Source organism: Drosophila persimilis, unplaced genomic scaffold (assembly GCF_003286085.1).
Source record: "Drosophila persimilis strain 14011-0111.01,24,50 unplaced genomic scaffold, DperRS2 tig00000697-arrow-arrow-pilon, whole genome shotgun sequence".
Taxonomy (NCBI): Eukaryota; Metazoa; Arthropoda; class Insecta; order Diptera; family Drosophilidae; genus Drosophila; species Drosophila persimilis.
In genome coordinates this window covers 84,197-151,879 of record NW_020825338.1, presented here as the reverse complement: position 1 = coordinate 151,879, position 67,683 = coordinate 84,197, and the positions used below count along the sequence as shown (strand labels likewise).

At 45.5% G+C, this 67,683-nt stretch overlaps 11 protein-coding genes across 15 annotated transcripts in view; 5 read left to right on the top strand and 6 right to left on the bottom strand.

Moving 5' to 3' along the window:
* The window catches only part of LOC6602753 (cytospin-A), a 5,525-nt gene extending 2,352 nt beyond the window's left edge, over positions 1-3,173 (bottom strand). Inside the window, exons 1-5 of one of the 2 annotated variants that reach the window (XM_026991922.1) lie at positions 2,717-3,173; positions 2,169-2,599; positions 1,961-2,101; positions 1,109-1,285; positions 1-1,048 (exon numbers count right to left, since the gene is read on the bottom strand). The exon at positions 1-1,048 is cut by the window's left edge and continues 231 nt beyond it. In XM_026991922.1, coding sequence (XP_026847723.1) covers positions 1-1,048; positions 1,109-1,285; positions 1,961-2,101; positions 2,169-2,599; positions 2,717-3,155 — 2,236 coding nt within the window. In that variant the 5' untranslated portion in view covers positions 3,156-3,173. Of the gene's footprint in view, positions 1,049-1,108; positions 1,286-1,960; positions 2,102-2,168; positions 2,668-2,716 lie in introns of those variants that run through there. The other variant, XM_002027746.2, reaches the window with a different exon arrangement.
* A 9,093-nt stretch (positions 3,174-12,266) lies between these two features.
* On the bottom strand, positions 12,267-12,729 carry LOC6602752. Its single transcript, XM_002027745.2, has one exon. The coding sequence runs from the start codon at positions 12,695-12,697 to the stop codon at positions 12,353-12,355; it is 345 nt and encodes a 114-aa protein (XP_002027781.2). The 5' UTR covers positions 12,698-12,729; the 3' UTR covers positions 12,267-12,352.
* Positions 12,730-13,047: 318 nt separating this feature from the next.
* LOC6602751 (vacuolar protein sorting-associated protein 37C) lies at positions 13,048-14,563 on the top strand. Of its 2 annotated transcripts, none has more exons than XM_002027744.2 (4): positions 13,048-13,160; positions 13,214-13,586; positions 13,653-13,804; positions 13,864-14,563. In XM_002027744.2, the coding sequence occupies exons 2-4, from the start codon at positions 13,328-13,330 to the stop codon at positions 14,056-14,058; spliced, it is 606 nt and encodes a 201-aa protein (XP_002027780.1). In that variant the 5' UTR covers positions 13,048-13,160; positions 13,214-13,327; the 3' UTR covers positions 14,059-14,563. The 2 variants fall into 2 exon arrangements, with proteins under 2 accessions (XP_002027780.1, XP_026847726.1); XM_026991925.1 differs by having other exon boundaries at positions 13,055-13,129.
* Positions 14,564-15,020: 457 nt separating this feature from the next.
* Positions 15,021-16,375, top strand: LOC6602750 (ribokinase). The gene is made up of 3 exons (XM_002027743.2): positions 15,021-15,251; positions 15,326-15,874; positions 15,928-16,375. Exons 1-3 carry the CDS (start codon positions 15,196-15,198, stop codon positions 16,232-16,234), a joined length of 912 nt encoding a protein of 303 aa, XP_002027779.2. The 5' UTR covers positions 15,021-15,195; the 3' UTR covers positions 16,235-16,375.
* Positions 16,376-21,323: 4,948 nt separating this feature from the next.
* On the bottom strand, positions 21,324-32,446 carry LOC6602767 (serine-rich adhesin for platelets). 3 transcript variants are annotated; one of them, XM_026991938.1, is made up of 8 exons: positions 32,374-32,446; positions 31,214-31,743; positions 30,291-31,091; positions 27,740-27,868; positions 26,844-27,671; positions 25,688-26,161; positions 21,810-25,629; positions 21,324-21,579 (listed from the first exon to the last, which is right to left on the bottom strand). In XM_026991938.1, the coding sequence occupies exons 3-8, from the start codon at positions 31,020-31,022 to the stop codon at positions 21,515-21,517; spliced, it is 6,048 nt and encodes a 2,015-aa protein (XP_026847739.1). In that variant the 5' UTR covers positions 31,023-31,091; positions 31,214-31,743; positions 32,374-32,446; the 3' UTR covers positions 21,324-21,514. The 3 variants fall into 3 exon arrangements, with proteins under 3 accessions (XP_026847739.1, XP_002027778.1, XP_026847741.1); XM_002027742.2 differs by having other exon boundaries at positions 26,964-27,671; XM_026991940.1 differs by lacking the exons at positions 30,291-31,091; positions 31,214-31,743; positions 32,374-32,446 and adding an exon at positions 27,953-28,003.
* Positions 32,447-33,027: 581 nt separating this feature from the next.
* Positions 33,028-35,184, top strand: LOC6602766 (histone acetyltransferase Tip60). The gene is made up of 5 exons (XM_002027741.2): positions 33,028-33,107; positions 33,169-33,295; positions 33,353-34,631; positions 34,690-34,902; positions 34,975-35,184. Coding segments are annotated over exons 1-5 (1,680 nt in total). The 5' UTR covers positions 33,028-33,047; the 3' UTR covers positions 34,976-35,184.
* LOC6602764 (augmin complex subunit dgt4) lies at positions 35,101-35,740 on the bottom strand. Its single transcript, XM_002027739.2, has one exon. The coding sequence runs from the start codon at positions 35,723-35,725 to the stop codon at positions 35,171-35,173; it is 555 nt and encodes a 184-aa protein (XP_002027775.1). The 5' UTR covers positions 35,726-35,740; the 3' UTR covers positions 35,101-35,170.
* Positions 35,741-36,080: 340 nt separating this feature from the next.
* On the top strand, positions 36,081-38,578 carry LOC6602770 (tRNA (cytosine(34)-C(5))-methyltransferase). The gene is made up of 3 exons (XM_002027738.2): positions 36,081-36,206; positions 36,283-38,101; positions 38,167-38,578. The coding sequence occupies exons 1-3, from the start codon at positions 36,147-36,149 to the stop codon at positions 38,478-38,480; spliced, it is 2,193 nt and encodes a 730-aa protein (XP_002027774.1). The 5' UTR covers positions 36,081-36,146; the 3' UTR covers positions 38,481-38,578.
* A 1,056-nt stretch (positions 38,579-39,634) lies between these two features.
* LOC6602769 (thymosin beta) lies at positions 39,635-44,270 on the bottom strand. Its single transcript, XM_002027737.2, has 4 exons — positions 44,090-44,270; positions 40,588-40,723; positions 40,409-40,522; positions 39,635-40,200 (listed from the first exon to the last, which is right to left on the bottom strand). The coding sequence occupies exons 2-4, from the start codon at positions 40,721-40,723 to the stop codon at positions 40,061-40,063; spliced, it is 390 nt and encodes a 129-aa protein (XP_002027773.1). The 5' UTR covers positions 44,090-44,270; the 3' UTR covers positions 39,635-40,060.
* A 3,008-nt stretch (positions 44,271-47,278) lies between these two features.
* On the bottom strand, positions 47,279-48,439 carry LOC6602768 (beta-1,3-galactosyltransferase brn). The gene has a single exon (XM_002027736.2). The coding sequence runs from the start codon at positions 48,412-48,414 to the stop codon at positions 47,458-47,460; it is 957 nt and encodes a 318-aa protein (XP_002027772.1). The 5' UTR covers positions 48,415-48,439; the 3' UTR covers positions 47,279-47,457.
* A 1,186-nt stretch (positions 48,440-49,625) lies between these two features.
* On the top strand, positions 49,626-50,785 carry LOC6602749 (DNA repair protein complementing XP-A cells homolog). Its single transcript, XM_002027735.2, has 2 exons — positions 49,626-49,818; positions 49,885-50,785. The coding sequence occupies exons 1-2, from the start codon at positions 49,676-49,678 to the stop codon at positions 50,606-50,608; spliced, it is 867 nt and encodes a 288-aa protein (XP_002027771.1). The 5' UTR covers positions 49,626-49,675; the 3' UTR covers positions 50,609-50,785.
* The last annotated feature ends 16,898 nt before the right edge of the window (positions 50,786-67,683 follow it).

Below are 67,683 nucleotides of genomic sequence, written 5' to 3'. Positions count from 1 at the left end.
GCTTCACGTCCCCCAGGTGCCTCTGAGTTTCTCCGAGCAGCGCCTGCAGCTGGGCCTTGTCCTCGTGGTGGCACTTGGACTGCACCTGCAGTTCAGCCACCCGCTCCTCCAACGCCTGGCAATCACCGGCCAGCTTGTCCTTCTCGAGCTGCAACTGTTCCAGTCGGTACTCCAGATGGGAGACGGCGCACTTGGCATTGTTCTTTGCCACCTTGCACTCCTCGCTCAGTCCGGCCAGCTGCTCCCGCAGGCGGCGCAGCTCCGCCTGGCTGCGCGACCACTGATCCTGCAGCTCGGCTACCCGCTCTTCCAGGGCATCCTTCTCGCGCCGGGCCGCGTCCAGTACGTCGCTGAGATCGGTCTTGTCGCCGCGCGCCAAGTCCGCTTCCAGTTCCTCGATCTTGGAGCGGGCATTCTCGAGCAGCGTGCTCAGCCTGCTGATTTCGATGGCTCGCTGCGAAATATCCTCCTTGGCCTGCGAGAACTGTGCCTCGCCCTGCTTGCGCTCCGCCGTGGCCGCGTCCAGCTGTGAGTCGAGCAGTGCGATTCGCTCTCGTTGCCGCTGCTGCTCTTGCTGTGCGGCATCGCGGGTCTGCCGCAGCTCGGCCAGCTCTCCGTTGAGCTCCTCCTGCTTTAGCAGCACCGCCTCGCGCTCCTCTTGTGACGTCTGGATGAGATCCAGCAGCTTCTTCTCACGCTCCGAGGTGCACACCTCAGCCGCCTGCTTGGTGTCGCGCAGCAGCAGCTCCTGGAGGTTGCTGATCTGCGTTCTGGACTCGTTCAGCTTCTCCGTCTGGCGGCAGAGCGACTGAAAGAGCACGTCCTTCTCCTCGGCGAGCCGCTCGTTCTCCGTTTGGGTGTCGCTGAGCTGCGTTTGCAGGTCGGCCAGCTCCTGAAGGGTGGCCTGCAGCTCCTCATTGGTCGAGTAGTGGGTCTCCTCCATCTGGATGATCTTGTCCTGCAGGCAGGCTACTGATACCTCGCTGGACGACGACTGCTTGTCCCAGTCGGGCGTGAGGCAGGGCGTCCCATCGTGCGCTTCGTTTGTCTGAGAAAATAGAATGGATAAATGGTGGAATCCGCAACGCAATTTCTCTTAGACACTTACACTAGGCAGTGCTATGGAGGCGGGCGCTGAGCTATGCAAACGCTGCGATTCTTGTATAATCTGATGCTTCTCCGCATCCGACAATGGCGAGTTGACAACGTCCCGCAAACGATTGCGCAAAGATTCATTTTCATATTTCAGATTGCCGATTTCCATTTGTGTTTTCTCCTGTAGATTCTGTAAGCGGAAAGATCAGATCAGTTTAGATTGGATTCAATTCGATTCGATTCGATTTTATCTCGGCTCTCGACAGGTGAGTCGCTGTTGCTGTTGCTGTTGCTGTTGTTCTTACGACGCAAAAACCAAGCTCTCACTGCATTTGCTCTGCAATCAATTAAGGAGCACTTCTCCGCACTATCTCTCTGTCCGTCTGTCTGTCTGCATGTCTGTTTTTGTATCGTATATTGTATATCTTATAAGACATATTAAATATCAATAAATATTGGTTAGAGTATCGAAGCGCAACGCCCCCGGGAGCCACTCGTAGTTTCGATTGCTCGAATACCTATCCCTTGGATGCGCAGGAATCTTTAATTTATATTAAAAGCTACCTGTTGGATCCTTAATTGATCTTAGCTCTATATACTTTATATATATATATATATATATACATAAACCTACATTTAAGTATCATTTATGTATCCCGAACAGCAGATGACCAGCACCCTATGGCCCTCATCCATTTGGATACGCTTAACTATAGCTTATGGCCTATAGGGTATCACTCTATCAATCAGCCATGACAACTCATCAGCGACAGCAGCAGCAACGACAAAAGCAGCAACAACACCTTGCGGTTAGAAACCCTCGCTCTATCGCCTCCAATACCCTCGGTCCCACAACCAAGCCCACCTGCATCTTAACCAGATCGCCCTTCAGTTTGGCCACCTCGCTTTGGTATGGCAGCAGCTCCGTGATGCGTGTCTCCAGCTGCAGTTGCTCGCTTCCCAGTCGATCCAGCTGCCTCTGCAGCTCCTGCATTTTGTTGTTAGCCTGAAAAGGGGCAAGAGAAGGGTTTTTGTTTGGGGCAAGCAATGCTATTTCGAGTGTTGTCGCTTACCTCTAAGAGCTTCTGTTGTTGCTGTTCGTTGTTAAATAGTTGTTGTTGTTGTTGCTGCTGCTGCTGCTGTTGCTGATAACTGTTGGCTGCCACGGCTGCCACAGCCACGGCGGCTGCTGCGGCCGGAAATGCGCTTGCCGCCGTACTATTGCCGCTACTGTTTTTGCTTCCAATGTTGTTGCTGCCACTGCCACCGCCACTGCCACTGGCACTGGCACTGGCTGATGTGGCCGATGCTGCTGTGGCCGCTGCTGCTAGTTGTTGATAGAAATCATCTTGCAACGCGGACAATGCGTTGTTGTTGTTAATGTTGTTGTTGTTGTTGCTGCTGCTGGTGGTGCTGCTGTTGTTAGTCGCCGCTGCTGAGGGCACGGCCGCAATAGAAGTCATTAGTTGTTGGTTTTGTTGATGTTCTGGTTGTACATTCGCATTGCGGGGCGCTGCTTGTTGGTGTTGTTGTTGTTGTTGTTGTTGCTGAAGTTGCAGTTGCTGTTGTTGTTGCTGTTGTTGTTGAAGTTGCAGTTGTTGTTGTTGTTGCTGAAGTTGCTGTTGTTGCAATATTGGCAGCTGCTTTGGTTGCTTTTGTCCTTTTAACTTTGACTTTTTCAGCGGCAGCGTGTTGCTCTGTTGCTGCTGTTGCAATTGTTGTTGAAGTCGCTGTTGTTGTTGTTGATTCGTCAGCAGCAGCGCCTCATCATCGCCAACATCCACGCCCCTTTCGTAAGTGGCTGCCTCGTGATTGGAATAAAACTTTGTCGTTGTGCCACTCGCTGTTGCAGCAGTTGCTGCGTTATTGAGTTGCTGCTGCTGCTGTTGCTGTTGTTGTTGTTGTTGTTGCTGTTCGTGGGCCGTGTTTAGGGATGTACTCGACTGCGACTTCTGGCGGTTGTTGTTGGAGTGCTGCTGCTGTTGCTTGTGCGAAGAGTTCGAGGAGTTGGAACTCGAGGTCCCTTGTCCTCTGCGAAACAATGATTTCAGCTTAATCATTTTTATTGTGATTCTCGGTTGTTGGTGAAAATCGTATTGAAAATTTGTCGGATATTCTTGTGTAAATGATGTGGTTGTTGTAGCAAAACGTAAACCATTAACTTTGAAACTTTAGGGCTCTACTTTTGGATAGTCACTGATATTTTGGCTCTATTTAACATGTAGGCTCTTTTTGTGGTTTGATCTATAAGCTCCACTTCTATATCATCAATGATACCAAAAGCTCGAATTCTTGAATTTTGTATCTTTCAATTGTGGATCGTGACTGATTATAATGTTTAGTATGTTTTTACCGCCACTTGTCACATAATAAGCTCCAATTTCGGAGCCCAGTCGATGTTGAATCTCCAATTGTGGATGCTGATCTTTTTGATTTTTCTGGAGCTCTTTTGTTTTTTATATCAGGGCACTTTTGTTCGGAATGGTCGTCGATTATCGTTGTTTATCGTTATTTATCGGTGTTTATCGGTGTTTATCGTTATCTTTATAGTTATTTGTAGTCGGCTATCGTTGTTTATTGTTATTGTTTTAACAATTATTACTATTTATCAATGCATGTTGGTCAGATGAGTCGCGCTGTGTTCGTTATCAAAATATATTTTATCAATTCGATGTGCTTTCTCTCTTTCTCTCTCTCACAGCCTCCACCTGCCTCTCTCTCTCTCCTTAAGAAAAAGTGAAATTTCTGCAATATTTGTGTCGTTTCTTTTTGTAATGCAAGATGCCGGTAAAAGACCCTCGCGAACCGATCCAAACGATGAATGAAAGCAAACGATGGGGGAAAAGTAAATGCTAATGACAATGCGTGATGTTGCATGCAACATCAGAAAAATATATTCCAGCAATAACAACAGTAAACAACAACAATATAACTCGTTTGTGTCCGCAGACAATCGCACGGCATTGTGCCAGATAAGCGGAGCGGCGAGAGAGAGCGCACTCTGTTAGTTAACAGTGCTCTGGGGACTGACACTCGAGAGAGGCACGAACGATCGAATCAGAGACAGTGACTGACGCACAAGCACACACACTCCCCTAAATTAATATGCAGTACGGCAAAAATCATATCGATCGGGGGGATTTGAAATTCAGAAAAGGCCAACCCCACACCTACTCCTCCCCAACATCTCCCAAGAGACTATTGCAACGTCAACATTTTAACAGCTCGCACTTGTGCACACAAGCACCTGCACAGTGGTGCCTAAAACTATTCGTACAGCCTTTGCCGGCAAGCCATACGAAAAAAACCATAATAGAAAGATATTATTTCGGAAGAGAACAACTGCTAGCACGCCTTTTTTCAAATATGAACCTAGGGGCGTCTTGAATTGGTTGCAAAAGGTGGGCGAATAATTGTGGAGACCACTGTAGCCCTAGTAGTGTATGAGCTGGCGCCGTGTGAGAAAAAGATCAAGGGAGCCAGAGCGAGAGAGTTTGATTCGAGATCAGCAGAGGACTCCCCCTTCTCCTACCCACGGGGTACAAGGGCCGCACTGTTGTGTTTGTTCACGAGTTATTTTTTCTCCCCATTGTCATAGGCCGGATTACTCATACTCAGCGACATGACACGACGCGTCACTACCCCCGTCCCATCACCGCTTCCAATTGAAAGAAACGAGGCTGAAATTTAACTGCACTAAACATGACATTGACAGCTGACCGCAGTCGGCAGTGCACTTGCAAGCAGCCTGTGGCCAGTGTTGGTAAACGATCTGCCTATACAGAGCTGGCGGCTTTCGTGTCTTGGCCATTTATGGCCTCGGCAACAGTCCAGCCACAGCAACTGAAATCTTTTGTTATTTTTTTGGGGGGACAGCGCATAGCCCACGCGAAACACGCAAATTTTTGTTTATTTCATTTAGGCCTTTAAATTGAAAGGCAAACATAGACGACATGACATCATGCCAACAGAAACGAAAAAAATCACCGAAATTAAATGTACATTTGAGGGACACTTTTTAATTGCTGATGAACATGAGACCTTATCAGGTGGTGGAGGAGGGGTTTATCTAGGTCCGCAATTTGTTTGCACTGCGATAATGTTGGATAATTGGGCAGCAAGAAAGTGAAAAAAGCACAGAGCACTCCAGTCATTTATCGTTTAAATGTTAATTTGATTATATGTCGGCGAAGGCAACGGTTGGAAAGGGGGGTGGTGCACACGCGCGCCCTGATTTGGGCAAAACATGTGCGTTGTCCAGCACTGCAATGCAACTGCACAGTGGGAGCAAGCGAAACAGGATGTGGAGATCTCTTGGATTGCCCTTCAAACAGCGGTAGAGAGGGAGAGAGAGATAATTGAATGGAGCTACACACACACGCAAACACGCAAGCACTGATTTAATTTCTTGCATCAAATAACTGTAAAAAGGGGAATTTTTTCTTTATTTTCGCACTCTTTCGCGCTAGCGCAAAGAAAATAAACCGGAATGCGCCAGCAAAACAAAAAAGTCAACTCTTAACACCAACACACCAGCACAAGAGAAACACACACATACAACACGTATATACGCACGTATGCACATACCCGAGCGGAATAGTTAAAACATATTAACTATGGCAACAACTAATGTAACAAAATAAGATAAAAATGAAAAAAGAACAACAAGGCGGAGGCGTAGCGAGAAAGAAACGCACGAGAAATGCGCGACAAAAAAAAAATAGAACTGACAACAAAGCGACGCGCGTTTTCGGTTTCTGTTTTTTCTGCAAACAACAACAACAAGTGTCCAACAGTGCTGAAAAACAATCGATATGACTATCGATAGCAGCTTCTAACGCATTTCTTCGAAAAATATACATGTAATTTTTGAGGCTCAACCATTCAATTGCCTTATCAAACTTTATTTAAATGTTTCTGAGATTGTGTTAAAGACTGAACTTTAATTCTGGAATACTACGGTATTATCGTTGATCATATTGCGGAAACACACTAACGCATTTGGCTCACAGCACTATCGTGAGCTGCAAGCGACAGAGGGCGCTTCGTACCGCGCATGCGTGCCGCGTTGCACAACACTAAAGAGGCGCGCCAACTTTTAAATTTGAGATCATATGTTCCACCAACTCAATGTTTTAACAAATTCACAACAAAGCCGTCCGAGAAGACCAACCTGGCAGACTCTCTGCTCTCCATCGCTTAACAGGTCAAGAGTATAGAAAAAACGGGAACCTTATTGCTGGACATCGAAATATCTTTTAATTTTCGAGGATATCTTTACCTGACCCTTCCCTACCATCCCTACTTACTGTACTTTTTGAAAATGTATCATAAAATGTATTTTTAAGTATATTTTAATGATATTTATATATTTTTTGTGATCAATAAGAAGAAGGGTATGTAAATCTTCGAATTGCCAATGGACAACATTTTCTTCTCTTGTTTTTTTTCGCCCGTCTCTCTTCACATTCTTTGTGGGATTTCTCGCCGAGATGCGTGTGATTTTGCTTCTTCTTTGGGCTCTTTCCTTTTTATCCTCTGATTATTCCACCTTCTTTTCTAATTCCTCCTCTTTTTCTTCTTGGGAGCTTATCAGAGAGGAGAGAAAACTAGAGAGAAAAAACCGCAAAAGCCACCAAAGCGCGTCGTTCGGTTTATTTGCGGTTTTCTGCATGTCTTTTTTATGATTTTCCACTGTTTTCGGTGTGGTTGGGTACGGAGGGGGGCTTTCGATGGGGTCTATGACCATACCCAAACGTCACTTATCGTTACAGCTGCTTCCTCCCGTCCCTTGCCTACACCATACATATGTATGTACCTCTGATAACCGCAGAAGCTGACCATCAGCCAGCCCCTTGCCCCGCTCCGGTATCGCATTACGCTCTGCTTGTGGCCCACCACTACCTTTGTGGATCCATGGCCAGCGAGCATGACATATTCAAAAAAATGCACAAAATCCAAGTCCGAGGTCACTGACACTCGTATACTCTTTCCATTAATTAAGATATTAGAAATGAGAGATTATAAATATAATAGCATTGATCAGAATATCTTACAGCTCGGCTCGATATCTTTCTTAACAAATTCTCAAAATGTTGTACAGAGCAACAGAGAAAACAGGGACTTTGTTCAAATACATGCATATCTGATCAAGATGTAAATACACTCTGGTAGAGAGAGTGCGGTACTCATATTAAAAGTTATTCAGCATTAGCCATAACCAGAAGTGCCGGCCACTGGCCTAGCGACAGCGAGCGAGGGGTGGGTATAGGGAGAGCCAGGGAGGCAGTCCGGCCCCCTCGGGCCATTCACTTGTGTGCGTGTGCGTTGCGGTGCGGTGGAGGGGAGTGTGATGGGGTGGGATGGGGTTAGTTAAGTAAAGTACGGTGCGGCGCGGCGCGGTGTATTGCTCTGTGAATTTTGTTTCTTTATGAACGTTACGCTGTGGCGCGCCAAACCAATGCTTTCTACAATCCGTGCAAAGCGTCATATCGGATGCCAGATGGATGAATGAAGCACCAGAGCAAAGAATATCGGTAAATGAGGTGCAGACCCTAATACGAGCAATGGAGGATGCATTAAAAGATAATTAACCAATTAATGTGACGCCCTACAAAGGGAGAAAATAGATAGCAACGCACTGATACGACGTTCTGTTTAGAATTAAGAAGAGCTGAGTGCTTAATTAACCTTGGCATGCCATCCCACCTTTCTCCCATGTTTTTGAATATTTCAAAGCGAACAAAAGAGATAGAGAGAGAGAAAGAGAGAACACTGTAGCGCACCGGAGAGCTGCCGCAGCGGGCGACGCCTGCGCCGCAGCTGACGCGAACCGTTTTACCGCTCGAAATATGCGCCGCTCTCCCTCGTTCACCAAGTGCGTGTGCTTATGTTCCATCTCGCATTGTTCACCGCCGCACCGCCATATGCTGGCCGGCTCTTGTTATACCCTTGACAGGAGTGTATTGCGGTTTTGACCAGACGTTTGCGTATGCACATTCTTGATCGGCATCATCTGGGCCCACCATCAGAATCAGATCACGTGTTTACGAGAGATCAAATTAAGCTTTGATGATATTCCCAACGAAACTCAAACATTTTTTGATTCCCCATTTCCCAGAGTATAGAACCATGGGAACGATAGATCTGCGAGGGTACACAAATCTTCGGAACCCGAATCTAGTCTTTCTTTCTGGTTTATTGTATAATTTCTTTAATGGTAGCCCGAGCTTTGGTTTTTTTATGCATAGAAACTGGCCGAAATCCGTTTCCTTTCGCTACTCGAGTGTATAACAATAAATTATTTTTAGAAAACGGTTTCATTTTCGCTCGTCGAAATATAAACTAACTTTTTTTCGGTTATTGTTAGAGTTATAGCCATTGTTGTGTGTTGACATGCCGGCGACCATTTCTAAAAGTTGTTTTTTTTTCCTTCATTTCTTTTTTATAAATATTTATGAGCGTTTTCTTCTTCTTTTGGAATTTTAGTTTTTCTTTGATGTTGATGGTTTACGTTTGGCTACGGATGTTACTTTCGGCTTAGAAGCGACAGAAAGTGGAAATTTCACTTTCAAAAATTATATAATTAATGCGCTTTTAATCGTTTTCTTTTCGAACAGACAGCAATAACAAATAAACAAAAAATACAAACTGGAACATCATTTTCTTAGTCTATTTTCGTAGTTTTCTCACTCACCCGTCGCCACCTCCGGGATATGTGCTGGTGCAGTCGCTCTGGTGGAGGAGGAGGAGGAGAAGGAGAGAAGAACAGCAGCAGCAATAATCAATCAAACGGTATTCTCAGCAGCTTTTGGTTGCTGTCTCTGCTAAGCCGCTCTATCCGTGTGCGTTTAAGTGTGAGAGAAGCACTTGCACCTTTGGCCTTTTTTGGGGGTCGGTGAAGAAGGAGGGGGGGTTTGGTTTAACTTAAACCGTTGCTCGGCCACTGCGAAATGACAGAAACAGGAGGGAGAGAACACTATACATATATGTATTTGTATATTCGATTCGATCTTAGGCACATATGCATTTCGTTGCAACAAAACGGTAACACACACACATTTCAAACGTTTCTCTAAGAAACAGCTGCAACAGAGCAGCAGTGGCAGCAGCAGCAGAGGCGGACTTCTCTGTCGGCGTTAATTACATTAGAAATTCGTTAGCGAAGCCTTGCATCAGTTGCGGCTGCAGCAGCGGCTCTCTAACAACAATGAGAAATGCAACTAATTAGCAATTATTTGCGGCTTTTAACATTTCTTTTATATTTCCACAAATTCCAAATAGAGGTGGTGAGGGAGGAAAGCAGTGGAACCGCTGTCTGCAAATTCCGTTTGCTGTTGCTTTTCTAATGCAGCCGCCGCCGCCACCGCCGCTGCTGCTGCTAGTCCCGTTATTTCACAGACACAGAGACAAACGGAGCAGCAGTGCAGTCATTGCTGATGACCTCCGACAAGAGTGCATTGCTTGCCTGATAGTCAATTAATATTCATTTATTTTTTGTTACAATTAAAAATACGTTTTATGTTGTACATTTGTATGTGTGCTGTGTGTTGGATGATGCCGCGACTGTTGTTGCTGTTGCTCTGATGCTGCTGATTTTATTTATTTTTAGATAAAGCTGAATTAACTGCAACCGCACGCACGCACAGTCTCGACAGATTGCCAGATAGCCAGATTGTCATCCGCAATGCAATAACTTCTTCACAGGCCAAAGGCTCATGGCCATTATCAAGTTTGCAAATATTACGTTTATTGTTATTATTTTTTGATCCGTCCGCGTCGCGTCGCGCTCCCTGATTCAGTGATTCTGATTCTGACCAAAATACGTCACAAATTTCAAAATATACCGTAAATATACTGACGAATTATTTGTATTTTAGTTCCATCATATTTCATCGTTTTTGATATTCGGTGGAATATTACCAGCTAGCTAGGACCCTCAGCTCTGAAGTCATAGTTTTATCCAATTATAAAATCAATTTCCTACAGTACTAGTTGAATTTAAGCGTTCAGCTGTATTGCATTGCTTATAAAATAAGGTTTCAGCAAAAACGGTCAACAAAAATTCCACTAAATTCATTTCATTACATGGTAACTACACGCCAACTACACATTCGATACATATTAGCTACATTTTCATGTAATTACCAAGGGCGACACCTGCAGGGGAAATGTGTACGTTTCAAACATTTTTGGCCGTTTTATTTCATATAAGCCCCATGGAAGCGCCAGTGTGAAAAACGTCCATTGTCCATTTTTTGACATGACTTTTTTCCCGACATTTTTTAAATAATTGAGATTTTGATAGCAAAAAAATTAGAAATTCGATGCTGATCACGAATTAGTATTCGATGTGGCCTGGGACATGGCTCTAAATGGCATTTCTACACGATTTCAACATTGGTGCATTGGACAAGAGGGTCAGTCAATAACGCGTCTTATAATATGCTTGAATATACTAGAATATACTATGAAAAGTATACAATTTGCAAGGTGTGTGAGCTAGACGTGGTGGCTAGAAAATCAGTGTGACCGCGGACTTATCGATAAAATATACCATGCGACCCTCGGAAATATACCAAAACACCGACTCATTTTAAAAATAAACCGTAACTAGACTGACGAATTTAAGTTCTTTTATACATATTCCTCGGTTTTGATATTCCGTCAAATATTAATAGCTAGATAGATCTCTTAGTCCTGCCCACATAATTTTATATAATAAACGAACCTATTTTCTAGTTGACTGTTTTATTTTAATACTTGCCTTTATTGGATTTTGGCTAAAAAAGGTTTAGTGGAAAAGGTCAACCAAAAAAAACGTAAGACAGTAATCGTTCCTACTGCTTAATTTTGATATTCCGTTGAATAATGCTGGCCAATTAAAACGCTTAGCTCTGCGCACATAATTTTAGATCATTGATGAATAAATGTTCTACAACACGGTTTAAGCAAAAAAGTTAAACAAAAAAACAGTCGCAATGTCGTCACATCAATGTTGCTGGCATTTGAAGACTTGTTGCATATCAGCCGGAGTATGAGCATTTGTAAAGCCTATTTCGTTAATTTAATATTTAGATATAGTTTTCAAAACGTTATTAATAAAGAAATTTTCTCAAATTGATATTTCTTAGACGTATTAATGCATTTTATTAGTTTCCTGTATATCCTGATCCTCATTCTTGGTATGCATCGTTGAAATACTTTTAAAACATAGACTGACAAGTTTCTGCATTAATTAGACCCTGGGATGACAAACATTTCTGCAGTTCTATAATACTCTCTTCCCTAGGTATGCAGAATAATGCCCAACTTTTGCGCATGGAATTTTGCCATTGTTGTCATTATTGCCTACCGGTTCAAAAATAGCCTTAACTGATTCAGAGAGAGCAAAAAAGAGTGGTGCACTCAAAATAGAAATTTGTTTGAAAGTGAATGCGTGATAAGGATTTAAATGCAATCCATTGGAATATATGTATTATGCACGAAAGCACGATTTGAGATAGCAAAAATTAAAAAAACCTACGTATGGAAGTTTCTATATCCCTTGTTCTTAAATATAAGTATCTTTAAAAATTTAATGGATAAAATTAATCAAATATACCAACAAATATACCATTATATACCGTTGTACCATAAATTAAGGAAATTAACTCACTTTACCTATCTAAACAGTTGAACAATTTGAAATAAACCACAGAAAATAATGCTGTTTTTCAATTCTCCTTAAAGGTCTAATCCATACTAAAAAAAAATTAAATATATTAAAATGAATTATAGGATTGTTAATAAAATAAGGTTTAAGCTAAAAAGGTCAACAGAAATGTACACAACATTCATTTTTGTACATACTACATGTACATGTTAAAAAAAGCATTGTATTTTCATCCTACCATCAATCAGTGAAGAATTTCATGTTTTGTTGGAAATTAAACCCAATAAAGAAGTAAAGTCTTGAAACGGACCTTACCATACAAACATATTTTTTAATAATGCTAAACTGGCAGGATAGGAACCTAAAAAATGGTAACATACGAAATTTCGTGATAGGTCATAAATTTATATTTTGTTTAAATGTTTTGAGGATAGCATTTAAATTTCGATACCATACCAACCCCCCATTTCTGTATAAATAACAGAACAAAATTCCACTATTAATACCAAACTTTGAATTTTTTTATAGATATATTTTCTTCGATTGCAATCAGCAATAGTTATGACAAAAAAAATTATTTTAACTATGATCTAAATGTCTGCTTTACTCCTTTACTTTTTCCACTGTGCTAGAGTCGAATGGTATCTCCTCCACCTTCGTGAAGCCCGAGTAGCGTATAATTTTGCCAGTTCCCTCCACTTTGAGGTGCTTCGCGAATTGTTGGGCCGGCGACAGGGCCATTTCCTCCTCCGTCTTGTAACCATAATATTTGGCCCAATCGTTACGACCGGTGTAGACCATGTAGCAGACCAGGCCGAAGGCGTGCCAGGCCACAATTGCATAGCCAATGCTGAGGCGCCGCTTCCACATTTCGGCGCGGTGCTCCGGTATGGGGCTTGTGTTGCGCCGCACCAAGCGGCGTAGCCATTTCATCTCAAAAAGCGCCATAGTTTCGTATCTAATAAAAACAACAGTTATGTAAAAGCGCGTTGCGATGCCGCCGTTGCACAAATCGTAAACAAATTATGTCCGATCAGCTGTTCGATGTGAGCAGGGTATGCAGGCCTACGCACGGAATCCACCTCCTACCCGTGTGTTGCACTTCGTTGCACTTGGTGGCTCTAACTTGAAAAGATTTCATAGCCATAAATTTGTTCCTTTACAGCTGTGATAGCAATTTTTAATCTTAAATATCACAGCCCGGCTCATGTGGACAAGGTGGCAACCCTTAACCGTCAACGGTGCTTCATGAGCAAGCGAATGTTGTTTTTGTTATAAAAGATAATGATATTCGGACCTTAACAAACAAAGCAAGCCACTCCATTTATTCGATTTGCGTTCCAGAAAGCATACACTTCCCTAAAAACTGAAAACATCCCCGTAAGTCAAACACAAGGAAACACGCCATTTGGTGAGTAGAAGGCAGAACCAAGTATTTAATTACTGACAACGTAATTTATTTAGGCCCGCGACGCCACCAACTATATTCAAAAGAGGCTCAGCGAGTGGGGATCAAATGCTAGAAACCGATCGGAATATTGTCCACTGCCAGAGCTAGGAGTAACGGGGCACATCGGGATGCCCACCACACGCAATTCGTCGAAGCAGGCGGTGTCGCCTCAGACACAGCTGCAGGACAACAGGCGCATTGCTGGTGGCGGACTGGAACCAGAGGAGGAGGGCAATATGCCGAACCTATCCACACTGTCGCTGGACGAGCTGAAGCAGCTGGACAGGGATCCGGAGTTCTTCGACGATTTTATCGAGGAGATGTCTGTGGTGCAGCATCTAAACGAGGAGCTGGACTCGATGATGAATCAAGTGGAGAATATATCACGTATGCAATGAAGTTAGTCCATTCAATCAGGCAACAAAATAAATGCGATCATTTATATCAAACTAGGTGAAAATGAGAGCAAGGGCAGCCATCTGGTGGAGCTGAAGCGCCGTCTCAGCGATGACTACACCGCCCTGAAAACGCTGGGCGAGAAGTGCGACCAACTAAACAAGAAGTACTTGAAAAAGTCGGAGGAATATGCCCCCCAACACATACGGGTTAGTGAAATTTCTTGATGTTTTATTGTCCAAGCTTGTCACGTGGTTCTTATCCCCAGGAATTGCTCCAAATTGCTGCCTCGAATGCCGACGCCGATTGCGATCGTCATGTAGAGCACTTTCTCAATGGCAAGATCGATGTACAGACCTTCCTCAACACCTATCAGAGCTCCAAGAAGATCAGTGCGGAACGCAAGGCTAAGGAAGAGCGACTGGGCACACAGCTGAGCGCCCTGGAGCGTGCCGGAATTTAACAGTCGTAATAATACAATAATGATTACAATAACGATGATGACACGCCAACCCATCTCCAGAATGTATTGTACTAAATTTTATCTCGCACCTTACTCCTACAAGAGGAGGGGTTCCACAAGTCGCAATATATAGGATCTAAGCAAGGCAACCCCTCACAAGTATGGAGATCAAAATCAGAGCAGATTATTCGCTCGCTAGTGAAACGTATAATATCTAGATATAGATTTTATACATAGACACACATACTTGAAAATCGTTAGGGCCCAATCAAAATGTATGGCTTTATATTTATAATTGTAATTTTAGAAACGGAACGCCTATGTGTTATGAGTCTCAGCAGTTAAACTCAAGCTCAAGCAAACCCCAAACCAAAAAGCAAAAGCCCCAATCGAAATGAAATCGCATGTATTCCCCTAGGTTACGTCTGATCGCCTGTCCTGCCAACAGTTCTGTTTATCTGTACTACCCCAATGTATATTAATAAAGTTTATGATTTATCTTAAAGCCCGAGAATACACCACACCATCAAATACATACAACCACATACAGCTGTGCCTATGGTTGTTTACCTATGAAGCAATTTTAACATTTTCATTGATAACTTTAGCATCAATTGTTATTTACATTTCACTGGAGACTTCTACCGACATGAACGGGAATGGGGCTTCCGAAACGCGCTAATGCGTTTTAGTGGAACTAAACCAGAATGCGTGTATCAAATTTAGTATAGATTTAAGAGTTCCTAGGGGAAACGAGAGCTAATGTTTAATATAAATCATTTAGATGAACGGAAAATAGTAATAATATTAAGATATTTTTAGTGTGTGATCACAAAAATACCACATCTGGTATTTCCAGTATCTTTGTTGTTCTCTTGGCTACCAAAACAAAAACAAGAGAAGAGAAGAGAATGGGCAAATTGCTTGCTAATTGTTCAAATGAATTTCTCTACCTTTCTCGAGTACTCTCAACCGCCTCTTTCCGTCCCGGAGGCCGTGAATGGAATTGGCCAAGTTGCTGATAAGACCCCTACAGCGCCAGATAAGCAAAGTACCCTGGGATCGTAAATTCAATCGTTCAGTAATAAATCAGCACCCCGCCACTCTGCTGCAGTTTGCAAAAATAACAGCTGAGAAATGAGCGAGGAAATTGAGGTTCTGGTCTTCGGTTCGGCCATCATAGATTTCATCTGGTAGGTCGCCTTCCATCCACGGATGCGGATTGTGGAGACCAGACTGATCAGCACCTTCACTTTTATTTTGGCAGCTACACGCCCCGCCTTCCCAAGGCCGGGGAGACGCTTCACGGACGCAAATTCCAGACCGGCTACGGCGGTAAGGGTGCGAATCAGTGTGTGGCGGCCGCCAGGCTGGGCTCAAGGACGGCATTGGTTGCCAAACTAGGCGACGATAGCTTTGGCAGCGACTACCTTCGCCAGCTGCGAGAGGAGAACGTCAATGTAAGCCACGTGCAGCAGCTGACGGGCCAGAGCACGGGCATTGCCCAGATCGCAGTCTCCGACGATGGCGAGAACAACATCATCATTGTTGTAGGTGCCAATAACCAGCTTAGCGCCGACGACGTTTTCATCGCCAAGGCACTGTTTGGCGAGGCCATGGTGCTCGTGTGCCAGCTGGAGACACCCGTCGCAGCCACGCTCCAAGCCCTGCGTTGCTTTAAGGGTGTTTCCATTGTAAACGCCGCTCCGGCAATGGAGCAGACGCCACGAGAGCTGCTGGAGCTGGCCAACATATTCTGCGTGAACGAAAGCGAGGCTGCCATGATGACGGGAGTGGCCAGCGTGAGCAGCATAAAGTAAGTACTGGTCTTATCCTTCTGTGTCCCAACTAACAGATCCTCCCTTACAGGGAAGCTAACGACGCCTGCAAGCGGCTCATTGAAATGGGTGCTAACACGGTGATTCTCACACTGGGCCCTCTGGGAGCTGTGTGGGGAGCCAAAGATTCGCCCGGCGAATTCCAGCACGTGCCCGCTCCTCACGTCAACAAAGTGGTAGACACAACGGGCGCGGGTGACGCCTTCATTGGTGCACTAGCCCACAACCTGGCCCGCTTCCCAGATAGAACCCTCGACGCACACATTGCGGCCGCCTGTGAGGTGGCCTCACAGTCTGTCCAGCTGCCAGGGACCCAATCGAGCTTCCCCCGCGCTTAGCGTGGCTGCAGGAGAGTGTCTCTAGTCCCGTGTACTTATATCTAATAATAAACTCCACCATGAAAAAAAATCTGTGCTTATCGTTGCTCAACGTATATAAGTAAATAAATATGAGAAGCAGGCTATAAATATCCCCTACTTAAGATAAAGCACCAGGGAACTAAATACTTACATCTGTGTGCACACATCTAAAAAAATCGAATTTACAATATGAATGAGATTTAGCTGGATTTTTCTTTCATAGAGTAGTGCGTTATGAATCACATCTATATGATTTAGAGGACGCTTTCAATCGGATTGAGCTAAATGATACAGTGATACGATACTCATACCTATAGGTGAATAGAAATCAATTGGTTTCAGCTGTATTATTTGAAGATATATCATATTATGAAGCAATTTGAACAACTATTAGCTGAAATTTGTATTTAAAGACACCAATAGATTCTGTAAATGCTTTAGGATACACTAGGACATATGTGGAGACAATGCCCTGGGCTGCATGGAACATAATGAATTCCAGTATGTCGAATTTTACTAGCAACAAGCTGCATATATTTGAAACACTTGTCCCCAGTTCGCAAGACTTGAGCCAGCAAATTAAGTGTTTGATTTTGAAGTTACTTCAAGGCGGGGATGCCTTTTGGTTTTCTTCTGTACGATTTCACGTTTATATCTGAGGTTTATATATGGATATGCTTTCAGTTTATCGCATGAGGAGAATCGGATCTAGATTCTAGATAAAATCATATTTCCACGCCGATCATGATAAATATATATAAATATATGTATGTGGTTGACGGGTTGACTCAGGACGCTCCAAGCCTTGGGGTTAATTAAAATGAAACGACAATTATATATATATATTTTTTTTGCATTTTTATTTCGATTCTTCACTCCAGCTAATTATATTTTAAACACATATTAAATTAGATTTGTATTTCCCATTCAGATAATGTTTTCAGTTTTTCTGGTTTAGTTAGGCCCCTGGGGGTGGGGATGTGGACAGGCCATCGACTGCCGTCCCCTGTTCGATTGGCCGCAGCGATAGCTTGACGGCTTATCGCCCGACCAACAGCGGATCAGGATCGATCCGCTGGTCAATCGACAATCGGACGGTAATCGGCGCGGATCCCGCCTGACTGTAATTTCGTTAAATTCTAATACCTTTCGCTTTTCCATTTCCTTTTCCATATCCATTTCCACTTCCATTTCTTATTTTTTCTTTTCATTTTTACTCTTCTTTTTCTCTTGCATGTACAAATATTGGTATGTATAAGTTAAGTATAGTTGGTTGGGGGGACTGCGGCTCTTCGCCGAGCTTTGGGATGGGAAGATGGGGGGTCGGGCGTGCCTGGGAATTAGTATTTGTAGTTTTAGTCGGCTTTCTCAGTAGAAGTAGTTGAGTACATATGTTTCTTTGTATGTTTATATAGAAGTATGTATACGTTTGTATAAATTTAGAGTTAGTTTCAATGCCCATTGACACGCTTCTAGACGTTGTCGTTATCATCTCGGCATCATCTTTCTAGGAGGGTACATACGATCCATCTATTCGTATGGGTAATGGGTAATGGGTATGGGTATAGGTATGGGTATGGGTACTACAACTATCAACTAGGTGTTTATAGAATTCTTTGTTTAGCTATGCAATAGACTTAGTCATATGTTTATGGTTATAGTTTCTCATTTATTTTGCTCTCCATTTTTTTATTGTTACTGCTGCTTATCGGCAAATCAACAAGTGCAAACAATACGGAAATTATGCAATTCGAACTCTACGAAACACATGCCAACCGACCCCAACAATTGCCGTGCATTTACCTTGAGGGCTGGGTCAACGTTTCAATCACTAGACTTTAAGTTATCCTACGCAAAATACACTCCCTTCAGTATATATGTATGTACAAAAATTTAGTTGAGAGAGATGAATCAAAATTTATACGGTAAAGACAGTGTAAAAGGAATTCGGGCTTTGCTTAATTTTCTACGCAGATCATTTTGTTCTGATTTTATATCGAACTTTACAAACGGGTCTTAAGTTGCAATTTGTATGTACAAAAAAATGTTAAAATTGTTTTAAATAATTTGTTTGTTTAAAAAGTATCCAAATACCCATCGTTCTGTTTAATATTCAGAACAGAATGTTGTAGTTTTATAAAGCAAACATGCATCTTGCGTATGATAACCACACATCAAGTAGTGGAACCATTGTGCCCAACTGCAAGGGATGTACGAGTCATTTCTGGGGCCGACTATATCGTGTCAACTGGATAAATATGCTAACTACGCTCATTAAATAGCGAAATGAAGAAATTTTAGTTCCTGGGTCTGTTGGCTTCCAGACTCCGAAAAGCTCTTGCGCAGCCACAAATCCTACACGAATTTGGGGTCAAATATAGAAAATAAATAAGTAATTACAAAGCGCCATCGGCTTTTTGGATGGGATGGGGGAGGGCACTGAGAGGCGAATCACTGCCAAGGGGAATCTCCTCTCCCTGTTTTTTCTTCTTTTTTTCGTATGTTAGATGGTGGAGAGCTAACATTTTTACTATATTATATACACATACACGCAACTACATGTTACATAAATACACACACATAAGAAACGTTGATTTGAATTTTTGTTTATAATTTATATATATAAATATATATAACACAGGCCAACAGGGGTGTTGCTGCAGTACTACACGTCACTGTTCAACGTTAATACACACATATACACTCCTCTAAGATGTGCTACATTTTTAATTCATTGATGTTCTATGCGGATTATAAAAACGAATGATCCAGTGTATCTTTGAGAGGCAGCAAGGGCCTGGCCTGCGTAATATGTATACGTATATTTATATATATAATATAATTTATATTTCAGAGTTAATTTGCATTATCTTTCATATAATTTCAATTTGCTTTTGTTTCTCTTTTTTTTTTAGTTATTTTTCTGTCTCTTTTGTCGCTAAATAGTTATAATTTTTTCTAAAAATTGATGCAGTGTACATTGGCTTAGTTTGACTTAGTGGTTGCATATCATTTGTTTTGTAGAATTGTCCTTATTCGTGGATTACATATTCATACTCTTCAGTATATAACGGGTAATCCTCCCTGCAACTTGATTAAAATTACATTTTCTTTTATAAACGTTCCTTTTCGTTTCTTTTTCTCTAGATCGATGGAAGGGAAGTATCCAGAGAGAGAGAGAGAGAGAGAGAGAGAGAGAGGAAGAGACAGCTATTGCTGACTAAACGTAAAGCGCTGTCTGCCTGTTTCCCTCGCACTCTTCTCTCCATCTCTCTCTTTTCCGTAATACAGCACAACTTTTCCAATGTTTCAAAATTTCTTCGCTTTGTTATTTATTCGCCTTTCAAATGTGTGTGTGTGGGTCTTTTTTTGATTAACTTTAAATAGTTACGCGTTTTTAATAATTTTGAATTTTTTTTTTTTGCTTTAGACACTTTTTTCTTTGTTTTGTTTAAAGTTATGTCTTAAATATCTTAGTCGAATTTAAATAATTAACGACTGGCATTCTCAAAAAAAAATCTGTTCATCATATGTCTATGTATCATGTATCATGTATATATATATATGTGTGTGTTTGTGTGTGTGTGGGTGTATATAATGAATATTCCTATGTAGGTGCGTTTTTAATGCTACGGTTTTTTTTTTTATATATTAATTTTCTCCATTTAATTTTTGTTTTTTGACTCATTTTGTGGTTTTCATGCGGTTTTCATCCGGTTTCTGGTTTATTGGAACTGTTTCCTGGTTTTTTTTTTACTCTCGGAAAGGCCTGCTGAGGCTCTCTCTCGCTGCTAAACGGCGGCATTTTTCGTAGGTGCTTGATAGTTGTTTTTTTGTTGTTGTTTGTTTGTTTTGTGTGTGTTTTGTGGTTTTAACATACATAAATTTTCATTTCATCCCCTCATGCGGCTTCTTTATGGCTAGCCGTATAGATCTTAACTCTAGATAATAATTATTCATGCACACATATCATATCATTTGTTGTGTGCTTTCTCGTTTTCGGTTTTTTTTTCTTTTGCGGCTTCTTTTTTTAACAATTAAACGCAAAACTATTCAAGTTCTTAGCTGGGTTTTGTAATATTGTTTTCGTTATTCTGTGGTCTTTGCATCCTATGTACACGCGACTATATGCTAGTGTTCAATCGGTTCCGTTCCTCTGCCTCCCCTCACTTCCCTGTGGGCTGACTCTGTCTATAACTAAACTAGTTTGCTCAATCTTACTCGAAGTAGTGATAAAATATACTCGTACAAGCTACAGGCGCGCGCATTAAAGCGGAGAAACACAAAGGCATTAAAAAATACAAAAAAAAGAATGGTTGCTTCCGTAATAGTAGTAATAGTAGTTAAAATTAGAGCTCGTAAGTGTAATAGTAATAGTAAAACGTAGCGTTTTAAGGAGCCAAAAACTTGTAAATTAACAAAAGCAGTTCCAAATGCTGACTGAACATCGCCTGCTATCTGAATCGCACTCCGAATCACCGGTCCAAACTAAGTGTTTAATAAATATTCATATTTTACGTCACCGACTTGGCCTATTGTAGGGATCAAGGATTTCTTACAGGGATTTTCTCCCCTTGTTTTTGTTTGTTCTATTCACAGCGGTACTAATGGATTGAGAGTTCGTTCTTCTACGTCTTATTTTTTGTCTAACAAAATCGTCCAACAAAATCATCTTTGTCTTCGTTTCGTCTTCATATTTATCATGATCTAACGTCTTGTGTGTCGCCCCCGATAACTTCTCCATCATCGATTATAATCTTCTGCCTTGTTATTCTTATTCTTTTCTTTGTCTTTGCCGGGATTTGTTTTCTCTCGATCTTCTTGATATTGTTCTTTTTGGCTTTGCCTTGCCTTGCCCTCTTGGCTCTCCTACCTGGCTTTGCTAATGGAAGAGACACGGTCCTATCAGCTATGACCTATGTTGTGTTCTGGTTCCATTCGAATGATTTTTTCATAGTTTTTCATGGTTTTATTTGACACTCATGGTGGTTTTAGTTTTGCCGCTCGCGGTTTTAAATTCTAATCGATAGTTAATCAATAGTTTGTTACAGTAATTAGCACAAAAGCGTTTGGTTATAGCATATCCGTGTATATCCGTAGATCTGTGTACAATCGATGGCCCAGCACGAAGCAAACAAAAATGCAACTTTAACAGACATGCAATACAAACTAATCCTCCTTTTCGTTTTTGTAGTTCTGATCCCCTCGCTGACTGCCGCCTGATGTGGCGGCTGCGGTATCTGCTTCGACCGGCTCCTCCTAGATCTCCTGTTCGGGCTCTTTGTAGAACATTACATGCTTGCTGGTGGAAATGGCGTGCCAAGCTGCGGGACGAGACGATATGGACATAAAATTATTCGTATTGGATGATAAAAATAGTGCGAATAATCCTAACAAATCAATTACGCAAGTTCGGAAACATAATTTAGACTTTTCTTAACTATCAACAGACTGGTTACTAGGTTTATAACTAACTAGGTTATGCACAGCCTACTGTGCATTAATCCTGACCAAAATAAATATTGACAAGGGACTCGATTTCTCGATAACTCACTGCTTGAAATGTAGTCTACGATTGGATCCATGCGGGATGACGATGCAACAGCCTCGGCATCAGCCTCCGCTTTCACTTCCGCCTCCTCCTCCACGTCTACCTCCGCATCTCTGAGGTCGGCCAGGAAGCTCAGCTCTTCTAGGTCCTCGTCGTAGTCCTGTACGCCAACATTGTAGGTCGTATAGACGGGCGCAATCTTCGATTTGGCAACTGGGCTCTGATGCTGATGCTGCTGCTGCTGCTTGGACTTGGACAGGGACAGAGACTGCGAGGACTCCAGTTCCTGGGAATTTCTGCGACTGCAGCTGTTACTGCGTGCTGCGGCCGCGGCCCGGGCAGCGGCTATGATGGCCGCCTCAATGTCATTGCAGGTCTCCAACTGTTGCATGGAGATGGGGACATTCGGCAGCGGCTCCTCACTACTGCTGCTGGCCCGGCTAAGGAACTGGTTGATGTGGTCCTTCACGGACGTGTTGGCGGCACCATAGATACCACTATCGCTGGACTGGTTCGCCACATGGGCCGCACCGGATCCCGATCCCGAGCACAAGCCCATCGGACCGTTGCCTCCAGATGAGGAGGATATCGAAACGGATGACGACGAGTTGGAATTTGGCGCCGAGTCAGACGAAGGTGTTGAGGATGTCGACGAGTTGATGATGCTGGATGAGCCCGAGTTTGTGGAAATGGCCGCTGAGTTTGGCGACGACGACTGCACGGCCTCGCCCGAGATCGATAGCATGTCCAAACTGGCCGAGCTGTTGACCACATCAGAGGCAGCGCCCGAATCATTCAGTATCAGCTGCTGGTAGCTACTGGAGCTGACATCCGACTGAGTGGCTGCTGCGTTTTCTGTCTCCTTCTTCTCAGTTTTGTCCTCCCCGATTTGTTCTGGTTCTGGTTCTGCTTCTGGAATCTGATTATCATCCTCCTCCTCATCCACATTCTCATCCATGGGCTCTGGCTTGTCCATCTGTGTTGCTAATGGCTTTGCCTGTGGCTCTGCCTGGGACATTGGCCCTGGCTGTGGCTCTGCCTGTGGCTTTGTTGGCTCTGCCTGTGATTTCGGCTGCGACTCTGGTGGTTTCACCTTCTTCTCACTCTTCTCCTTCTCCTTTTCTTTCTCTTTCTCTTTTTCATTTTCCTTCTCCTCTTTCTTGTCGTCGAAGAGCTTCAGCTCATCCTCGTTGAAATCCCCAAAGATGAACTCGTTGTTGAGTCCCTCCTCTTCCGAGTCGCGATCATCGTTGAGTATTATCACCGCCGGCCGACCAGCGATAAGCTCAGGTGTCAGCTTGCTGCTGGTGTGGGACATCTTGTGGCCCATCTTCTTGGTCCCCTCGGTCTGGGTGGCCGTCGTCGACTTCTGGGCAACTGGCATGGACACTGGAGTAGTCGCCGCCTCTTCGTTGCCAAGCTTCATGGACTTCTTGCTGCTGGTACTGCCCGAGCTGCTGCTGGTGGTGCTGCTTGCGCTGCTGTATGACAGGTCCTTTGACTTTGTCTTGGACTTGGCTGAGGTAGTTGGTAATGATGTGGTTCCCGTGGATTTGTCCACCATCTGTAACTTGGTTGCGGCAGCAAAGTTGAAAATTGCTGACGAGCCCGTCCCTGCGGACGATACTGAACTAGAAGTTGGATAGACGCCGGCTGTCAGAGACACATTGGTTGTGCTATGCCTCTTGACAGTCTTCTCAAGGGCTGGGTACTGCTGATCGAGGTTGCTGCTGTTGAACGTATAAGTGGCATCGTGCTCCACACTCTTGGACTTTTGCAGCGCCGGCTGTGACGAGGAGAGGCTGCTGCTGGGGGCAGTCGTGCAAGTGGGGGTGAGCTCTGGCGAGGCATCAACGTCGCTGGTGCTGCTGGCAGGTGTCGCATTCAGGCTCTTCGAGTAGCTGATCGATCCCGCCGACGACGAGTTGTTGCTGGAACTGGCCACCTGATTGGTGGCAGTGTTGCTGCTAGTGCTGGTGGCGGTGCTGATGGCTACCGGTATGGATAGAGCTACTGGCAGCTCTGGGAAATCCGGTTTGACCTTAGACTTGCTGCCCTTGCCGCCGGCGGGCTTATCAGCCCCACCAGCTCCTGCAGCTGATTCGGACGGCTCTGGGTCGCTGGCATTTGCACTGCCATTGCCACTGGCATTCTTCAGGGCCTCCCGCTTGTTGCGGGCTATGTCCGCATAGGAAATTGGAGCTGGTGCCAGGGTCTTTTTCTTAACCTGACGTTGGGTGGCGGCCTGCGCTGTCCGCTCCTTGTTGTTGGTGGTGCCGGCGCCGCCGCCGCCGCCGCCGCCGCCGCCGCTGCTGAAGCCGAGACTCTTCTTCTTGACCGTCTGGATCGGCAGCGAGTGGACTGAGTCGAGATCACTGGAATCGGATTTTTCCGAGGGCGGCATCGAGGATGTGGACTTGCGTCGCGAGCTGTCCTTTTTGACCGAACCCGACCCACCATGATGATGATGATGATGGTAATGATGATGGTGGTGATGGTGATGCTGCGGCTGCGCATCCTGGTACTGCGGCTGCTGCTGCTGTGCCGACTTGCTCGGATACTGGCCATGATGGTTGCTGGAGCCGGAGCCAGAGCCGGAGCCCGTGCCGCTGTTGGTGTACGCCGTGTAGTAGTGGGTCCGCTGGGACATCATGTTGGAGGAGGCAGATTTTGTGATCTGCTGCATGCGCTGCAGATTGCCTCCCGCGTGGGCAGCGGCCGCGACGGCCGCATCGTCCATGGTGACGGCTCGCTGCTTCTTTGGTTTCTTCTTCTTTGTCACCACATGGAATTCGGCTGTCTCGGAGAGGACGGTGTTCAGGGCATCCATTTCGGACATACAAGAGAGGGCCGGCAGGGAGAGCGGCATCGGTTCCGCCTCGATATCGGGCTCAGAGCGGGCCGCAGCCTTACCCAAGCCTGGCTTGCGATATTCCTGATCCCCCAGATACTGCAGCTCCTCGGTGCCCCAGGAACGGCGCTCTCCTTTCCGCTGCTGAGCGGCGGTTTCAGCGACCTTACGTACTTGGACTTGGACTTGGACAGGTGTGACCTGCTGCTGCTGCTCCTTGCTGCAGTTCTTGCTAATGTCCGCCACGGAGGCAGAGTTCTGTTTGCCACTGCCACTGGCATTCGCATTGTTGGAGTCCTTCTTCTGGGGCATCATCTCGGTGGTGGCCGACTCGCGCTTGAGGTCGTCCGCCTCCATTTTGGAACAGCTACGCAGCTCCTCCAGCGAGTTGCTCTTCTTAAGCTTCTGGTTTTGCTTCTTGCGCTCCTTTTTCTTCTGTCCGCCGCTGTTGCCATCGTTCTCGATGTACTTGACCAGCTGCTCCACCGACTCTTTGCCGCGATACCCGGCCACTGACTCGGCATCCACAGTGGTTGTGTTGCGCTCCTGCTGCGACCTCTTCTTTGACTTGGTCTTGGTCGGCTGTCCCCCAGTGCCGGCACCGGCACTAACTCCGACTCCGGGACCCACTCCAACTCCGGCTGCGGCTCCGTTTCCTCCCGATCCGTTCCCCACGTTAACCTGCTGCAACTGGCTATTGAAGGAGGCCGCCACTGCAGCGGCTGCCATTGCAGTGGTTGTTGTGTTGCTTCCGGTTGTGAGCAGCGTGGACACGCTGTTCTGGCGGCTTGTGGACGATGGCGGTGCATTTGCACCCATCGTAGTGGTGATCAGGGCCGTAAACTGATTGGATCCGCTTCCGCCGTTGCCATTGGCATTGCCATTGCCATTTCCATTGCTACTGCTGCTGCTGGGCGTGCCATTGGCGCCGTACCCATCGCTCAGGGCGTTGCCATTCTCATCGAGGTTACGCTTTGGATATAAGATGTTTTTGTAACTGGTTTTTGCTTTGTGAGTCGTTGGTACTTACCGATGTGGACTTGGCACCCGTTACCGCGGGACCTGCACGACCGCTTTTCCTGCCAAACACATCCCCCGAGGATGCGGCTCGGCTTGGATGGGATATCGTCGACGTATCGGCGTAGACCGAGGAGCAGGCCGTATAGCTGTCGCTCAGCGACACATAGCCAGCGTCTACTTTGCGGGTGGGATCGTCTACTCCCCTTTCAAAGTGTCCACCAGCCGAATACTGTGCCTGGAGTTGCATGTTCTGTTGGTGTACATGCATGTGGGGCATTCCGGGTGACCTGATGCCAACGGACCCCAATAACGGCAGGGTTTCTCCGATTTGATACTCGCCTCCAACGGCCGAATCCCTCGACTCGGGCTGATGCGGGCTGTAGTTTTGCATGAAATTGTCGAGCACCTTTGTGCTGAGATACGACGTTGATTGATTGGCGCCGCCTGCTTTCTTCTTTTTTATTCCGCGATTGTCCTCCGAAAGCTGAACGCGGAAAAGAACAGGAGGAAACGGAGAAAACGAAAGTTAGTATATTTCTAATCTGATTCGATCGCGACTTTGCAAACCCCCTTTTTGCGGCAGACTTTTACAAATCACAAATTCAAAGGGAAAATGTACAGAAAATGTCCTGGCCCCCCCGTGTTAGTTCCGACTACCCCCCGTGAATTGAATATGATATGATGATCCCACCTATTCGGCCAGCAGATGGGTGCGGAGTTCTCCATCTATCCCTTCTACCTATGCATCATACCAGATTTTGTCTACAACTTTCTTAAATCAATGGTATCATAATACATAGGATATTCATATATAACGCCTGGGACAGGCACGCACACCCACTATCTCTCCGCAGGGCGTAAATACGTAATACATTCATACAGATGCATATACATATGAATGGAATGGAAGTTAATGCGTTGGTTTTTGTGTTATGGTATGGGTGTTAGTGTATGTGTTTGGGTGTGGGTGTTTGTGGGGTAGACATAACTTGATTAATTCTACATTTCCATTTAGAGACTTTGTCCGCAAGAGACGACGTATAGAGGAATATTGATTATTGCGATTACTACAGGTTTATGGATTACTAATTGAATTATGCTGCTCGCTGGCAGGCCATGCCACGCCATTGAAGGGCAGCTGGCGACCTTACAGCGTCGCATCTTACCGCCTCAAATGGACTTGACCCAATTTGCCACCCATCGGTTTCGATTAGACTCGATTGAGCCATCTCCCAGAGCGATTGATCCATACAGACGTCCCATTGATTCAGTGTATCATCGCTTACCTCCAACAGGCAGTCTTGTTGGATTGGGCCAGCGCCTGCGGCAGCACTCCCACTCGCACCACCACCCGTCTCATCATCGTCCATATCGAACTGGGTGCCGGCCTCAGCCTCGCCCAGGTGGCTGGGCAGGCTGCTGCAGCTGCCGGCACTGTTCTTGCCAGCTGCAGCCTGGGACTGGGATGACTCGCCCATAGTCTGTTTCAGCTTGGCATCCATGGACGTTGTCGCTGGCTCAAAGTTGACGCTGCTCGGAAGGCTTCCTCCCTCGCGCTGCCGTCCCGACACCGACCAGTTCTTGATCTTTTTGGAGGCAGAGGGTGCGTTTTGGTGGTTGTTGTTGTTGTTGTGCTGCTGCTGCTGCTGGTGGCGACGGTTCGCGCGTCCACTCAGCTGGTAATCACAGTTGAAACGTTGGGTTGTCGCCGATGTGGCTGCTGCCGCTGCTGCTGCTGCCGCCGCCGCCGCAGATGTGGTGGCCGCCCCACTTCGATGAGCCGCCTCGACAAGATCCTGCAAGGAGCCGCCCTGCTTGTGACGCTCCCCGGATCGATTGTTTGTGTGGTGGGTGTTGTTGTTACTGCTGCTGCTAATGCCGGCTACCCCGGATGTGGACGCTGACGTCGCTAGAGTGGTTGGGTTGAGTGTGAGGCAGGATTTAATGGCACGATAAGAGATCTCTTCGTCGTACTCAGCCTTTTTGAGCATTTGCTGCACACAAAATTGGATTGGATCGAGATTAGGGCTGTGAAAAGCGCGTGAGAGGTCAGAGTACTTACCAGAAAACGCTCGCTTTTGTTTTTCCTGTCGCCAGGATTACGGTACCAATACGCCTCCTCGAGAAGCTTCTTCAGTGACGCATCATCGAGATCATTGAAGTCGCTATCTTCCCAGGCATCGTATTTTGTCTGCAAGATGTATCAAGCGTCTTTAAAATATAATGTTTTCAACGTTTCGCGACATTGCAAAAAAAATAGTTCACACACACTCACGCACACACAAACACACGCACCGCACTCCAGCGTCGTGCATAACCTCACTAGGAAGCGACTCTCAATCCGAACGCATGCGAGGCTCTAACACTTCTACTTTGTTCAATGCACTTTTCCAAGCAGTATGACAATTGTTTTAAATCAAAGCTTATGGAAACACAAAACACATGCGGAATGGTGGAAACACACGACTCAAATAAATGGGTATAATACAAAATAGATGTATGTTTGTTTGTATGTATATAAAGTGCGGCGGTTCAGTCACGGATGTGGTTTGCTTAAATATGTACAGATTTCTGTTGTTTATACAGTTATTTTATCGCTTCAGGAGTTCTAACCAAAGCCACACACAAATGTCGACTGCGATCTGCAGAACAATTTCTCAAACTAATTTTCGTTTCTTTCCTTATTGTGCGTTTTCTTTGCGCATTACAGCACTACTATAACGGTTAACTTCTCTATTGCGGACCTCCTTTTTGTACCATCTTCTTTATACATACATATGTGTGTGTGTGTCTGTGTGTTGATAGGAATGTTCGGGAACATGTACGCATACATACATGCATATGTAAACATGTATTAGCAGAACAGATGTGATTCTTTTTTGATTAGGCAGGCAACGTGGAAAAACACGATCAACCCGCGCTTACGCAAATATGAAAAACAGTTCGGTCTTCGCTAATGTGGTTTTCCGAAACCAATTTTGTACTGGATTTGTGTATTTTTATGTTTTTTCGAATCAAATTTCAAACAAATTCTTGCTTTCGTTTCTTTCTCAACATTCCAATTTTGCTTGCGGATAGATATCAGAACCATTAATGTTCCAATTAAGAGACATTGTGCGTGTGATTTAACAGACTTTTAACATTTGCATTCTCGCCTCCTCCTACCCTTGAATAGAACAGAATAAAATATCGTTGATGAGGATAAGAAGACCAAGCTTTTGAATGCATTTGAATTGGCATTTTTATCGCATCAATATATTATACATACATACATATGTACATATATCGATATAGGAGGCTGCCTAATTAGCGGCTTAATTTTGATATAAATGTATTTATCGTCGTAGTTGAGGTTTTCATTTCGGCGCGCCACACTTGTTCTTCAGCATAGACGGGATTCTTGCTCGATTGAAAAGGATGGAAAATTGTGTAAACAAAATAAACAGCCCGCGATCAACATAACGATTTTGTAATCCCGTCTCGAATCAATATCAAAAACATGTACAGATGTAGATTTCTCAATTGAAATGAATTTTGTTTCTTTTATTCTTTATCATCTCCACTTTGCGGCTCAATTCAATATCGGTTAATTTTCCAATTTCGCTTAAGGCACAGATCGCCAATCGCGTGGGCGTGTCAGTACGAGTGTGTGTTAAACAAAAAACAGTGATGTGTGCGTGTGCCGGTGGTATTCTCCCTTCAAAATTGTGTGGTTCCTGCCCATGGATTATCTTCGTTAGGGGTATCAAAGTAAAAGATTCAAATGAAAAATGAGCAAGCAAAATACAAAAAAATTAATTAGAAAAAAATTCAGCTTTCTTATCGTGCTAATATATGTACATAAATGTGTTGTGTGGTTAATATCTTTGTTATTTGTTATTTTTTGTCATCTTCTAGGTGAGTTCTTATTTTATATGTATTTACATTTCCCCACGATGAAAATAAGCCATTTAAATCGCCATTTCTTTACCCAAAGCATTCTTAATTCTTCTTAAGAGCCATGTCAGGGTGATTCAATATTTCATTTATTCAATTATTTGTACGGCATGCAGCCAACAAACATATTATGGAAAGTGATTAAAAGGGACTTAAAATGTTTAAATGGGTTCAAATGATGCAGAAGAGAAGTAAAATATAGGTAAGTAAATAATGTGGAATGATATAGAAATTAATCATAAATAATAGTGAGTAGGATTGTTAGTACGTAGCTTATGATTAGTATGTATGTATGAATAATTGATTAACTTAGCATACATTGTATGTACTATGATTAATATAGGTAGTATGTGTGATTTCTTATTTATAAGCTAGTGAAACGGTGAATAATTTCGATATTAAAAGAGGGTGTGTGTGTGTGCTAATAGCTAGTAGCTAGTAAATGATATGATAGATACACGTGCGCAACCTGGCGGGGTGCACCGAGGCTGTTCACGCACCGTCGTCCCCATCCCACGATACAATGACGTATTTACAGATGAAATAGTTGCGAAACCAATACAAGTACCAAAACAAAACAACCAAATAACCAGAGGGGGGACGGAGTGGGTTTGGGGTTTTTGAAGGATACAAAGATGATGATGATGGATACATGTCTCTCCGTGTACTGCACTCACCTTTTTCTTTTTCTGTCGCTTTCCCACATTCTGATCATCCTGGGTTTTACCCGTCGCTCCCACCCCATACTGCAGGCGCCTGCGTGTGGGTCCTTCCAGCTTTGACGTATCGTCAAGAAATGAGTAGACGAAGTTGGCGGCCCCTGCTTCTTCAGGAGTCGTTATGTTACTGGAAGTTGACAGGACCTCTGACGCTGATGCTGACGTTGACGCTGATAACGATGGTATGGGAGTGGTGGAGCTATCGCTGCCAATGCCACAGCCACTGCCACTGCCACTGGGATTGTTATGACTGTTAATGGTACTGTTGCTGCCACTGATTGGGGGGGAGTATGACTTCCTCTTATCGCTATCTGTCACTGACTTTGATGTGGATTTCGTATTTGTAGACGCTGCTTTTTTCTGGCCACGAAACCCGATACTCCCATCGTCACGTTGCACCGGCACGCTGTCGTGTTTTGCCAAATTATTTGCCATTGCTTCTAACAGCTCTTCTGTGCTATGTGCGGTCGGAGTTGTCTTTGTCGATGTTGTAGTGGTAGTGCTTTTGCTCATAGTCCCAGACGCAATTGATACAATGGGCGTATGGAGTATAATGGATGGTATCTTACTATTGGCTGCAGCCAAGCGCTCTGCAGATCGCTCACCAGAAGCGGTTGCAAATGAGGTTGTGGATGGTTGTGTTGTGGATGATGATGTCTCTGGTGATGCTGGCTTTTGTTCATTGTTCATCTTTTGGGTGGCATATAACAGGGCGACCAGGTGACGAAACAATCAAATGCCATCAAAAATTTCCCGAACCTGTAGAGAGCCAAAATACACATATATGCCATGATGGTTAGTATGTGCGACCCGGGGTCTGTGGTCGTGGTCGTAGTCAAGGCCAGGGATTCAGTTACTGCCCATAGCCAAACCATACTTACGAACTGTTGCCCGGTGTTGGGCTTATCTGCTGCTGGTGGGTGGCTCTGCTTTTCCTCTTCCCCACGGTATTAGCTAGGAAGCTCACAGCTGGCCAGCGCCTTGCGGACGCCACCGCTTCTGCTAGTTAACGATGCTGCCGCTTCTGTTGGTCTTCCGTTAGTTATTGTCGATTTCAAATAATATAGTTTAGGGGCGCTGCCCTCCTATTGCGTATTGACTTCTACTCCTCCTGCTTTTGCACTTGTCAAGCCACACACAAAAAAATAACCGAACAACTCGCTCGCTGTGGCGCCGAACCACACACTGTTTTAAAACACGGCCAACTGTCCTATTTTCGCAGATCTACGTTGACTCAACAATACATTTATTAGTTCTTGTGTGTAAAGTGAGATATGCGGCAATCAAATGTGCGACAATGCACTTGTGCTGCAACAAAATGTTGCAGAGTGTCGGTTGATGCCTCCTGCTGTTGTTGTTTGCTTGGGTTTATCGGATGACAGTTAAACGGCTGGGTCGTAGAATTAAAACACTGCACAGAAAAAGCATGGGATGAAACATTTGTATCGTTAATTACTTGACAATTCTTATGGTTGCCTTTTTAGGCGGCCTCGTCTTCGTCGGTAGCTTCACAATTCGTAAAAAAATTGTTCCTTTTTTTTGCCATACAAGCCAACTAGTGTTGTCAAGCTACTGAATGATAACTGGCGTTGCCAGTGCAACGGCATTCCATTTATGGGCGAATTTTATGGACGTAATACTACTGACGAAGATTATCCCGGGGCTATAGGACTCGATTTATTCATTGTTTGTTAAGCGCGTAATATTTAATCAGATATTGTCAGATTATTCGCTGCGGATAGCTTAGCTTAGCTTGCGATTTGTTGCGCACGCTAGTTGGCAACCCTGTTGCTGTTGTCAGTGGCAACACCAGCGCAAAACACGTCATTTTGCCACACAGGTTTTTTTTGCAATTGAAAAGGAATGCGCCTTTTTTCATTAGTATGTATACATATGTTGTCATATATATGATTGGGCCGTGTATGTGAATGCATTAACAATGCTTACAATGCACTTTTTTGTTTATCACATTTGTTATTCACTGATACACACGATAGGCGGCGACAGCTGTATAACATTATGCGCACACGCACACACTTACACTTGGGAGCGCAGGTATGCCTACAATCTATGCACTGCTGCTACTACACAGAACTGTGTACATTTTTCTGACCTTCTCTTTGAACATTACAAGTAAAACGGCATTTATACACTGAAATTGCAAATTGCCATTGTGGCAGAAAGGTCAAAATGCACAAATATTTGATTGTAAATGCAATATGCAACTGTTTGTAGCATGCACAACAGGATTTGTTTCATCGCACAGCACATGAAAAATTTAGAAAAGAACAATTTTACGCTGTTGCGTTAGCAACACTTTTTCCAACTTTTTGCAACACTGCAAGTGTCGGCAGCATCGATATTTATAAACTGTGATGTCACAACTCATTCGAAACTATCGCCTTTTTATACCATACCTACGTTTGTTGATATTGGAATGCTTAAAAGGAATGTAGATTTATTAAAAAAAAACTTAAATTGATTAAATTGTTAAATATTTACTGTCAGTATTGATGAAATTATTTGCATATTGATTCTTTTAGCGGGAAAACATCAATACTCGATGTGTTCACAAAATACATCGATGAAATATCGGTATATTTTCATTACCTGGCAACCCTTTTTTTTGCTTTTTGCATATTTGCAAGTTGCTTGTGTTCTTAAATTTCTTGAATTGCACCAAAATATACGAGTGTGTAATAATAACAGGGGCAAATGAAAATTAATAACAAATACGAGTTCGACGACGACGTCGCATCAATATGCGAGTCGACGGTAAGCCCCCCTATTTCCCTGCACTTGGTGTCTCTCATTCATGGGGTACCCCTTTTTTCAGGCTGCATTGACCGAGGGCTGCCGCCTGCCGGTGCGTATGCACAAGACGGATGACTGGCCCTTGGCAGAGATCGTTAGCATCAAGGAGCTGGACGGTCGGCGTCAGTTTTATGTCCACTATGTAGACTGTAAGTAATTGGAATTTTCTCGAAGCGAGAAGAGGAAAAACTAACCGATCTTGACAGTCAACAAGCGCCTAGACGAATGGGTCAACGAGGAAGATCTGTACACCAGAAAGGTGCAGTTTCCCCGTCGCGATGGTTCTCAGACTGGCACCAGCACAGGCGTAACAACTCCGCAGCGCCATCACTCTCTGGCCGGTAGTGTGTCGCGTCCCACTTCGCCCCAGCATCCGGGCATTGGAATCAGCTCCGCAGGGGCTGCTGGCATTGGCAGTGCCGGTGCCGGTGGTGGTGGCGGAGGCGTTGGCGTTGGCGTTACCGTTGGCGGCAGTGTCACTGGTAGTGGAGGAGCTAACGTTGCAGGAGGCGTAGTCAGCGGTGCCGTAGTGACTACAGGTGGCACCGTAGGCGGTGGAGAGTTGGTCAACGGCAACAATGTCCTGGCTGCTGCTCTGCAGAAGCGTTTCAATAGGAGGCGCAGGGTTCACGGCAACACCCATGGCCACCACATGCCGTCGCAACAGCCGCAGCATCCACAAACACCAAACGCTCAGGTTGCCACACCTTTGCATGTGACAGGTGATGGTCTGATTCCCACCGCACCCATTGAAGATGGCGATGGGTCGCAGGAAGGCAAGATTCCCACGCCCAGGCAGTCGGGCAGCATGGTCACACACCAGGACGATGTGGTCACTCGCATGAAGAACGTGGAAATGATCGAGCTGGGCCGCCACCGCATTAAGCCCTGGTACTTCTCGCCCTATCCACAGGAGCTCTGCCAGATGCCATGCATCTACATCTGTGAGTTCTGCCTCAAGTATTGCAAGAGTCGCAAGTGCCTGGAGCGTCATCTGTCCAAATGCAATCTTCGTCATCCGCCGGGCAATGAGATTTACCGCAAGCAGACCATCTCCTTCTTCGAAATCGATGGACGCAAAAACAAGGTGTACGCACAGAATCTCTGCTTGCTGGCCAAGCTGTTCTTGGACCACAAGACGCTCTACTACGACACAGATCCATTTCTGTTCTACATTATGACTGAATTCGATTCGCGCGGCTTCCACATTGTCGGCTATTTCTCAAAGGAAAAGGAAAGCACCGAGGACTACAACGTGGCCTGCATATTGACAATGCCGCCGTATCAGCGCAAAGGCTATGGCAAGCTGCTCATCGAGTTCAGCTACGAGCTGTCCAAGTTCGAAGGCAAGACAGGCTCGCCAGAGAAGCCGCTGTCCGACCTGGGACTGCTCTCATATCGCTCATATTGGGCCCAGACAATACTGGAGATATTCATTAGTCAGAATCCCAGCACTGAAGGCGAGAAGCCAACTATAACGATCAAGTATGTTCCATTCAATTATTCTGTTATTTCTTTTGCTAATCGGCTGCTCCACCCCCAGCGACATTTGCGAGTGTACTTCGATCAAGAAGGAGGACGTGATCTCAACATTGCAAAACCTTAATCTCATCAACTACTATAAGGGGCAGTATATAGTCTGCATCAATCGTGACACCATCGAGCAGCATCATCGCGCCATGGAGAAACGCAAAATTCGCATCGACTCCAAGTGCCTGCACTGGACCCCCAAGGATTGGTCCAAGCGCTCCAAATGGTAACCCAACCTCTCACCCTGCCATGCAACGCTCGCTTACACCTAGCTATAATATTTGTAAATTCATTGTAGATGGCCTGCTATTGCTATTAACCCAGCCACAGCGTGGTCGCTTGAGCCGGCTACCCGCCGCAGGACTGACCTGACCAGCGCTGGCATGCCCCGAGCCCCGCAAGAGACTAACTGGAAGCCTTGTAGTTCGTAAATAATAGTTTTTATCTGTTACGCTTTTAATAATGTACAAAGAATCCATGTATTCCAAATATATTTATGACGAGTCAACATTCTTGCCCGATTCCCTCGGCGGTAGCTCACTGACCGGATTGTCCAGTGCCTGAAGAATAGCCGCTTCCAGACCGTTCTCCACAAGCTCCACCGACGCGTGCACCGACTTGAGGGCCTCGTGATTGTCGGCACAGTTTTGCTGCTGCTTTCTAAGTTGGGAGCGCGCTCGGTGGCCCGTCTCCAGCTTGATTCTGCACTGCTCAATGGTCTGTTGGTCTAACATCGTGGGTTCTTTGTCGCTATCAATTTTTGATGCCAACATTTTCACATCGCTGGCTATACATGGGGGGGCCTGATCAAGAGAAACGCTTTTCTGAGCGTCTGCGGCGTTCCGCAGCAGGGTGCACTTCGCAATGCCGACCAAGCGCTGGTAGTGGCTTTGGTACTCGCACTTGGCGTCTAGCCAGTTACGCGCGTGCTCCTCCACATTGCGCTGAACGTTCTTGTTGTCTTCGGTGAATCGCTTGATGGCTTCCAGATGTATTAAATATTGTATATCTTCGAGACCATTGTTTGCAGCTAAGAATGATGATTCCATTTTGGATTCGACTTTTTTGAAAATGGTGACTGTGCTATCGAAATGCGCTTTCGATTACTCCAAATACAACCAAATGAGAGAAGGTGGCGCATTCTGCTACACTGTGACGTCACTCGGGATGATTTTCAATGTTTGATGATCATATCCAAATATAACTTTAAGCGGGGTATTATACTGATAAAGAATGATTATAATGATTATAATAAAGGCTGAAACTAATATATATTTACCTCACTATAGTACCTTGTCACCATTATTGAGTTATCGAACATATTCTGGCAGCGCTATGCCACCTAGACAGTGCTGCCAGACTTCAATCCAACACGTGTTGCCGGCTGTTTCGTACTGTGGGCGCCTGAAAAATAAATATTTGTTCATAATTTTTCATATACTTGGACTAGCACGAAGAAATTCTTTGACAATGGCGCGTGGAAAGAAACAGAATCCCTTTGCGGCCCGAAAACGCCAAAAGCGCGAAAACGTACGTAGCCTTTTCCATCAATTTTTCTCTTAAAACTATAGTTTTTTTTTCTGTAATTCCCATTACTGTGATTCAGGGTCCACAACGCCCCGATCGGCGTTCCGAGCCTTACGAGGAGACCAAACGCGACAATATATCATTCATCAAGTACTATCACCTACAGAAGATTTGCCACACAGAGGAGGAATGGACGCAGTTCCTCGAATCCATTCGCGACAATCTGCCAACCACGTTTCGTGTGACGGGTTTCAAGGGCGAGGCGAAGGCCCTGCTGAACATCATCGAGACGCAGCTCTTCACCGAATATGTGCGCGCGGTGGCGGAACTACACCAAAAGCCGCCAGAGCAAGTGGAGCGACCCCTGTGCCTGCCCTGGTATCCCAACGGGATGGCCTATCAGCTGCAACTCACGCGCAAGGACATTCGACGCTCAGAGCCTCTTTACCGGCTGCACAACTTTCTCATTGTGGAAACGACGGCGGGAAGTATCAGTCGTCAGGAGGCCGTCTCTATGATCCCACCCATTGTGCTGGACGTGAAGCCCACGGACAAGGTCCTGGATATGTGTGCTGCGCCCGGCTCCAAGACGGCCCAGCTTATCGAAGCCCTGCACGCCTCGCCCGAGGAGCACAAGATCCCGCCCGGGTTTGTCCTGGCCAACGATGTGGACAATAATCGCTGCTACATGCTGGTTCACCAGGCAAAGCGTCTGAACTCGCCCTGCCTGCTGGTGACCAACCACGACAGCAGCATCTTTCCGAACCTGTTGCAGAGCAACGAGGACGGTGCCAAGTCCGTTCTCAAGTTCGACAAGATCCTCTGTGATGTCCCATGTTCCGGAGATGGTACGCTCCGAAAGAATCCCGATATCTGGACCAAGTGGAACTTGGCCCAGGCCTACAACCTTCATGGGATACAGTACCGCATTGTGCGTCGCGGTGCCGAGATGCTCGAGGTGGGTGGGCGCCTGGTCTATTCCACCTGCTCTCTCAATCCCATTGAGAACGAGGCTGTGCTGCAGCGCATTCTGAAGGATGCCGATGGAGCCCTCGAGCTGGTGGATGCTGGTCACCTAGTGCCCGGCTTGAAGTACAATCCCGGCATGACAGACTGGAAACTGGCCACCAAGGAGGTGGATACTGTATACACAAGCTTCGACGAGGTACCGGAGACACTGCACACCATCATCCGTCCAGCCATGTTCCCGCTGCCCGCCGAGGACATGGCCAAGATTAACCTGAACAAGTGCATGCGGATATTGCCGCATCTGCAGGACACCGGCGGCTTCTTTGTGGCCGTCATCGTTAAGCGCCGCCAGCTCAGCTTCGAGAAGAACGATGTGCAAGACTTGGTGGAGAAAGCAGCTAAAACTGCCGTCGAAGAGCCCCAACTCGACGAGTCCGGCAAGCCCATCGAGGCGAAGAACGTGCCGTGGGGACCACAGCGGAAGCGAAAACGACTCCATGGGTATAAGGAGGATCCGTATGTGTTCTTTGGAGAGGAAGATGCCGACTACAATGCCATCAAGGAGTTCTACCAGCTGGACGAGTCGCTCAGCAAGCGCTGTCTCCTCACCCGCTGCGTCACCGAGAAGAAAAAGAACATCTATTACTGCTCGGAGCCCATCCGGAAGCTGGTGGTGAACAACGAGCACAACATCAAGATTATAAACACAGGTGTAAAGACATTTGTCCGCTGCGAGAACCGCCACACGGTTCATCCATATCGGCTAGCACAAGAGGGTTTGCAGACCTCCAACGCGTTCATGGGCAGCAGTCGTCGCATCGAGATCCATCGCGACGATCTGGTCCGGCTGCTTAACTGCACCGATCCCACGAAACCGCCCTCGACCCACGAACTGAAGCAGGCCACCCAGGACCGCTGCAGTGAGCTCGGTAAGCCGAATAACCACTTATGTCGCAGAATTTTGTAATCTCCATCTTCTGACATTTTGCTCTAGGCGTGGGCAGCTGCATCCTGAAGTACGTGGACGAACAGTTCACCCTATTCGTGGTTGGATGGCGCGGCACTTCTAGCCTGCGGGCCTATGTCGATCGCGACGAGACCATTCACATCCTCCGTCTGCTCGGCGCCGATCTCAGCAAGTTTGAGGTCAACAAATACGAGGAGGCCAAGAAGGCGGCCGCCGCAGCAGCAGCAGCAGCAGCAGGAGCAGCATCCGCCGCAGAGAATGGGGCTAATGGCGCAGAGATAGAGGCCAAAGCGACAACACCCACAGCTATGGAAGCGGATGAACCGGCAACGGAGAGTTAATGAAGTTATAATCTCCTTGAAAATGCATTAAATTTGACTCTCCGCCTCCACTGATACCCTCTTCTCTGGAGGGGTTTGTATAATTACTATGAAAAATATACATATATGTACTCTTATATATAGTAATATTTGCTCCTTTTTTGTACCCTTGCAGACAGTTCTATATATAGCATATATGTATATTAAATATAAATATATATAATAATATTAATATACTAGTGGGCAAGAACACCAGCCATGGGGGGGAACTACGGGACCACAACGACCCAAAATTTTTATAGATATTAATAGAGATAAGCCGTCGACATAAATCGGATTACAAGGAACATCGGATCTGTTAGATCAATATCGGAACAGTATATCATTTAAATAGATATATATAGAAGAGGCCAGACTTCCGATTGAACAAAAGAAAAATCACAGTTTCCATGGAATCGACCAATCAGAAGGATAGGTGACCATGAACGGGTGATAAATGTTTAATTCACGCAATCGGCCAATCTATAAATATGTTTGAAATTTTGTCAATGTTATCGACAGCTAATCGATTGATTAACGAATGGAAAGCAAGTGCCTCCAAGATTGTACTCTTTTTACCCCACTCAAATTCGCCGCCCGATAAAGAAAGAAACCATTATTTTGAATACGTTTTTGTTATAAAATGTTATATTTATGGTTTTATTTTTGTTTTTCCAGTATAAATATATCATATGTAAAGTATATAAAAAAAAGTTCATTAAAAAATTACACATACTCTTTATAAAAATGTTTGCTTTTGTCTTATATCGTTTTCCATACTAGTTGTTTCGTTTTATACGCTTCATACGTGTGTGGTTTTCATGCCTTTTAAAAAGTATTTCTCATATGTTTCCTTTTGTTTTGTTTCTCTTATTGCGTTTCATTTGAGTAAAGTAAGTGGTTTTTTCGTGTGTTTTGGAAACAATTATGCACAAATATATATTTATAGGGGGAGGGGGCTTTTTTATAGACGAATGTTTAATGTTAAATACGTTTGTAGGAATGAGACACTGTGTTGCCAGCAACAGCGGCGACGGCTACGGCTACGGCGGCATCGGCAGCTTTGTTAGTACATAATACAATTTGCAAAGAGAAAACCAAAATACATACATGTAAAAAAATAATAATAAAAAAAATACTTTTTCAAGCAGGCAGACAATAATTTATTGGATGTGGTACAGTAACAGTCTCACGATCTGTGTTGCAAGCTCTCTCTCTCTCTCTCTCTCTCGCTCTCTCTTTCTCTCTCCCCCCACCAACCATCGCTGCAATGACTGGCAATGCCATTCCGGTAATTGTTCAAGTTATTGTGGAGCTTTTCTGATGGATGGCGGCGAATGAGGCGGCTTGAGTCTGTGCTTCGTGGGTTCTCCTTCTATTACTCGTATGTACGTTAGCCTGAACTGAATGTTCGTTTTGATGGTTTTAGCAAATGGAAAAAGGAAAAAAAAACATATATACGTATAGTGTGTGTGTGTGAGTGTGAGAGTGTGTGTGTTTTTGTATGCGCTTAAGAGAGATGCAACGTAGTTGGCAATGCTGGATGCGCCTGCCATTTTGGCTTAGGCCTTCTTCTCGGCCTCGATGACCTCCTTGGTAGGCAGCACGTTCTTCTCGTTGGTCTCGGTGTGCTTCAACTTTTTCGCATCGAAATTCTCGATGCCGGCTATGAATTGATTCTTCTCCTTCTCCTGTTCAATAGCTGCAATCGAACAACAGAGAAATAGAGCGCACATTAGTTGCATTCACCAACTATGGCAATCCGCTTGGCCAGCCAGACAGACACGAGAAACAACCGCTATGGCAGCGGCAAGGCCGGGCCAATATCGTTTTATGGCCAACAACAGATGGTGTCCAAACAGAGCAGAATATGGCCAGACAGACAGCCAGACAGACACACTGACACTCACCTTCCTTATCGGGCAACGGGTTCTTCTCGTTGGTCTCGGTGTGCTTCAAGTTGTTCTGATCGAATGCAGTGATGCCCTCGAAGATCGATTGTTGGGTCTTCTCGGCAGCCACATCTGTTCGAAAGAGCTCCCCTCAGTTTTTCTCTTTTATCGAGATCTAACCTACTATCCAAACTCACCCTCGGCTGTGGGCAAAATTATCTTCTCCTGGGTGCTGGCATTCTTCAGTTTCTCCGTGTTGAAACCCTCCAATTGGCTCTTCAGGTTCTCGGCCACCTTGGGCAGATCCTTAAGTGCTGGGGCTGTGGATGCCATCTGAAAGGGTACAATTTTTGTTAAAAATTAGCGAGGGAGCAATAGGAAAGGGTATATAAATATGCATATTTCAGGGACGTTTAACATACTCGAATTCAAAGATCTATTGTGCCCTCTTTATCCGTCTTAAGAGAACTGAGATTAGCTTTCTTAGCTGTGAAGGATATAATTTAAAGTAACTTGTAACCGAGAAAAGTGCATGTGCATTAAGTGTATGCAAACTGGATAGAATCGGTTGATATCACATCCACTAACTTTTGAATTCTGGATACCACATCTGTTTCTCTATCTTTGCTGTGATTGCCGCTGCTATGGTCTCAGATTTCCAGACAGATGCACCATATGGTTAGACTTATCGGGTTAGAAACACGTTTCTATTCCATTCTCCCTTCATTCCTTACATTCTTTTCTTCTTTTCGAGCGGAAGAGGATATCAGCCAGTTCGATTAGGCGGAAACAAACATTGATAGCAAGTTGTTTGTTTCTGCGCTTTAATAAATACATTATTCATTTTCGTAGAAGACATTTCTTTGTTTACCGTTGATTTACGGTTACGATTTCCCCATCGAAAGATTGTAATAAAATTGCAAAACAATATATTAATCATGAATTTGTCAACCGATAACCGATGAGTCATGATCAAAGGACGAGGAGAATGAAGAGGACTGCAATTTGCGTTATTTTGTGATTGTGTGCGTGGGGTTCCTATCAGGAATCCAGCACTAAAGAGGAGAGGAACAGGGTAAAAGCAAAGAATGAGTTCAGCGAACCTTTCGTCATCGTCATCAAGCGGGGAAAGAGATTAAACTCAAATTCGACTCATGACTGGGGTTCGGGTTCGGTTCGGTTCGGTTCTCTTTCGTATTTCTTTTGTTTTATTCTCTGGCCGCCGTTATCAGGGCGTTACGGAGAACGTTCTTGAAGAATGCTGGCCGTTCGGTTGGGGCTGAAACCGAGGCCGTGGTCGGGCTGTTAAATTGCATTTTATCACGTTTATTTTTAGTTGCAAAATTCGAACTAAAGGTCCCCTTGGTCCCAGGGTCCCAGTGTGCGTGCCCCAACCCATGCTTCACTCATGTCCGCTATCAGCATTATTATTTCCACAAAGAATTTGCTTTGTCCGCCTTTCATCAATATCGAAATCAAGTCATCAAAGTAGTATTGCTTCTGCATCCCGATAATTGAACAGCTGCAAGCGTTACAAGGGCAGCGACCGCACCAAAACCAACAAATCTCTATACATATATGTATGTATGTATGCATGTGTATATTTCTATGTATGTATTGTGCATTTACAGACCATAAATGGTCTTAAAGCTGCGCCTAAAGCGGATAGCCAATCATTGTGGATTGACTACTACTAACGGCCTCCTGTGGCAAGGCACCTCACCTCAGTTCTCTGCGCCACTCCAAAAGTTCAATCCAACCCACTCCACTCCCCCAAGCTAAGCTCAACCAAGGTGTATCTATACGGGGTTGCCTATTCTATCGCTCTCTCTCTCTCTCTCTCTCGCTCTCTCTTTTTGCGACAATTACAATTGATACAAAGTATGCAATTATTGTGGGAGAGGGAGCGCTCTCTGCGCAATCCTCACATTGCACAAGCACAGTTCAAGTCTCTGAGATTGTTTATGCGTAGCCATCTGATCATGATTACCAATTGATCGTGAACTATTAAATGCTGATCGTCCATTGAAATCGTTAGCGATTTGCCGTCGATTAATTGACATCACATAAACGGGGTTTCGTATTAGTCAGCTCCTTGGCAGGCAGCAAAACAAAGGAGAATCAACATGCAACTCTGCATACATACAAAATGAGTTGATTGGAATGGTGATGTGTGGTGTGGGGAGACGGGGTGGATAGGATGAAGTTTGCCGTGAATCAACTGCCAACTTCGAAATATGGTCGCCCCGCTTAAAGCGACCGATGAATCATCAGCCGACGTTTGCCGTTGGCATTGCCATTGCCGGCTCTGTCGTTGTCGCCACGCCGCCGCCACCGCTGCTGCTGCTGCGGTTTGCCAGCTCGTATTGCTGTTGTTGCTGCCGGTGCTCTGGCTCTGCCCACACACTCTCTTTTGCTGCTTCTTTCCAGCCGTCTTTTGTCAGCTTTCCACAGCTCACAGCGCTCTTTCCAACTCTCTTTCTTTCTTTCTTTTTTCCTGTTTTTGTTAATTTTATATCTTGTAGTGCTTTTGGGTTTATGACTTTGTTTGCTGATTGGAGCTCTTAACGAGGGGGAGCCCATGGAGGTGGAGTCGGCGCCAAGCTGCCAACAAAAAATTAGTTTTGGACACATTTGAAAGCCAAAATGAGTCAAAAGAGTGCTGATGCGTGGCAAAGGCCAGACGGAGAAGGGAGCGAGAAGAGGTACCAGGCGAAGTTGAGGCACAGCACCGAGTAGCAGACGGGCAGCAGCAGAGCGCAGAGCGAAATTCGAAAAAAGGGGAGAAATGACAGACACGTCCGTTTTACACCCTCGCCGGCGCTGCCACCAGAATCAGCCTCAGCCAGCGTCGCCAACTCCTGCGGCACGTACAAAAATATGTACATACTACTGTATATAAAAATATACGTACATATGCATATCAATACATATATGTACATACATATAAGCGACAGAGAAATTCACAGTGAATTTTAAATATGCACATATGTATGTGTATATGCAGGCGGCAAAGCCTACTCATCCGTCTGTTAAATTTTTTTCATTTTAAAATAATTTTTTTGCGATAACAAATTTGAAATTGGTGACAGCACAGCCAGCCACTGCAAGCGCCGCTGCCACGCCCCGCAAAAAGAGACACACACATGTGCATGTGCATGACTTGCGCGCAAGCCGTAGTTTTCGTGGGGAGGATATTAAGCAGCGTCAAAAGCGCCCCGCCCAAAGCAGCAGACACATACAAGCAGGCGTATAAAAAAACGAAGTAAAAAAATGCCGGCCGGCACGCTCAGGTAGGGAGAGGGAGCAAAAGAAAAGCTTTAACCTCACACACACACATAAAAGGAAACAGCGACAAAGGCGCTTCAACAGCTGCGTTTTACAAGGGGCGAGAGGGAGAGAGGTATAAAAGCCAAACCTAACGGGTAAACCACCATAATAAATATTTATAACAAATCTGAGAAATCTCTCACTCTTCCCCATACTCATCATTTCTGCAATCAATGAAGAAGCGCAGTCAACAAAAAAAACCAGTTAAGTGCTTTTTCTACTCTCTTCTGTCTTCGGCTTCTTCTTGCAGATTTCTTTTGGCCGTCTGCCACAATGGAAGGAGAATTGAAAAGAAATTGCCGGCCCACAATATAAGGGGAGGGGGGCGGAGGCGGATCAGAATTAAAATAAATTAAATGTTAGGCTCACCTTAAGTTGTTTTTTGTTTGGTTTGGATTCACAAAAAAAAGATACCGGTGAGGTGTAGCTATCTGGCTAGGTTTGGTTGGCTCTGCTCTATATATATTTATATATAAGCGGTATACACTATGCAAATTTTTACACTTGATTTCAGAAATTTATTTTCATTCAATTCGGCCGCGGAGAGCACAAGCTAACTGGATGGACGACGTCAAAACTGGATTTGAATCAATTTTAAAAACTTGAAAAAATTAATTGCGCTCCGTGGTAGTGTGACCGCGGATTTATCGATAAAATATGCCGTCCGACCGTAAGAAATATACCAAAATATACCAAAATATACCAACTCAGTTGAAAAATATACCGTAAATATACTGACAAATTCAAGTTATATTTTACATGTGCCGTTTTTGATATTCCGTGAAATATTACCAGCTATATAGAACATTTAGCCATGCCCACATAATTTTATACGATTTATGAATCTATTTTCTACTCGATTGGCTTAATTTTAACACTTGCTTTTATTGTATCTGAATTTGAATCAACTTTTAAAAACTTGAAAAAATTAATTGCCCTCCGTGGTAGTGTGACCGCGGATTTATCGATAAAATATGCCGTCCGACCGTAAGAAATATACCAAAATATACCAAAATATACCAAAATATACCATCTCAGTTGAAAAATATACCGTAAATATACTGACAAATTCAAGTTATATTTTACATGTGCCGTTTTTGATATGCCGTGAAATATTACCAGCTATATAGAACATTTAGCCATGCCCACATAATTTTATACGATTTATGAATCTATTTTCTACTTGATTGGTTTATTTTAAACACATGCTTTTATTGCATTTTCATAAAAAGAGCTTTTAGCGAAAATGGTCAAACAAAAAAAAAAAACGAAAGAGGATAGTCATTGCTATTGTTCCATTTTGATATTCTGTCGAATATTATTAGCTAGATGAAACATTTTGCAATGCCCATATATTTGTATACGATTTATGAGTCAATTTTTTACTTAACTGGCTTACTCTAAATACTTTGTTTTATTGGATCTTGTCTTAAAAAGGTTTAAGCGAAATTAAACAAAAAAACGTAAGATAGTCGTTCATATTGCTCAATTTAGTGATTCCGTTATATAATTCTGGCTAACTAAAATCCTTAGGTTTGCCCACATAATTTTAAACCGTTGATGAATAAATTTTCTTCAAGATTGGCTAGTTTTTAGTCCTTGCTTTTATTGTATTTTGACTACATTGGAGACTAAATTGTTTTTGCCTTCTTTGGAGCCTGGGATAAGAAAAATATTCTTAATTCTATAACATCCATTTTCCCCAGGGTATGCCCAGAAACATTTTGTGTGAATGGAATGGGGCTCATTCTCGTCAACCGGTTATTACCAATAAATACTCGTTTTTGATCTTCCCTCGAATATTACTAGCTATATAAATCTTTCAACTTTGCCCACATAATTTTATATGATTGCTGAATCAAATTTGTTTAAGATTAACTACTTTTATGGTATTTGCAGACTCATTTCTTGTCAACCAGAGTATGTGCATTTTTATACCCTATTTCGTTAATATTATATAAAGATACTGTTTTCCAAGCTGCTTTCAATTAATAAAGACATTGTCTTAAACTGAATTTGTTTGGCCCATTCATGCATTAGATTAGTGTATTATATATATATCCTGATCCCAAAATATCGGTTAAAACAGAGATTGACTAGTTTCTGCATTAAATAGAGCCTGTGATGACAAATATTTTCTCAATTCTATAATATCCTTTCCTAGGGTATGCATTTTTTGCATTTCGTTTCGCTTTAATCGTTCATAGTTTGGCGGTATATTTAAAAGAACTAAGTTTATATGGATATATTATATGTATGTGGTGCATATCAAATACATATTTAAACTAACTTATCAGTACCAAGTTTAATAGTAGTCCCTGCTTCGTTAAACAAACATGGAAAGCACCTGCTGAATAGCCTGATGGCAGGAAACGGCCGCGACAGAATGTCCGGATATGTCGTGTTAATATTCTCCAATAATTGGGTCATATTCACCATAAGTCGATATCCAAGTACAGTAATTTAAGTACATAATTTAAAAGTATGGAATGAGACTCATTGTTGTCAGCCGCGTAAAAAAGTCCTTACCCGATTCAATAAATACCAAAATATACCGTCTCATTTTCAAAATATTCCTCGCTTTTGATCTTCTTCGAATATTACCGTCTATATAGAAAATTTAGACATACCAACATAATTTTATAAGATTGATGAATCAATTTTCTACTTAACTGGCCTATACTAAATATTTGTTTTATTTAAAGCGACACCTGAAGGGGAAATGTGTATGTTGTTGATAAATTTGGCCGTTTTTTTCAAATAAGCCAGTGATGCCAGTGTGAACAACTTTGTTACATTATTTTTTATTTTTGAAACAGTTTGGATTTTGATGGCAAACGATCGGGAATTTACCGCGAATTAGTATTTGATGTGTCCGTTGACATGGCTTTAAATGGCATTTCTACACGATTTCAACATTGGTGCATTGGACTAGAGGTTGAGTCCATAACGAGTCTTAACATATACTGCAAATTATAAATAAAATATACTGTGAGCTGGACATCGTGTCTAAGCAGCTAATATACATTTTTTCCAATAGACTTGACTTGAAGTAACTAGCGGTTAGTGAGACCAGCAATTAAAACCTTATAGGGAAAGCAGGCAGTTGGAGCGGAATAGATATGTACATATGTATGTACATATATGTTGTCATTTGGTTTTCTTGTCTAATTATTTGTACTCCAAGTGTCCTTGGCTGGACTTGACAATATTGTATCGTTTGTATATGTAACAGAAAATGTCTGTAAATTATCCTTATGGACAGTTCATATAAGCTATAAGGTACGATAATAATATTAATATTTTATATATATTTAATATTATCTGGCTAAAATTTGAAATTTTCGAGTTGCCAAATTGTTTTTTGATAGAAGAATCTTTTGAATGAAGCTTATACACCCTAAAAGTTATACGACAGATAAATAAATTTCCAAACAGGGCCATCTACCATCTATATTTTGTTACCGTCAGGATCGGACGAGTTCTAGTGAATTCACGACTTGTAATTAATAAAATGTCACAAGTCGTAGATTCAATAATGACAGAAACAAAACTGTAGTTATTATTTGATGGTTACTGCTTAAAAGGAAGAGTATGATCATCGATTAATATATTTACACGTTTTGGCTTATACATATATGTACTTTAAAAAGGCTTGGTTTTGATCTACGTCAAAATACATCTGTATATACAGTCGAGTGGCTCGGGTTATTGTCCGTAGCAGTCAGGGGCGTGTGCTACGCGTAGTTCGCCGACCGGCATTCGTTCCACACCTGAACCATTTCTTCAGGATCGCTGAAACCGTGCGATGCTATCACGTTGCTGTAGCTATCGGGCCCGGAATAGTGGGGTCTGTGGAAAAGAAAGCCGTCGCAGTGGTGGACGGGAATACGTGCTTTGAGCGCCACAATGCCCAGATAGATGTCATCGAAGCGGAACATGGGAACTCGCATGCTAGTCTCGTACATCTCGAGCAGGGCGCTGCGGGAGAGGATAAAGGCACCGGCCGTCACATACGGCGGCCACTTGTCGAACGGGTACTCCTCCAGCGAGACATACCACTTGCTAAACTTGTGACGTAGTGGCGACGTCTGAAACACGTAGCCGGCAAATAGCAGATCCGGATGGTGGGTATTCCGTCCACGGCCGAGGAACCGCAGAACATTCTTAATAGACACATAGTAGTCGTCGTCGACGAACATATAGAAGTCGCTCTGGTTGAAGTGCTCGCTGGCCCAGCGCATGCCCATCATTGTCTTGATGGTGTTGTTGAAGTAGACATCCACAAAATCTGCGTGTACAATGTCCCCATGCTGCTTGGCCTCCCGGCCCACATCGTCCATGCTGTCCGGGGAGGTGCCCAGGAGGAAGGCGCGACGGATGTGAACGTCGGAGAAGCGGAACTCATAGCCCCATGTCTTGCGTATAGCCTGGCGTCGCCGCACATTTCCAATTGCGCTTTTGACCAGTATAGTCAACCGGGGCGGATCCACGCCCGTGAATGCGGGCATTTGCAGAAATTCGTAGCTGGAAATTCCGGAGGAGGCCAGGCCCTCATCGTGCAGGGGATAGTAGAAGTGTTGCTCAAAGTCCAGCTCATGCAGATGCGTCAGCAGCCCGCAGAAGTCGATTAGGAATATGATGGGAACGGCCAGTGAGCATTTTAGCAGCAATTTATAATGTTTATTTAACATTAGTGTTGAGGATATTAAGTTAGAGCTCGAAAAACATCGATGTTAACATCGATGTCATCGATGGTTAGGTGTACACTGCCGACATCGAATTTTTGTCTCAATATATTTAATCTACCCTAAATTTAAATAAAAATTCTTTTCCATTTGCTTATTTGTTGCCGGATACTATGTTGAATTGTCTTTGTGATAGGTATACCCTTTCTGGCCAAGTAATTTAAAGACCTTCCGTCGTACCTGTTATATTTTAAACAGTATTTGATCATCTTATTCGATACATATTTAATAAGTTGCAAGGTGTGCGAGATAGAGAGGGGCGTAATTTGTGATATAAAAAATATGTGAATTAGAGCGAGAAATACATCGATCTTTGCGGACATCGATGTTTACAATGTTTTCCAAATTTTCGTTCGAAATCAACCCTTTAAGAACGAATATAATAAAATTATAATGTTAAAATATTAAAAATTAAAAAAAACCTACTTTTATACTTAAATACTCAACTTATGCTTCAGGTATTCGATGATTAGATCAATCATATTAATAATTTGAGTTATCGAGGCAACACATGTCAGCTTTTAAGATGCCTCTAATTTAAATATAATTTAACAACGATATTTTGCCATTAGTGGTCTTCTTACAGAGACCAAGAATGAGTATCGGGATCAGGATGTACAGGAATCTAATCAAATCCATGAATACGTTTATATACCTAATACATATCAATTTGGTTAAATTTTTGTATTAATTATATTTGAAAATTAGTTTGGAATACAGTATCTTAATATTAAATTAACGAAATAGGGTATACAAATGCCCATACTCCGGTTGATAAGCAACAAGTCTTCAATTACCAACAACATTGATGTGACAACATTGCGACTATTACAAAACAAAATCCTCAAAATCAAGGAATATAGTTTCCAATCCTTGACGGAGAACGATTGAAAATTGAATCATTTTAGCGCAGTTAAGGTGAAAGATATCGTGTTTCCTTTTTTTGTTTAAGTTCAGAGGAAAGATGGCATGGATCTGCAAGAAGAATTTACAATCAGTAATATCTTCCGCCATTTACCTCAAGTCGTTGAACTGTTTAAATAAAGGGGGATTAAGTGGGCTAAGTTCTTTTTTTCATCGGTATATTTACAGTATATTTTAAAAATAAAACGGTATATTTCTGAGGGTCACACTGAAAAGTAGAGAAATAGTTTACGAATTGGAATTTTTTGTTGCTTGGCGCCCGAAAAGAATTTGTTGTGGCAAAATGTCAGAGGAAACAGCCGCAGTGGTGGTAGCCCCCTCCACTCTTACCACAGCCCAGAAGTCACGCATTGAGCGCAATCTGGCCAAGGCCCAGAAGTTGCGAGAGGCCAAACTCGTCTCGCATCCTTATAGGGAACTCGGCAAGTAGGTTTGACCTTACCTTCGTAAGCTAACATCGCAGAGCTTACTCTCCATTTGATTTCTTTGTAGAAACCTTGGCGATACTCAACTAGAGGAAGGGCCGAGTCAGGGCACCTCGGTTATCAAGGTGCAGGGCACCAAATACATCGACAGTGGCGGAGGCTTTCTGCTGGAGCAGCCTGTGTTGCCCGCGGCGGGAGCTACAGAAAAGCCAGAGGATGGCGCAGTTCCAACTATCGTGGACGATGCCATTGCTATACCGGTGGTGTACGAGGAGTGCCTCGATTGCGGCGATCCGTTTGTCGACTCATATCTGTTTAATAATTTTGGACACTCGGTGTGCGACAAGTGCCGGGACACCGAGGAGCGCCACTCGCTCATCACCCGCACTGAAGCCAAGGCCGAGTATCTTCTGAAAGATTGTGACTTTGACAAGCGCGAACCGCCGTTGCGCTACATTAGCCGCAAGAATCCCCATAATGTTCGCTGGGGAGAGATGAAGCTCTACCTGCACTCGCAGGTGCAAAAACGGGCCATGGAGGTGTGGGGCAGTGAGGAGGAGCTCGTCCGTCAACACGAGGGACGGGAAGAGAAACGTGAGGTAGGAAAGGCCCGGAAGTACAACAAACAGATGAAGCAGCTCCGCATGGAGGTCCGCAGCAGCATTTATACCAAGAAAACGCATGCCATACACGAGCACGAATTCGGGCCGGACACCTACAATGAGGAAGAGGACGAGTATACGCACACCTGCCTCACCTGTCCCTACACCGAATCCTACGAGAAGATGTAGAATATCCTGTCGCCACACCTAAGAGGAAAACCCATAACTTCTTCACTTAAGAACTTATTTCGCCATAGTTTGTAAGACCCTTGAAGGGAAACCTTTTGATTTTTATTTAAAAATGTATTTGAATGCTGTTTTACCGCCAAATGAATGAAATATATTGGAAATTGCTAATATCTTTAAGACATTAAACTTTTCCAACATTGACTAGCTGCAAAAACAGAAATAGATATAGAGATATACATATGTATGTATCTATATGCGTACAGTTGGTTGTCCAGTTGTCCACTACTTTTTATACCCGATACTCAAAATGAGTATTGGGGTATATTAGATTTGTGGTAAAAGTGGATGTGTGTAACATCCAGAAGGAATCGTTTCCGACCCCATAAAGTATATATATTCTTGATCAGCATCAATAGCCGAGCCGATTGAGCCATGTCTGTCTGTCCGTCTGTCCGTCAGTCCGTCTGTCCGTCCCCTTCAGCGCCTAATGCTCAAAGACTATAAGAGCTAGAGCAACGATGTTTTGGATCCAGACTTCTGTGATATGTCACTGCTACAAAAATATTTCAAAACTTTGCCCCGCCCCCACAAAGGACGAAAATCTGTGGCATCCACAATTTTAAAGATACGAGAAAACGCAGAATCGTAGAGAATGACTGTATCTTATAGAGTGCAAGATCGTATTATTATTATAGCCAGCATCAAGAAAACAATTTCATTTTTTCTCGCCCTGTCTCTCTCTAACACACACGTAGCATAGGCGGCTTTGCTTAGAGTAAAACATTAGCGCCTAGATCTCAGAGACTATAAAAGCTAGAGCAACCAAATTTGGTGTCCACACTCCTAATATATCGGACCGAGACGAGTTTGTTTCAAAATTTCACCACACCCCCTTCCGCCCCCGCAAAGGATGCAAATCTGGGGATATTCACAAATCTCAGAGACTATTAAGCCTGGAGTAACCAAATTTAGATCACTCTAAACTCACTCTGCTGTTAGATCTCACTATAAAACTTATATCTCAGAATTTCGCCCCGCCCCCTTCCGCCCCCACAAAGGACGAAAATCTGTTGCATCCTCAATATTGCAGATTTGAGAAAACTAAAAACACAGAATCATAGAGAACGACCATATCTATCAGATTGCTGAATCTGGATCAGATCGGATCATTTTTGTAGCCAAAAGCAAGAAATCAATTGCAGTGGCTACGCAGCGACCGACGTCACGCTCAGACTGATTTTCTGTCTCTCTCGCACGCATTCTTTGTCGTGTCGTTTAATATTAGCGGCATCTGCCGGAGGAGAGCCATACTGACTTAGTATCGGGTATAACTGTAGAGTTGCGGTGTCCGCAGCAACTCACAACGTTCCCCCTCGTTCGTTTTGTCTAACATGCTATCTATGTACTACATACATACATATGTATCTCTTCGCAGCAAATTTAGCAAAGTGTAATGTCGTACAGCTATAATGGAGAAATTTTCATGTTCAGGCCTGCTCCGGCTTTCATTTTCAAAAAATATTTTCATTTAATTTTGCAACCACATAAATTGGTGCTTCAAAACGGAAAAATTTTCCTCGCTGATATTAAAAGTAAACGGCTATTTATACAGAACAAAAATTTTAATTGCAAAAGGAAACAACTTGATGGTTTAGTGATGCATTAACATAAATTTGACACCATTACCATAGCAATTTTTTTTGTAAAAAAAATCCCCTTCCCGCCTACTCGTGGGAACTACTATGTCAAATACTCAAAATATTAAAACCAACAAAACCGCAAAGGAGCTCGGTACTCCTCTTAAAGTACCGGAGGGACAAGCCAATCCCTCTGCACCAGCGCCTGGGAAACCGGGTCCAAAGAAGACTGGGAAGGAGACTGAGTCGGTCCACCGTCTTCAGGCAGCAGCCGTAGCGAGGGGAAGCCCGAAAAGCCAATCGGGTCCTTCCAAGTCGGGTGGCTCCAAGGGCGAAGCGGATATCGGGGTGGCTGCCAAGCAGAGCGGAATCGCGGCTGGTAAGCGCACCGGGACCGAAGAACCCATGGGAGCCCCGGCGGGCAGCGTCTCAGCACCACGGGGAGGAAAGCCGTCGTACCAGGACAGGAGACGAGCGGCTTTCACCCTGTCCAACGAAGACCCGAACTTCAGGGCGTCAGCCGAAGGAAAGGAGCAGAGGCTGTGGGCCTCCTCAATCCTTCCACTGTTCCAGCCAGCCAAAGCCGGAAAGGGCGCAGCCAAGGCCCCCAACAAGCGGCAACGCTCAGCGGAGGACCCCGCAAATCAGCCAGGCCAAGCCCAGCAAGCCAAGCGGGTGAAGACCCACCTCACGAACCGGTCGTTCGCTGAGGTGGCGAGGGGCAAGACCCTGATCGGTGTCCTGGACAGGGGCGCCGAGGACGGCCATGTCCCTCGCGATAAGTGGCACCTGGTGGAGAACGAGCTCCCGGACCGGTTCCTACTGGTCGGATGTCGGATGTCGGACGACATCCTGGACGACTACGCGTTCGACGAGTGCGACCTAGCTAGAGGTCTCAGCCATATCGTTGTCGGGGAGGAGCCAGATTCCCCCGACAGCGATCTAGAAGCAACAATGGTGGAGGTGAGACTCAGGAATGTCACTGACGATCCTGCAGATAAACCTCCACCATTGTAAGGCAGCATGCGCTGCTCTACTGCTCAACCTGGCCAAGGGTGGAGCCGACATAGTCCTCATTCAGGAGCCCTGGATCCTCCGAAACAGGGTCTCCGGTCTGAGGACTTCTGACTACAAGCTATACGTAGCTGAAACCGCAGGTAAAATTCGTACCTGCATTCTTGCAAAAAGAGAGTTGCACTTATTTTTGCTCCCAAATTTCAGCAATGAAGACCACACCGCAGTGAGCCTCGAAGGCCAGGAGCGCTCACTGAGGATCTGCTCCGCATACATGGGGCATGAACAACCAGACCCCCCTCCACACGCGCCTTTCCGGGCTCTAATCGCAGACTGCTCGGCCAAGGACATCGGCCTAATAGTGGGGTGCGATGCCAATGCACATCACTGTCAGTGGGGAAGCACTGACACAAACGAAAGGGGTGAGTACCTTTTCAGTTACTTACTGACCACTCAGATGGTCTTATTAAACCGGGGTAGTGATCCCACCTTTATTATTAAAAACCGCAAGGAGGTCCTGGACCTCACGCTTCCCTCTCATGAGATACAGCGTAACATTGTATCCTGGAGGGTCCTGGAAGAGCACTCCTTCTCGGACCACAGGTACGTGGAAACTGTCTTCTCCTTCTCAGTGCCGAAGCCAGTCCGATTCCGGAACATCAGGCGGACAAACTGGACTCGGTACTCTGATTACCTCTGTCGTGTTCTCCCTGAGCCCCCATCTGAGGAGGAGTTCTCCACGGAGGCCACGATTCGTCTTCTTAAGATCTTTACCGACGCCTGCAATAAGGCGCTCGACAAAGCATGCCCCTCTGGCAAGAACAGAGGCCGGAAGAAACCTGAATGGTGGAATCCGAAACTGGGTGAACTCCGGAAAGCCTCCCGGAGACTCTTCAATAAAGCTAAGGCTGAAAACGTTGAGCAAAACTGGACCGAGTACAAAGCCAGTCTGTCAACCTACAACAAAGAACTTAGAAAAGCCAAACGCGCCTCCTGGCGTAAGTTCTGCAGCGAACTCTTGAGTAACTCAGAAGCCTCACGCTTGCGCAGAGTTCTCTCGAAGACAACACCCACCCTGGGCTACTTGAAGAACACCGACCAGTCGTGGACTACGTCCAGCGAGGAGTCGCTAAATCTTCTCCTAAATACCCACTTCCCTGGCTGCGATAAAAACAGACCCAACTACCTCGCGCCTCCTTCTGTCGCCTCAAATGCCATCCTGAGACTGCTAAGCCAGGAGAACATTTCCTGGGCGATCAGAAGCTTTAAACCCTACAAGTCCGCGGGGCCAGACGGCATTTTCCCTGCCCAACTGATTCACGCGGGACATAAAGCCATTAACTGGCTCAAAATAATTTACGAGGGAATCTTCTCCCACGGGTGCATTCCTGACACCTGGCTTCAGACCAAAGTCGTATTCATACCCAAGGCAGGCAAGCCCTCGCACACTGCCCCAAAAGATTTCAGACCCATAAGTCTATCGTCTTTTCTTCTAAAGGCGATGGAGCGGCTCCTGGGGCTGCATCTAACGGCGTGCATTCCGTCCAGTCTGATCTCAGACTCCCAGCATGCCTATCGGAAGGGAAGATCCACCGAAACGGCCCTACACTCGATCACATCGATCATCGAAGCGTCCCTTAATTTTAAGGAGCACACCCTAGTAGCCTTCCTCGACATAGAAGGCGCCTTTAACAACATCCTTCCGACCGCCATCACGGGCGCACTGACGGATCTGGGCGTTGACTCCAGGACGGTGAGCCTGATCGATCAGATGCTACAATGCAGGACGGTTGAGGCATCACTGGGGACGTCAACGTATACCAGATTTGTCAGCAGAGGCACACCGCAGGGCGGAGTCCTCTCGCCCCTCCTATGGAACGTGGCAGTGAACACACTGCTGCGGGAGATAGAGGGGGGTGGCTGCCGTGTGGTGGCGTACGCGGACGACGTTGCCATAGCATTCTCCGGAAAATTTTCGCAGACGTTGTGTGAGTGCATGACAAGTACTCTCACGAAAATGTCGAAATGGGCAGACAAATGCGGGTTAGGCGTCAACCCGTCTAAAACGGAACTGGTGCTTTTCACTAGGAAGTACAAAGTTCCGGCACTGATTCCCCCAAGACTATGTGGGGAAACGCTAGTCTTCAGCAACAACGCCAAGTATCTTGGCCTAATCCTCGATAGAAAGCTCGATTGGAAATTGAGCATAGAGGATAGAGTAAAGAAGGCCACAGTGGCCCTCTATACTTGCAGGAAAGCCATCGGACTAAAATGGGGAATGACCCCCTATATAGTTCGGTGGCTCTATACCGCCATCATACGACCATTCATGCTCTATGGAGTGGTGGTATGGTGGCCAGCCTTGGACAAAAGGACAGGCCTCAATAAACTCAGCAGAGTTCAACGCATGGCAGAGCTATGCATAACTGCCGGGCTACGCACTACTCCAGGGGAAGCCCTGGATACTGTGCTGGACCTCCTCCCTGTTGATCTCATAGGAAAGAAGGTGGCAACACTTTCCGCCCTCCGAATGAGAGAAGCCAGACTGTGGAAAGCATCCCCGGTTGGGCACTCGGGAATCCTGATAAGACTCCCGCAATTACCAGAGAGGACAGATTACTGTATCCCCAGTGATCACCTCTCGACGCCCTTCCAGGTATCAATCCCATCTAGGGAGGACTGGGAGATGGGCGAACCAGGACCTGCAAATGCAGTCCACTTCTACACTGATGGCTCAAAGCTAGACGGCCGCGTGGGAGGTGGAGTCTACTGCAGCGAGCTGAACATCAGTCATTGCTTCAGGCTCCCGGATCACTGTAGTGTGTTCCAAGCGGAGGTTGAAGCCATCAAGGAGGCCATTTCGATCGTCTTCAAACTACTCCTAGATACGCACCTAGTGTGCGTCTTCTCGGACAGCCAAGCAGCTATCAAAGCTCTAGGCTCAATATCGTCGAACTCAGCGACTGTAAATGACTGCCGCAGGTCTCTGCACGAGATCGCAGAGCAGTTAGATCTCTTCCTTATATGGGTCCCCGGCCACAGGGACATCGAGGGGAATGACGCCGCCGACGAGCTAGCCAGGCAGGGTACTACGATTCCTCTCCTATCGGAGAGGGAGCAAGTAGCGATGCCCTTGGCTACGTGCAGGCTCCTAACGCACGAATTGTTCGAGCAAAATGCCAATAGGAGATGGCAGCAAACCGTTTCCTGTAAAGTCTCAAGATTGATATGGCCATATCGATCGAAGAAGCGCTCAGCAGAGCTGTATAAACTCAGCAGAGCACAGTGCTCTGCAGTTACTAGAGCCATTACGGGACACTGGCAGATCGGCACTCACGCCTCTAGACTGTCAATCCCTCATAACGACTTCTGCAGGAGTTGTCGCGACGAGGAGGAGGAGGAATCGGTCCCCCACTTCTTCTGCCACTGCCCAGCCCTTGGAAATCGTCGTCTTCGTATTCTCGGGGCCGCTTTCCTCACGGACATTTCGGACCTGTCCGTAATCAAACCAGGGACCTTGTCCAAATACATCCAAGCCACCGGATGGGACTGCCCTTAACCTGCAGTAGTATGCTCTCACGGTTCGGGCAACGCAAAGGGGCACATGCCCATGCGGCAACACAACGGACCTGTTTATAGGTCCAAGTGAGCTTGGGGGCGGGAGGCTCTTATCCCCCCCCTCCCGGCTACCGCCTTAACCTAACCTAACCTAACAGTACGTTTCGTTTTCGTGTAAACACCTGCGCAAAATACATTTTTGCGCATTACAGCACAAATGTGCGCGTAACAGTGCTCGTCACATGCGTGTAACAGTATATCTATGTAAGGACAGCTGTTTACCGCCACATTTAATTCAAAATGTAAGTGCAACATATAAATTTGTTTACCATTGGCATTTTAATTTTCAATATACATACTGTTATTTACAGTTCGTCCGATACGTTTGTTACACTTGGCTTGTCTCCCAGAAGGCAACGCCGACTAGCTGTCGAACCCCAGGGCTGGGGGTCCAAAGACAAAGAAAACAGTAAACAGTAAACAGACGGCTGTCAAGAAGGTGAAGTTTAGGTGTTATCACTTCGCTCGCCCGCCCTACCTGTGACAACACACAACGTTAATTTTGGCCACCCTCTGCTGGAACGGCTGCGGCTGGCCTAATCCATGGTTACGCCACGCGTCCTCCCTCCTTTTTTTATTTACTGCTTCATGTTTCAATATATATCCAAGCTTTAATAATTATTGAAAATTTCATCTTTCTCATAAATAAATAGATATACGCAAAATGATCACTAACCAAAAAAGAAAACACCAAAACGTTCGACACAAAGATAAATAAGGAAATAACTGCTGAAATTTCGTTAAACCACCAGGGATACCCTCGCCCACACGTAATGGAACATGTGTAGATGAGTGGATCCATTTTACGTGAGTTAATTTAACTCAGGCCCCTACGGAGACTAACCTACCAAGATATCTTGTTGACAATAAACCAAATACGGTGGACTGACGGGACCCCCGCGTCACCCCCTAAAGGTCAATCTTCTGGAACAGATTGCAGATTTCGGTTCGTGAAAGGTGTTGGTGCTTTTATATTGTTATGGGTGGTTTTGGAGAGAGCCGATAGTCAGGACTGGAGGAGACAAAAAGACAGCGACAGCTGGTGTGGATCCTGGGAGGCAGTGGCAGAGTTGCGTGGGAGGGAAGGAAACGGGACGAGGAAGAAAACAAGAGGAGTTTCCGGTAGAAAATAGAGAAGGCCGCACGTGCCCTGAAAAAAAATAAGAAAACATTGGTGATCGTGGAGTCGAAGATCCCTCCAAGACAGCAGAGGCAGGCATCAACATAAACGGAAGCGGCGGCCATCGACAGCAGCAGCCCGGTACTGGCCAGGCCGAAAACCAGGTGCGAGAACCGCCAGCGGAGCACCGGCACCAAGAGAATCCAGCGGAGCACCGACTGGAGACACTGAACGACTGAAGGAATCCCGATCGGAATAATTCCAAAACAAATAAACCCGCACATACACATCACACACCTTTTCCTTGCGGAGGAACGGTCCACCTACTACCAGGAAAGGCAGGTGCGCATGGCGTGCAAGCAGCAGAGCCTCAGAAAAGGCGATGGACCCACAAGCTAATCCCGGTCATCGACGCGTGGGTAAACAGGCAGCATGGACAGGTCAATTTTTACCTGACTCAGTTCCTCAGCAGACACGGCTGCTTCCGAAGCTACCTTCATGGCTTCGTGCAAGAGGACTCTGCAGCATTCTCTTGGTGCGGGCACAACGTGCAGGAGGATGTCGAACATGCAATATTTTCGTGTGGCAAATTCGCAGCACAGCGCCAGCGGCTGGAAGTAGCGCTGGGTGAGGCTTTAACCACGCAAATTGGTGCCGTGCATATCCCCGGATAACTGGGAGGCGACGAGCAACTTCGCGGCGATCATTAAGAGGGAACTGCGCGCTGTTGAGCGCCAGACTGAAAATGAAAATGAAAAGGCAGCGCGCGAAATTGAAAAGTGGCGCTCACGGAAGGGATGTCCCTGCTAGGAATAAGGATACCAACTATCCCCGCTGACGAGAGTGCCAACGAGGACAGTCCTGGTCGAAAGGTTAGTTTTGTTTTTTGTTTTTTTTTTGTTTGCCGGGAAGAAATCCTAGCCGTCTTAGCCGCTGAGAGGAGTAGAAATTAGAGAAGATAGACATGGTAGTTTGTTAATCGCAGGTAGAAGGGAAGGAATTTTAGGTCCCGAGTTGTGGTCCAGGTATTACCAAGGGTTAGGATCTCACTATCCGGAGCGGAAGAGAGGAGGAGATGCTGGAGGATCTGTCAAGTCGCGGTCCGGATTATGTCCAGAGGCATTAACGTCGTTGTCCGATTCGGGCGATCCACGGTGATCTGAAGAAAGATACAGAAAAGAGAGTTGGCACTGAGAAAAAGTGTTCGAAAATAAATAGCGAGGTGAAACGATGGGGTCCACTCACCTGCAGAACTATAAATGCAGTTTTCTCTCGTCTCACCCAATAAATTATTGTTTGTCTGAAAGATTTTGTGTGCAGTAAATTGTTTTTTTGTGATTTGAAGTCGAGTTAGGAAAACCAAAGGGGATATAACTTTTTCGAGGACTGAGGACCCTCACTATTATTGTTAAGAAACAATTTTAGAATTAGGAACTAGGCAGGTCATTGGAAAAAAGGGGTTTTCGTTTGGGAGAGGAACTATTTATTTATTCAGTGTTTTACATATTTAGGCGAGTAATTTAAATTAATCAATTTATTGATGTAAATTAACCTATTTATTTATTTATTTGAACATAGAGATAATTATTCGCGTATTTATTTATTGCACTATTTCTTTATTTGCTCGTTGTCATTAAATATTTTTAGGATTAATCAGTCAGGTTACGTTTACGTTGTTTGTTTATGTTAGTCATATCATAAAATATCCAACTTATTTAGGGCAAGTATACACACGTAGGTAAATTTAGCTTTACGCATTGTCGAGTAAATAGGGAATAGAAAGAGGAGCAAAAAGTGGTTGATGAGTGACCCGGAGGTTTTCAAAGGGTCGAGAAAGACTAGGCGTAGCCCGGAGGCTCCGCGCAGGTGTCAGCCGTACAACATGCTGACGACACGGTCCAAAGATGGTAAAGCCGTCAGTAGGCCGGAAGGGTCGTCTCAAGTGGTGAAAAACGTGCAGGCGGGGTTTTAGCAAGAGGACTCAGAGGCCGGAGCAGTAGGAGGTCAACAACAAACCCGGATGGACCTGGAGTTACCGTCCGAGTTAAGGTCAGCCGTGAGTGCAGCGTTAGCCCAAGCACAGGAGACCTACCGAGCGTCACTCGGGCAGGAAATGGAAGCACTGAGATCGTCGATGCAAGCAGACATGCGAGAGATCAACGCCGTGGTGGGGATCAGAGCGAACGCCGAGTGATGCTACTGGAAGGAATCGGGGATCAAATGCAACCAGTCTAGGAGAACGTCAACCGGAAGAACCCGCGAACCAGCAAGCACAGCCAACGCACCTGTTCCTGGACAACCGGGCATTGGAAGCCGATCAGAGGACCCAAGTCGAGCAGTGGACCCAAGCCGATCAGAGGCCTGTGGAGGATTGGTTGTTCAACGGAAAAGGCTCAGGAGCAAACCCTAACAGGAATCGACCGAGTTTCGGAGAAGCTAGGCAGGATCAAGTGCAGATACGAAGATGGGGGCTTAGCTTCGATGGCGATCTAAAGGGGATGCTCGTGGCGGAGTTCATATTCCGTGTGGAGCATCTACAGACGGCGTATCAGGTACCGTGGGCAGAGGTGTTGAAATCCTTTCACACATTGGTCAGTGGTCACGCTAGGGACTGGATGCATGCTCGGGCGGTAGGAGTGCCGGAGTGGTCGAATCTGAGATATGGTCTCCAGCAGCAGTTCCAAGTTCGTCGGACAGCGTTCGAGCGAGAACAAGAGCTCAGGGAACGCCGAAAACGCCACGGGGAGTCGACAGACCAGTACATCCAGGAGACGTTGGTGTTGAGGTCGAGATTACTGAATCCGTTCTCAGATTACGATCTAATAAAGATCATAAAGATAAATATTAGGGATGCAATTTCGAGGTTGATCTACCCGATGCAGATACTAAATCTACAGAAGCTAAGAGAAGAGTCTGCGGATGACGAGAAACTGCTTGCGACTCGATGGGCAAGGAGCGGTCCAGACCACGGACTCCGGAGGCGATCGCTCCAGTTAAATTGCTGGAATTTCTCTCAGCCGGGACATACCTATTTTGAGTGTGAGTCGGCCGTGCGTAACTTGTTCTGCTACAAGTGCGGGCTGGCCGGGGTCATTCTCCCCAAATGCCCAAAATGTAGGCCGGGAAACGGGAAAAGGAGCACGACGAAATTGGAGGAGTCGAGTTCCACGTCAGGGCGAAGCATCCAGTAGCAATGCCCTCCAATGATAAGTTAGAGACACCTAAAGGAGGAAGTAGCGATAAGGATGTATACACTATTATATATAAGGGTAATCAAACTGTGTTACCCGAGGCTAGGTGGTCCATGAACGAGCCAATGACGGAAAGACAGCGGCAGTGCGAGCAGGCCAGGAATCGGATAATGGGAGACGAAGTCGATGAGAGTATCCGAACGAGAGCAGTCAGAGCACAGCGGACAGGTTCCAGGGGCACAAGATGAGCTTTCTTGGAAAAGGTGGCCTGGAATTGATAGGAGAATTAGAGCTGAAACTGCAAGATACAAAGAAATTCTCCGTGCAAACAGCGGGCGGCACACCCCATAAAATACTGGGTCATGTGTCGGCGGTGATGGCGTATGGAGGCCAGAAGCAGACTATCGAGTTGTTCTTATGTCCCTCGCTAAAACAAACTCTGTATCCAGGGGTTGATTTATGGAGGAAGTTTGGTCTGGATCCACATATAGTAAGCCTGGAACGACAAGAGGAGTTAGCCGAAATTGAGGCCGAAGGGCTAATCAGGAGTAGATCAACGCAACCGCACTAGCTGACACGCAGCAGATCCGTCTGGACCAGGTCTGGTTTGGGAAGAACGACGCTCGAAGAACGACGAGGCACGAAATACACTTAATCGAGGGAGCCGTATCCGTAAAGGAGCGCTTTTACCCGGTATCCCCCGCGGTGCCGTTGTTTGCCGAGGTGGACGAAATGTTGCGTCTCGGGGTCATCGAGACCAGCGGGAGTCCGTGGAGCAATCGCGTGACTTTGGTACGGAAGCATGGAAAAAACCGATTGTGTTTGGATGCGCGGAAATTAAATAAAGTAATATTGAAGGATGCTTACCCGCTGCAGAGCATTAAGTCAATCCTAAGCCGTGTAGAGGACACCGTGTACATCAGCAGCATCGACTTAAAACACGCATTTTGGCAGATTTGGCTGGAGCCGGAAAGTCGGACGTACACAGTGTTTCTTTATCCAGTGTGATGCGAGCTAGTAGCAGTTCCCTTCCAGAGGGATGATGAAGGAGCAGAGCACCCAATCGCATTGTTTTCGGCGAAGCTAGGAGAGGCACAGCTCAACTATAGCGTACCAGAAAAGGAGTGTCTAGCGGCGGTAAGAGCCATAGAGAAGTTCCGGGCATACGTAGAACTGATGCCATTCACGGTGATAGCAGATCATGCGCGATTTGCAGTGGCTCATGCGATTCAAGGCACTGGATGGGAGGCTAGTCAGGTGGTCGTTGGCTCTCCAGGCTTATGACTTCGAAATCGAGCACCGCAAAGGAAAGGACAGTATCGTCGCTGATATGCTGTCACGTCCCATTGACGTTGGAGTTCGCTACCACAGCCTTCGAGGATTAAGAATACCGAAGAAAAATCGAAGCGGTCCAGAACGATGAGGATAAGTTTCGAGATATGAAGGTGGAGGAGGGACTGCTGTTTAAGCGCACCCAGTTTGGCCGGCCGGAGTTGGAGGAGTTTCCGTGGAAGCAATGGATTTCAGAAGCCCTAACGGGCACACTGATCCAACAGGCTCACGACAGCGCTGTGGCAATGCATGGACGGGTCGCGAGGACACTGGGACGGCTGCGACAGTTCTCGAATGTTAGTCTAATAGCTATCCTTCTTGCATGTTCGCGTTCGGTACGGCTACGCACCGTGCGTCAGGGGCAGCGCCCCTCGGTCGGTTTGGCGGGAGGAGGCCTGCGTTTTGCCTGGGATCCGCGCGTAACAGCCTTCTGCTGGTTTCACACGGGCCACTTGACGGTGCAGTAACTGCATCGCCTCTTGAAAGATGCAGTCATTGCATGTCAACGTCCAAGAAATTTGCGTCAGCTGAATTCTCTCAATTCCTGGATAACAGAAGCATAATGCACATGAATTCGGGAACTATGCACCGCAGGCGAACGCGGCCGAACGAGTGAACCAGACAGTATTGGCAGCAATAAGGACGTACGTTAGCGAGGATCACACGCGCTGGAACGAGAAGCTGACGGAGAACCAGTGTGAGGCTAGGAGTGCTATACACACGGGCATCGGGACGTCGCCATACTTTGTGTTATTTGGGCAGCACATGTTTATCAGCGGCAGCGCCCTAAACGAAGCACAAATGTCGCCCTTGGCGAGGAGTGATAAGCTGTAAATAGTACGAGATGAGGTCCGAGGAAATTCTCATGAAGCCTACAATAGAGCGAAGAACATGTATAATCGAAAAGCTCGAGAGATTAGATACTCACCGGGTCAGGAGATATACAAGCGGAATTTCTTGTTGATCAATTTTAAAAACAACATCAACGTGAAGTTCAGCCCAAAATACGTCAAGTGCCGAGTGAGCCGGAGCTTGGGAAACAGTCTGAACGGGCTGGAGACGATGCAAGGCTCAGGGGTTGGGGTGTTCCATGCAAAGGATCTGAAGCAGTAGCCCGGTCATCTCAATCGATGGAACCAGAGACTCTCAATCTCCGGGTGTGGGCGATGGCCTATGTTTTTGGCACTTAAACGGAAAAAGCCCGCCTTGCTTTGCACTCCCGTTTCGGCGGAGGAATCCTGTAAACGGTAGGGTGGTGTTATGGGCGGTTTTGGAGAGAGTCGATAGTCAGGGCTGGAGGAGACAAAAATACAGCGACACCTGGTGTGGATCCGCTCTGGCTGCCAGGGCAGGTCGAGATCCTCGCTGTTCCCGCCTCCGAACCAAGCTGGCGTATCTTTTTAACCGCGTCGGCAGTTGCAGCCACTGAGTGAATTGACTGGCTACAACTCAAAGAGAGAGTGATCAGCGGCAAGTGAGCGTACGTCCACCCATTGTAGTGTGGCTTGTCGGCCAGGAAGGCCTAAAAGTATGTGGGTAAATTGGTTAACTTTCTCGCTGGGATCGCTCTTGCAATTGAGTGGAAGAGTTACGTTCGGAGGAGCAATTTCCCCAAAATGGGTACGGGTCCGAAGTGGCTCGACGAAGCGATCGGCAATGAATTGGAAAAGAAAGAACGGCCAGTTCCCAAGGAGGGGTAAAAGAGTTGAGAAGTGCGCGCTGCTACCAGGAGTAAATAACCTAAATAACCGACGCGAAATGTTGAACGCAGCATACGACCGCTCCGCTTCAGGGAAGCTGGCCACGACAGCGCCGGTATCCGAAGCCGCTTCGACCTCTACAGCGGCGGTATCGAAAGCGTCAACCGCAGCAGCTAGGCAGCAGACATTCCCCTAGTTTGCTAATGCGCCAAAAAAACAGCTAGGTCGCAGCTAACATCCCCCGCGCTAATATTGGCCGTTACCGCCAACAGAACGGCTTGCCGTAGCAGCCCAGTCCCCCCGCGCTAGCATCGGCCGATAGCGCCAACAGAACGGCTTGCCGTAGCAGCCAAATCCCCCGAGCTGGCACCAACAGTTCACGCCAACAACAACAGCTAGCTTCGGCGGCTGACATCTCCAACATCAAACAACATACAACCGGATTACCATCTAAATTAGTTCAGTCGCCTTCAGCGAAAATATTTATTAATTTATCCCAAGGGAGGGGAATGTAAACCGGGAAGGGGTATAGGAACCCGAAAGCAGCATAGCTGAAGACCCTCGCTGTCCCTCTTCTATCTTCTCCTTCGTTCCCTCTTCTCTCTACCTCAAAAAAAAAACAAAAACAAAAAAACCATCCCGCCAAGCTCAAGCGTCGCTCCCGCGATCTGGGACGACAAGCGTAGAACGAGACAGGCAAACGCCGCATCGGTGCGGATGAGCGTAGGGGCTTGGAAAGCGTGATAATGCTCTCTTAGAGGGCTACGTGTTTTTATACCCGATACTCAAAATGAGTATTGGGGTATATTAGGTTTGAGGTAAAAGTGGTGATCAGCATCAATAGCCGAGCACTTCCGCCCCCACAAAGAGCGAAAATCTGTGGCATCCACAAATTCAAAGATACGAGAAAACTGAAAACGCAGAATCGCAGAAGATGACTATATCTTCTAGAAGAATCCAGAATCAAGAAAACAATTTCATTCTTTCTCGCTCTGTCTCTCTCTTACACACAGGTTTCATGGTCTTTTTTACCAATTGCAAAATATGAGTTCAAGGATCTCAGAACCCATAAGAGCTAGAGCAACCAAATTTGGTATCCACACTCCTGTGATATCGGACCTTGACCATTTTATGTCAAAATTTCGCCACACCCCCTTCCGCCCTCGCAAAGGACGAAAATCTGGGGCATCCACAAATCTCAGAGATTATTAACGCTAGAGTAACCAAATTTAGTATCCGCACTCCTGTTAGATCTCACTATAAAACGTAAATCTCAAAATTTCGCCCCACCCCCTTCCGCCCCCACAAAGGACGAAAATCTGTTGCATCCACAATATTGCAGATTCGAGAAAACTGAAAACGAAGAATCATAGAGAATGACTATATCTATCCGGTTGCTGAATTTGGATCAGATCAGATAATTTTTATAGCCAAAAGGAACAAATCAATTTGCAGTGGCTACGCAGCGCCCGACGTCACGCTCAGACTGAATTTCTGTCTCTCTCGCACGCACTCTTTGTCGTGTCGTTTAATATTAGCGGCGTCTGCCGGAGGAGAGCCATACTGACTTAGTATCGGGTATAACTGTCTCCGCAGCAACTCATAACGTTCCCCCTCGTTTTTCTTGCGTTTCAGCTGACGTTGAGGTGTTCAGAAGCTTACGCTCGCTAAAATTGTGGTTAACATTCTAGCTGGATAACATAGGCTAACATTAACATCCATCATCTACACAATCGACACATTAACCTTATTCCTTACACTTTTACATGTTAGTTTTACAGATTAGATATTTTTAGTGTAATAAATGTTCAAGGGGGTGCATAAAAGTTGGGTCTTCTTCTAAATAAATTTATAGTGTTTGATATGTGTTAGACCGTGATTATTGGAGCCATGCGTCGGGTATCGTCCCTCTCAAGGTAGTCATAGTGGCCAAAGGGATCGTCAAAACGAGGAGATTGAGATGACGATAATGGTTGGGAGGGCTATGCGCAAGCTCAACGCCTGCTGCGTTTAAAGGCGCCACTATGGCCTAGTCCGTTTCCGTCCTCTCTGTCCGTCGCTGTAGGTGTATGGGTGTTCTATGTTGTGGATAGCGTCAAATAGCACGTGATTCATAATTGAGTTTTTTTAATGCTTGCGAGCCCGGTATCCGAGCGAGTTTCAAACCCATCCCTACTTTACCAAATATGGAAGCCGGATCCAGCTCGTGCTTCGTGTCGGATACCGCCACCACCGGCTCGATCGGTATAGGTAACATGCTACACCATACATACCCTTTGGGCACGACCCCTACTGTGCTTTACTTCGGACTCTTGGTCCAAGCAGACCGTGTCAAAAGGCAAGATAGTCGCCAAGCAGCTCTGTAAAACAATCGGCCATGGTTAAGTTGATTGGTGGTTTATCACTCAAACTCAATTAAATGATCGCACGCACACGGCTCCCGGGGAGAGCTTTTCTCCTCCTCTCACCGGCTCAAGATGGATGGCGACGGAGTTGCCATGCCTCGCAACTGAGCATCCCGGGCATCGCTGGGGGAGCAGGATAAGCCAACTTACTGGACCCATTGGTGCCATAGGCTCCGATGGAAAGGAGAGACATGGTAGGTACTGCACCACCCGTAACACCGAGACCAGTAAGGTATTACGTACGACCCACTGGAACCCCCTCTATGTGCATTAGACTCTGGGCTGACGGCGTCGGCATTCTATGTCCTGATTAGGCAGACTGAACCCCTGCTAAAGTGGTTCATAGGTCAATGTCCCCACCGCCCCTATCTCGTTAAAACCTTGGCAGGGTCAACCCTCGCATGGACCTCACTCCACGGAAAGGGGACCTCGTCGGTGACTACGCACTGCGGCCAATGATAACGAACTCGAGTGGAGATCATTATCACATGGAAAACACAACACACACACCACACTCACAGTCAGAGAAGATGACTGAGGAGGCAGTCTTCGGTAAGCGGCACGCCCTTACCAGATCGCCACCTCTGTCCTTTTGCTTTGAATAAACAGCCGGCGTTTTCCTAAATAAATTCTAATTAAACTTTCTAACCAGACAACAATCTGGAAACCTATTCTATTACGCGAGTGCATGCCTTTTGATTTGTGTTAAAACATTATTTAACTTTTTATTTTTCGGCGCTGGCTTGTGGTTGTGCTTGTGTTTGTGTTGTTGCAGTGAGTGAGTACGCATTACATTGCATTGCAGTCCGCTCTCGTCTGGTAGCTTTTGTTGTTTTATCACTCTCTCGCTATCACCTCAACTTCAATAACTGTTCTTTCTCTCTCGCTCTCTAAACTTTCTGAGCAATAGCGCTCTCTGTTTAGTAGCTCTCGCTATAACCGCTCTCCACTCTGCTCTCTTTTTATACCCGATACTCAAAATGAGTATTGGGGTATATTAGATTTGTGGTAAAAGTGGATGTGTGTAACGTCCAGAAGGAATCGTTTCCGACCCCATA

Excerpts from the sequence above, each read along its gene's own strand:
- LOC6602752 (XM_002027745.2), bottom strand. The coding sequence starts at position 12,697 with ATGGCGCTTTTTGAGATGAAATGGCTACGCCGCTTGGTGCGGCGCAAC.
- LOC6602751 (XM_002027744.2), top strand. The coding sequence starts at position 13,328 with ATGCCCACCACACGCAATTCGTCGAAGCAGGCGGTGTCGCCTCAGACA. Across the intron at positions 13,587-13,652 it reads TCAAGTGGAGAATATATCAC|GTGAAAATGAGAGCAAGGGC; the intron begins GTATGCAATGAA and ends ATATCAAACTAG. Across the intron at positions 13,805-13,863 it reads ATGCCCCCCAACACATACGG|GAATTGCTCCAAATTGCTGC; the intron begins GTTAGTGAAATT and ends TCTTATCCCCAG.
- LOC6602750 (XM_002027743.2), top strand. The coding sequence starts at position 15,196 with ATGAGCGAGGAAATTGAGGTTCTGGTCTTCGGTTCGGCCATCATAGAT. Across the intron at positions 15,252-15,325 it reads GCCATCATAGATTTCATCTG|CTACACGCCCCGCCTTCCCA; the intron begins GTAGGTCGCCTT and ends TTATTTTGGCAG. Across the intron at positions 15,875-15,927 it reads GCCAGCGTGAGCAGCATAAA|GGAAGCTAACGACGCCTGCA; the intron begins GTAAGTACTGGT and ends CCTCCCTTACAG.
- LOC6602767 (XM_026991938.1), bottom strand. The coding sequence starts at position 31,022 with ATGAACAATGAACAAAAGCCAGCATCACCAGAGACATCATCATCCACA. Across the intron at positions 25,630-25,687 it reads CGGGTGCCAAGTCCACATCG|CGTAACCTCGATGAGAATGG; the intron begins GTAAGTACCAAC and ends TTATATCCAAAG. Across the intron at positions 21,580-21,809 it reads CGTAGACTACATTTCAAGCA|CTTGGCACGCCATTTCCACC; the intron begins GTGAGTTATCGA and ends CTCGTCCCGCAG.
- LOC6602766 (XM_002027741.2), top strand. The coding sequence starts at position 33,048 with ATGAAAATTAATAACAAATACGAGTTCGACGACGACGTCGCATCAATA. Across the intron at positions 33,108-33,168 it reads CATCAATATGCGAGTCGACG|GCTGCATTGACCGAGGGCTG; the intron begins GTAAGCCCCCCT and ends CCCTTTTTTCAG. Across the intron at positions 34,632-34,689 it reads AAGCCAACTATAACGATCAA|CGACATTTGCGAGTGTACTT; the intron begins GTATGTTCCATT and ends CTCCACCCCCAG.
- LOC6602764 (XM_002027739.2), bottom strand. The coding sequence starts at position 35,725 with ATGGAATCATCATTCTTAGCTGCAAACAATGGTCTCGAAGATATACAA.
- LOC6602770 (XM_002027738.2), top strand. The coding sequence starts at position 36,147 with ATGGCGCGTGGAAAGAAACAGAATCCCTTTGCGGCCCGAAAACGCCAA. Across the intron at positions 36,207-36,282 it reads AACGCCAAAAGCGCGAAAAC|GGTCCACAACGCCCCGATCG; the intron begins GTACGTAGCCTT and ends ACTGTGATTCAG. Across the intron at positions 38,102-38,166 it reads GGACCGCTGCAGTGAGCTCG|GCGTGGGCAGCTGCATCCTG; the intron begins GTAAGCCGAATA and ends ATTTTGCTCTAG.
- LOC6602769 (XM_002027737.2), bottom strand. The coding sequence starts at position 40,723 with ATGGCATCCACAGCCCCAGCACTTAAGGATCTGCCCAAGGTGGCCGAG. Across the intron at positions 40,523-40,587 it reads AATTTTGCCCACAGCCGAGG|ATGTGGCTGCCGAGAAGACC; the intron begins GTGAGTTTGGAT and ends TCTTTCGAACAG. Across the intron at positions 40,201-40,408 it reads CCCGTTGCCCGATAAGGAAG|CTATTGAACAGGAGAAGGAG; the intron begins GTGAGTGTCAGT and ends GTTCGATTGCAG.
- LOC6602768 (XM_002027736.2), bottom strand. The coding sequence starts at position 48,414 with ATGTTAAATAAACATTATAAATTGCTGCTAAAATGCTCACTGGCCGTT.
- LOC6602749 (XM_002027735.2), top strand. The coding sequence starts at position 49,676 with ATGTCAGAGGAAACAGCCGCAGTGGTGGTAGCCCCCTCCACTCTTACC. Across the intron at positions 49,819-49,884 it reads CCTTATAGGGAACTCGGCAA|AAACCTTGGCGATACTCAAC; the intron begins GTAGGTTTGACC and ends ATTTCTTTGTAG.